Source organism: Triticum aestivum, chromosome 7B (assembly GCF_018294505.1).
Source record: "Triticum aestivum cultivar Chinese Spring chromosome 7B, IWGSC CS RefSeq v2.1, whole genome shotgun sequence".
NCBI classification, from domain to species: Eukaryota; Viridiplantae; Streptophyta; class Magnoliopsida; order Poales; family Poaceae; genus Triticum; species Triticum aestivum.
In genome coordinates, this window is record NC_057813.1 from 664,509,932 (window position 1) to 664,582,020 (window position 72,089).

General features: G+C 44.0%; 1 protein-coding gene across 1 annotated transcript; it reads right to left on the minus strand.

Moving 5' to 3' along the window:
* Window positions 1-32,364: 32,364 nt before the first annotated feature.
* LOC123159650 (pollen receptor-like kinase 4) lies at window positions 32,365-44,159 on the minus strand. Its single transcript, XM_044577463.1, has 4 exons — window positions 43,484-44,159; window positions 33,857-34,137; window positions 33,383-33,764; window positions 32,365-33,289 (listed from the first exon to the last, which is right to left on the minus strand). The coding sequence occupies exons 1-4, from the start codon at window positions 44,157-44,159 to the stop codon at window positions 32,628-32,630; spliced, it is 2,001 nt and encodes a 666-aa protein (XP_044433398.1). The 3' UTR covers window positions 32,365-32,627.
* Between the last annotated feature and the right edge of the window lie 27,930 nt (window positions 44,160-72,089).

Genomic DNA, 72,089 nt, shown 5'->3' on the forward strand with positions numbered 1-72,089 from the left:
CGAGGTTCGATTAAAAGGTGCCACTTGTTGCTTCTGCCGTTGAAGCGGCGGTATACTCTTCGACACCGAGGGGGAGTTCGGCCTTGCCATTAACCGTGATGACGCCGCGCTGACCGGGCATCTTGAGCTTACGGTAGGCATAATGTGGCACCGCGTTGAATCGAGCGAACGCGGTTCGTCCGAGCAGTGCCTGATAATCACTGCGAAAGGGGACGATGTCGAAGATTAACTCTTCGGTACAGTAATTGTCCGGTGATCCGAAGACTACCTCAAGAGTGATGGAGCCTATACAGCGGGCCTCCACACCTGGTATAATACCTTTAAAGGTGTTTTTAGTGGGCTTGATCATCGAATGATTAATACCCATCTTGCGCAATGTGTCCTGATAAAGCAGGTTTAGACTGCTGCCTCCGTCCATAAGGACTCGTGTGAGGTGGAATCCGTCAATCCTTGGGTCAAGGACGAGTGCGGCTGAATCGCCCTGATTGGTATTGGCCGAATGATCCATATGATCGAAAGTGATCGGCCATGGTTTATATTGTGGGACGACTAGCTCCGTTAAGTCGACATCCCTAAGAGTGCACACCCGTTCCAACTTTGGAATGTGTGTGGCGTTTATCATGTTCACCGTTTTGATTTGCGGGGGAAATTTCTTATGCCCTCATGTATTCGGTGATCGGGGCTCCTCGTAGTCATCGTCGCTTTGAGACCCCTTCCCCTTGTTTTCGGCACCTGACCTGCCGGCTTGTCTGAAGATCCAACATTTTCTGTTGGTATGATTGGCTGGTGTTCCTGGGGTACCATGGATTTGGCATGGACGGTCGAGTATGCGGTCCAGACTGGACGGGCCCGAATTGTTATTTTTAATGCCTTTTTCCGCTGACCGGACTTGGAGCCACTGCATCCGGCATTGACTGCTGTGTCTTCGGCGTTATCACCTTTTTTGCGACGCTTGTGTTTGTTGCATCGTGGCTTGCCGTTGTTATCCCTGGCCTCTGATGTGCCAGGATTGCTTGCTGTGCTGTTGCTACGAGCCAACCAGCTATCCTCGCCCGTACAAAAGCGGGTCATGAGTGTCGTGAGGGCCGCCATGGACTTCAGCTTTTCTTGTCCGAGATGTCGGTCAAGCCACTTGTCACAGATATTATGCTTGAATGCCGCCAGGGCTTCGGCATCCGGACAGTCGACAATTTGGTTCTTTTTAGTTAGGAAACGAGTCCAGAATTTCCTGGCTGACTCTTCGGGCTATTGAGTTATGTGACTCAAGTCATCAGCATCCGGTGGTCGCACGTAAGTGCCCTGGAAATTATCCAGGAATGCGTCTGCCAAGTTTTCCCAACTTCCTATGGAGTTTGCCGGCAAGCTATTCAGCCAATGCCGAGCTGGTCCCTTGAGTTTTAGTGGGAGGTACTTGATGGCTTGTAGATCATCCCCGCGGGCCATGCAAATGTGGAGGAAGAAATCTTCTATCCATACCACGGGGTCTATAGTACCATCATATGACTCAATGTTCACGGGTTTAAATCCTTCTGGGAATTCATGATCCATTACTTCATCAGTGAAGCATAGGGGGTGTGCGGCGCCTCTATGCCTGGCTACATCACGACGCAGTTCAAATGAGTCTGGTCTGTTGTATGCGGCCCGGCCGGATTTGTTTTTAGAATATCCAGCGAGACGGTCATCATCACGCGTTGGGGCGCGCCCCCGTGTTCCGTAGGTCGATCTTGACTGTCCTGCTTTGTTTTTCAATTTGTCTCACAGGTCATGCGTGGAGCCTAGGGCCTTCGTGTTTTTGCTTGTTTGGCGGCGAGGTGCAGGCTGGACTTTGGGCTGATGCACCACTTTGTCTCGGCCACGAGGTGGCCGGTCAGCCGCATCATGCGCTGGTAGTGTAGGCTTTAATGCCTCCTCCTCAAGTTGAGGTAGCAACCTGCGCTTTGGGTAACTTTTGGTTGGGCGCTCGAGTCCGTATTCCTCAGCTGCCAGGACCTCAGTCCATCTGTCAGTTAGCAGATCCTGATCAGCTTGAAGCTGGTGCTGCTTTTTCTGGTTATAAGCCGACGCTTGAAGCGCTCCTGCTCGACGGGATCCTCAGGCACGATGAATTCTTCGTCGCCGAGGCTCACCTCGTCTTCGAAGAGGGGCATGTAATTGTCATCCTCTGATTCTCCATCCATTGCCTGTTCCTTAGGGCTAGCTTGCCCATCCTCCTGTTCGGCCTGCTCGAAGCCTGGCTGGGCGGGATTGTGTTCGTCTTCGGCACCATCCGTAGCATTATTGTCTCTTGTGCCGGTATCGCTGTTTTTGCTATGGTGAGGCTTAGAGCGGCGCCAGTGACGCCGGTGCTTGGATTGCTTCTCGGGGGGATTATCCTCCGTTGTCTTATCGCCATCGCTTTCTTTTGGGGGTGTCCACCATATATATATATCATACGATGAGGTGGCTGTCCAGCGCCCTGAGGGCGGTGGTTCCTCTCCGGCATCATCATCCATACTATCGATGTCTTCGGAGTCGAAATCAAGCATGTCAGTTAAGTCGTCGACAGTGGCTATTAAGTGGGTGGTGGGTGGGGAACGAATTTCTTCGTCGTCCGCTTCCCACTCCAGCCGAACATAGTTCGGCCAAGAGTCTCCTGACAAGGAGAGAGACCTCAATGAATTTAGCACGTCGCCCAAGGGTGAGTGCTGAAAGATATCCACGGAGGTAAACTCCATGATCGGTGCCCAATCAGATTCGATAGGCATGGACGCACGCGGTTCGGAGCCTGTGGCCGGAGACGAGTCCGAGGGTCCGATGACACATGCCTCATAGGAGGTGAAGTCAGTGTTCAGCTCTATTGCCGCTGAGTGTGCGGCCTCCGTGGCGGGGTCCATCCACCCATCCTCGGATGGCATGATCTGCTCCGGATTGAGGGCCGGGGCAGCCGTAGGTGTGATCTCTCAAACGCCGTCCGACGGCAGATCTAAGTCATGCTCGTCGTGACTGTTCGGCGCACCTGACATGGGCTCGAATCTGTCGAAGATCAAGTCTCCGCGGATGTTGGCAGTATAGTTCAAGCTTCCAAACCTGACCTGATGGCCAGGGGCGTAGCTATCGATCTGCTCCGGATGGCCAAGCGAGTTGGCCCGCAGTACGAAGCCGCCGAATATGAAGATCTGTTCGGGGAGGAAAACCTCACCCTTGATCACATCGTTGAAGATGATTGAAGGAGCCATCAAGCCTTATTGTGATGGCCCAGTGGAACTTTCAATGAAAGCACCAATGTCGGTGTCAAAACCGGGGGATCTCGGGTAGGGGGTCCCGAACTATGCGTCTAAGGCTAATGGTAACAGGAGGCGGGGGACACGATGTTTACCCAGGTTCGGGCCCTCTCGATGGAGGTAATACCCTACTTCCTCCTTGATTGATCTTGATGATATGAGTATTACAAGAGTTGATCTACCATGAGATCATAGAGGCTAAACCCTAGAAGCTAGCCTATGATTCTGATTGTCGTTGTCCTACGGACTAAACCCTCCGGTTTATATAGACACCGGAGGGGGCTAGGGTTCCACAGAGTCGGTTATAGAGAAGGAGATCTACATATCCGAATTGCCAAGCTTGCCTTCCACGCAAAGGAGAGTCCTGATAACCCACAAGTGTAGGGGATCACAACAACTTTCAAGGGTAGAGTATTCAACCCAAATTTATTGATTCGACACAAGGGGAGCCAAAGAATATTCTTAAGTATTAGCAGTTGAGTTGTCAATTCAACCACACCTGGATAACTTAGTATCTGCAACAAAGTATTTAGTAGCAAAGTAGTATGATAATAATGGTAATAGTGGCAAAGAGTAAAGATAATAGTTTTGTAGTAGATGTAACAGTAGCAGCGAAAAAGTAAATAAACGAAGCACAGTATGTGAAAAATCTCGTATGCATTGGATCAGTGATGGATAATTATGTCAGATGCGATTCCTCATATAATAGCTATAACATAGTGTGACACAGAACTAGCTCCTGTTCATCAATGTAATGTAGGCATGTATTCCGAATATAGTCATACGTGCTTATGGAAAAGAACTTGCATGGCATCTTTTGTCCTACCCTCCCATGGCAGCGGGGTCCTAACGGAAACTAAGAGATATTAAGGCCTCCTTTTAATAGAGAACCATAACAAAGCATTAGCACATGGTGAATACATGAACTCCTCAAACTATGGTCATCATCGAGAAGTATCCCGATTATTGTCACTTCGGGGTTGTCGGATCATAACACATAATAGGTGACTATAGACTTGCAAGATAGGATCAAGAACTCACATATATTCATGAAAACATAATAGGTTCAGATCTGAAATCATGGCACTCGGGCCCTAGTGACAAGCATTAAGCATAGCAAAGTCATAGCAACATCAATCTCAGAACATAGTGGATACTAGGGATCAAACCCTAACAAAACTAACTTCATTACATGGTAAACCTCATCCAACCCATCACCGTCCAGCAAGCCTACGATGGAATTACTCACGCACGGCAGTGAGCATCATGAAATTGGTGATGGAGGATGGTTGATGATGACGACGGCGACGAATCCCCCTCTCTGGAGCCCCGAACGGACTCCAGATCAGCCCTCCCAAGAGAGATTAGGGCTTGGCGGCGGCTCCGTATCGTAAAACGTGATGCAACTTTCTCCTTGATTTTTTTCTCCGCGAAACGGAATATATGGAGTTGGAGTTGAGGTCGGTGGATCATCAGGGGCCCACGAGACAGGGGGGCGCACCCAGGGGGAGGGCGCGCCCCCACCCTCGTGGACAGGGTGTGGCCCCCCTGGCCTTCATTCTTTTGCCAGTATTTTTTATATTTTCCAAAAGTTATCTTCGTGGATTTTCAGGTCATTCCGAGAACTTCTGTTTTCTGCACAATAAACAACACCATGGCAGTTCTGCTGAAAACAACGTCAGTCCGGGTTAGTTTCATTCAAATCATGCAAGTTAGAGTCCAAAACAAGGACAAAAGTGTTTGGAAAAGTAGATACGTTGGAGACGTATCAACTCCCCCAAGCTTAAACCTTTGCTTGTCCTCAAGCAATTCAGTTGATAAACTGAAAGTGATAAAGAAAAACTTTTACAAACTCTATTTGCTCTTGTTGTTGTAAATATGTAAAGCCAGCATACAAGTTTTCAGCAAAGATTATGAACTAACCATACTCACAATAACACTTAGGTCTCACATTTACTCATATCAATGGCATAATTAGCTAGCGAGCAATAATAATAAAACTCGGATGACACCACTTTCTTAAAACAATCATAATATGATATAACAAGATGGTATCTCGCTAGCCTTTTCTGAGACCGCAAAACATAAATGCAGAGCACCTTTAAAGACCAAGGACTGACTAAATATTGTAATTCATGGTAAAATAGATCCAGTCAAGTCATACCCAATATAAATCAATAATAATGAATGCAAATGGCAGTATGCTCTCCAGCAGGTGCTTTTTAATAAGAAGGTGATGACTCAACATAAAAGTAAATAGATAGGCCCTTCGCAGAGGGAAGCAGGGATTTGTAGAGGTGCTAGAGCTCGATTTTAAAATAGAGATGAATAACATTTTGAGCGGCATACTTTCACTGTCAACGCAACAACTATGAGATGGCAATATCTTCCATACTACATGCATTATAGGTGGTTCCCAAACAGAATGGTAAAAGTTTATACTCTCCACCACCAACAAGCATCAATCCATGCTCGAAACAACGAGTGCCTCCAACTAACAATAGCCCTGGGGGAGTTTTGTTTAATTATTTTGATTTGCTTTGATCATTTGGATCATGGGACTGGGCATCCCGGTTACCGGCCATTTTCTCGTGAATGAGGAGCGGAGTCCACTCCTCTTGAGAATAACCCACCTAGTATGGAAGATACAGGCATACCTAGTTGGAACATGAGCTGCTCGAGCATATGAAACAGAATTTCATTTGAAGGTTTGGAGTTTGGCACATACAAATTTACTTGGAACGGCAGGTAGATACCGCATATAGGAAGGTATGGTGGACTCATATGGAATAACTTTGGGGTTTATGGAGTTTGGATGCACAAGCAGTATTCCCGCTTAGTACAGGTGAAGGCTAGCAAAAGACTGGGAAGCGACAAACTGAGAGAGCGACAACAGTCATGAACATGCAGTAAAATTAATTCACACCGAGTACAAGCATAAGTAGGATATAATCCACCATGAACATAAATATTATGAAGGCTATGTTGATTTGTTTCAACTACATGCGTGAACATGTGCCAAGTCGAGTCACTCAATTCATTCAAAGGAGGATACCATCCCATCATACCACATCACAATCATTTTAATAGCATGTTGGCACGCAAGGTAAACCATTATAACTCATAGCTAATTAAGCATGGAACAAGCAACTATAATCTCTAAATGTCATTGCAAATATGTTTACTCCATAATAAGCTGAATCAGGAACGATGAACTCATCATATTTACAAAAACAAAAGAGGTCGAGTTCATGCTTTTCTCATCTCAATCAGTCCATCATATATCGTCATTATTGCCTTTCACTTGCACGACTGAACGGTGTGTATAATAATAATAGTGCACGTGCATTCGACTAAGCTGGAATCTGCAAGCACTCAACTCAAGAGAGAAGACAAAGTAATATGGGCTCTAAGTTAAGTAAACAATCATGCATATGAGAGCCACTAAACATTTTCAATATGGTCTTCTACTCTCGACCCCCAAAGGAAAGAAAAGAAAATAAAACTATTTACACGGGAAAGCTCCCAACAAGTAAGAAGAAGAACGAGAAATCTTTTTGGGTTTTCATTTTAATTTCTACTACAAGCATGGAAATTAAACTAACTATTTTTTTGTTTTTTCTTAAAGTTTATCAAACACACAAGAAGAAAGCTAGAAAAGGAAAATTAAACTAGCATGGATAATACAATGAAAGAGTATGAGTACCGACAACTAGAATAATGTGTGAACATGAATGTAAAGTCGGTGAGAAATACATACTCCCCCAAGCTTAGGCTTTTGGCCTAAGTTGGTCTATTGCCAAGGATAGCATGGCTGATATCCGTAGTTATAACTGGGGTCGTACTGAGATGCAGCAGCAAATGCATCCTTAGCTGCGGCATGTTGGCGAGCTGCCTCTACTCTCCCCTCGTGTTCAGCTGCCTCCTCCCTGGTAACAACATATCTTTGTTTTGCCTGGTAATCAAAAAGGAAAGGATCAGGGAGAGTAACATGGACAGAGCTACGTCTGTCAAAGATTAGTCGATACTGAAGGAATTGTTTGTTCCTCACAAGAAAACGATGTTTGACCATCGCGTCATAATCTAAATAAGAAGGAGGCAATTCCATATCCCCCTCTTGTGGGGCTATACCAAGATAATTAGCAACACGGGTCGCATAAATCCCTCCAAATAAATCTCCGGATATACCATTATTATGCAACCTACGTGCAACTATTGCCCCCAAATTGCAATCTTTATTACCTAACACAGCACTCTTGAGGACACAAAGATCAGGGACACACATATGACATGCTTCATCTTTAGCATTAATGCATCTACCAATGAAGAGAGCAAAATAATGTATAGCAGGAAAATGAATGCTCCCTATGGTAGCTTGTGCTATATCCCTAGATTCTCCAACAATAATACTAGCAAGAAAGTCTTGATATTCAGATTTTTGGGGGTCATTAACATTGCCCCACTGCGGTAGTTTGCAAGCAGTTGTAAAATCCTCTAAGTCCATGGTATAAGATTTATCATAAATGTTAAACAGGACACTCTGAGAATTACATGAAGATTTATATTTAAACCTTCTCACAAATGAATCAGTCAATAGATAGTACTGAGGACACTTATCTTGTAAGAAGTCCTCCAGATCGGCAATATGCACATATGCATAAAATTCATCCTCAATGCCTGCATTGACCATAAAATCGTCTGATGGCCACTCACAAGCTCGCACTTCCGCGCCCCTTGGTGGTTCATCGTCTTGCTCGCGCATAGCCCACCTGGGTCCTTTCTTTATTGAGGAACCACCTTGATACATTCTCCTAGACATATTTCTTTTTCTGAAAAATTTCTGAAATTTTTAGTAACTTCAAAATAAAAGTGAATATAACTAAACAAGATTGGTAGCAACTACTCCTACAAGTGCCTAGAGCCTATATCATGCATTAGAATTGCTTGGGACCTCATAAATTTGACATGCGAGCTCAAGAACAGGGTCACCTATGCAGCACAAATTTGCAATGAATAAAGCACTAGAACAAAAACTAATTGGACTAATGGAGGAGTCACATACCAAGCAACAATCTCCCAAAGCAGTTTTGTGAATGGACCTTTGAGCAAGGAGATCAAAAATCGCAGCAAAATGAGCTAGAACTCGTGCTTGAGCTGGATGGGGATTTTTTAGGAGGAAGATGGAGTGTGTGGGTGCAGGAATAAGTGGAGGGGGGCCACCGTGGGCCCATGAGACAGGGGGAGGGCGCGCCTAGGGGGTGTGGGCGCGCCCTCCACCCTCGTGGCCAGGTGCTTGCCCCCCTGAAGTGTTTTCAGTTCCTAAAATCCTCAAATATTCCATAAAAACCATACTAAATTTGCAGGGCATTTGGAGCACTTTTATTTTCGAGATATTTTTTATTGCACGGATAATTCAGAAAACAGAGAGATAATACTATTTTTTCTTTATTTATTCTACAAACAGAAAGTAAAAAGAGGATATAGAAGGTTGTGCCTTCTAGTTTCATCCATCTCATGATCATCAAAATGAATCCACTAACAAGGTTGATCAAGTCTTGTTAACAAACTCATTCCGAATAACACGGAACTGGAGAAATTTCGAATGACACTAGGTTACCTCAACGGGGATATGAACATCCCCAACAATAAGAATATCATACTTTTTCTTGACAGTAGGGAGAGGAAATTCAAAACCTCCAATAATGATAGTTGGAATTTTTTGAATAGAATTGATGCTATGAACTTGAGATTGTTTCCTCGGAAAGTGTACCGTATGCTCATTACCATTAACATGAAAAGTGACATTGCCTTTGTTGCAATCAATAACAGCCCCTGCAGTATTCAAAAAGGGTCTACCAAGAATAATCGACATACTATCGTCTTCGGGAATATCAAGAATAACAAGGTCCGTTAAGATAGTGACATTTGCAACCACAATAGGCACATCCTCACAAATACCGACAGGTATAGCAGTTAATTTATCAGCCATTTGCAAAGATATTTCAGTAGGTGTAAACTTATTCAATTCAAGTCTACGATATAAAGAGAGAGTCATAACACTAACACTAGCTCCAAGATCACATAAAGCAGTTTTAACAAAATTTCTTTTAATGGAGCATGGTATAGTTGGTACCCCTGGATCTCCAAATTTCTTTGGTATTCCACCCTTAAAAGTATAATTAGCAAGCATGGTGGAAATTTCAGCTTCCGATATCTTTCTTTTATTTGTAATGATATCCTTCATATACTTAGCATAAGGATTTAATTTAAGCATATCAGTTAAGCGCATACGTAAGAAGATAGGTCTAATCATTTCAGCAAAGCGCTCAATATCCTCATCATCCTTTGTCTTGGATGGTTTAGGAGGAAAGGGCATGGGTTTCTGAACCCATGGTTCTCTTTCTCTACCGTGCTTCCTAGCAACAAAATCTCTCTTATCATAACGTTGATTCTTTGATTGTGGGTTATCAAGATCAACAACAGGTTCAACCTCTACATCATTGTTATTGGTAGGTTGAGCATCAACATGAACATTATTATTAACATTATCACTAGGTTCATGTTCATCACCTGATTGTATATCAACATCAGAAATAGAAATATCATTGGGATTCTTAGGTGTGTCTACAACAGGTTCACTAGGAGCATGCAAAGTCCTATCGTTTTTCTTTTCTTCTTTTTGGAAGAACTAGGTGCCTCTAAATTATTTCTCTGAGAATCCTGCTCGAGTCTCTTAGGGTGGCCTTCAGGATACAAGGTTCCCGAGTCATTCTACCAGTTCTAGTAGCCACTCTAACAGCAAAATCATGTTTATTATTTAATTCATCGAGCAAATCACTTTGAGCTTTAAGTACTTGCTCAGCTTGAGTGATAACCATAGAAGCATATTTGCTAATGAGTTTAAGTTCACCTTTAACTCTAGCCATATAATCACTCAAGCGTCCTATCTCGAAAGCATTATTCTTTAATTCTCTACCAACATAAGCATTAAAACTTTCTTGTCTAGCCATAAAAACATCAAATTCATCTAAGCATGGGCTATGAAATTTAGTAGGCGGAATTTCAATTTTACCATATATATAGAGAGAATTTACCTTTACTACCCGTGACAGGTTATCAAGACAATATGGTTCTTCAACAGGAGGTATATTAAGACCATGTATTTCTTCAATAGGTGGTAAATTCTTAACATCTTAGCTTTAATACCTTTTTCTTTCATTGATTTCTTTGCCTCTTGCATATCTTCGGGACTGAGAAATAGAACGCCCCTCTTCTTCGGAGTGGGTTTAGGAATAGGCTCAGGAGTTGGCTCAATTGGCTCAGGGATTGCCTCAGGAATTGGCTCAAGAAGAGTCCAATTATTTTCATTAGTCAAGATATTATTCAATAGTAATTCAGTTTGGTCGACTGTTTCTTTCCCTGAAAACACAACCAGCACAACTATCCAAGTAGTCCTTGGAAGCATCGGTTAGTCCATTATAAAAGATATCAAGTATTTCATTTTTATTAAGAGGATGATCAGGCAAAGCATTAAGTAATCGGAGAAGCCTCCCCCAAGCTTGTGGGAGACTCTCTTCTCTGATTTGCACAAAATTATAAATTTCCCGCAAGGCAGCTTGTTTCTTATGAGCAGGGAAATATTTAGCAGAGAAGTAATAAATCATATCCTGGGGACTACGCACACAACCAGGATCAAGAGAATTAAACCAAGTCTTAGCATCACCCTTTAATGAGAACGGAAATATCTTAAGGATATAATAATAGCGAGACTTCTCATGATTAGTAAACAGGGTGGCTATATCATTTAACTTGGTAAGATGTGCCACAAAAGTTTCAGATTCAAGGCCATAAAAAGGATCAGATTCTACCAAAGTAATTATCTCAGGATCAACAGAGAATTCATAATCCTTATCGGTAACACAGATAGGTGAACTAGCAAAAGCGGGGTCAAGTTTCATTCTAGCATTAAGAGATTGCTGCTTCCATTTAGCTAATAACTTCTTATGATCATATCTATATTTGCAAGCAAAAATATCTCTAGCAGCTTCCTCATTCATAACATAACCCTCAGGAACAACAGGTAATTCGTAATCATGGGGAGAACTTTCATCATCACTATCATCAATAATAGCATCTTCAATAATTTCATTCTCTCTAACCCTAGCAAGTTCTTCATCAAGAAATTCACCTAACAGCAAAGTAGTATCATGCACAGAAGTAGTTTCATCATAAGTATCATGCATAGCAGAAGTGGCATCATCAATAACATGCGACATATCAGAATTCATAGTAGTAGCAGGTTTAGGTATCGCAAGCTTACTCCAAACAGAAGGAGAATCTAGTGGAGAGCTAGATGGCAGTTCCTTACCTACCCTCGTAGTTGAGGGAAAAATCTTTGTTCTTTCATCTTTCAAGTTCCTCATAGTGATCAACAGACATAAATCCCAAGTGACTCAAAGAATAGAGCTATGCTCCTCAGCAACGACGCCAGAAATTAGTCTTGATAACCCACAAGTGTAGGGAATCTGTCGTGGTATTCTCACGGAGGGGGGGGGGGTGCAAGACGACATATGCCACAAGGTGGCTTCGTGTGAGGGCAAGACTGCTGCTGATAGGCCCGGGAGCGGGTATGTGAATAGCACGCGTAGTTTACCCAGGTTCGGGGCTCTCCGGAGAGATAACACCCCTACTCCTGCACGTTTGAGTATATCTGGTATATATGGTACAGAGTGCTCCTAGAGCTGTATCTGAGGTCAGTGCTGTAGGCATCTGGCCTCGTATATGCATATGAGCACAAGTGAGAGAGTGGCTAGCTAGTGGCCGAATGGAGTGGCCGTGGTGGTGCTTGTGTGCTCATGCGTGAGTGTCTTGTGTGTGTGTGGATGGATGGATGGTTGCTATATATAGGCATGGCTAGCTTAGCATGTAAGCTATGTGGTGGCATGGGAGCAAGGCACGGTGGGTGTCATCTTTGTCCCCTGAGTCACTTCATAAATAGTGCCAGGTGACAAGTGACACTATACATGATGGCTGAGGTGACACGTGAACAGTGCTCGGGTACATCCGTCTCGTCGGTGTCTCGTCGATGTCGGGTCGGGCTGCAGTCGGCAGCCGCCTGGTTGGCGCAGTCGGCAGCCGGCAGCCAGCCGGGCAGGGCAGTCGGAGGGGGAGCCGGCAGGAGCGGCCGGGCAGTCGGACTGAGGGGCTTTGCTAGCCCCGATGTCTTGAATAATTGTCTTGCCGTCTTCCGGGTACCCGTCGCCCATTACTTCGACAGTAGCCCCCAAGCCTCCGGGCAACTTGGCAAAGTTGGGCGGAGGTTTTTTGGCGAGTGTTCATGGAAATGATCATAAAAAAAGACAAAGTTAGTCCGTGCAAATATATCAAATGTTTGCTTTTAGCATTGCAAGTTTTATGCGGAGGGTGCCGACTCGGTTTCGCCCGAGCCCCCTTAATCTTTTTCGTGTTCAATCCGCTTTTTGGCTTGTGCTCTCGCTCGCCGGATAGCCGCTCTACGCTCTGTGGCTGAGAGTGGGCCGTGAAGCGGAGTGTATAGTACTCAGAGTCTGAGAGCAGATTTAACCGAGCAGATACTCATAAAAGAAACGGTCGGGTTGCCCAAAGCGTTTCTCTTCCTGGGCGTTTTTTCGCGTGGGGTGACCTCCAGCTTTTGCTCTTGCTAGCCGGATAGCCGCTCTGCGGTCTGTGGCTGAGAGGTGGGCCTTTGGTACTGCACACGCTACTAAGCCGTCTGCGGGAAAAAACGTCTCAGGCCAAGCGGCCAGCCCCCGGGCCAACTCTGGCTGGCACCGGGGCGAACAGTGGTGCAACTGTAATAAAAATGCGGAGATAGCCCCCGAGCATCGCTCGAGGTTATCCATGCTTGCGTGGTGCAAAAATATGCGGATGAGGAGCTCACATTGATTTTCGTGTAGCCGAGGCGGAGTTTGCTGAAGACAGCCGGCGCGGCTCGGCGCTCGCGGAGTGCGCCGGCGCACCCGCTGGGTGTAGCCTTCGAGCCCCCGGGTGCTCGAAGGGGGGTCCCGACCGGCCAGGCTCGACCGGCCAGGCGGCGAGGCGTCTTGCAACGCCCTTTTTCTTCTTTTTCTCTTCTGCCGGCTGCTGGCAGCCGGACAAAACTCTTCTTGTTTTTGCTTCTTGCAATCTTCCGTGGGGGCGCGCCAGCGCACCCACTAGGTGTAGCCCCCGAGATTCGGGCCGACTGCTGAGCAGTCGGGCTGGATCTTCCGGCAACTACTTTGTCTTCTTTCCTCGCAGGGGCGCGTCAGCGCACCCGCTGGATGTAGCCCCCGAGATTCGGGCCGACTGCTGAGCGGTTGGGCCGGATCTCCCGGCAACTACTCTGTCTTCTTCTCTTTTTCTAGCTGTCGACAGCTGGACGCTTCTTGTGCACGAGCAGTCAGGTGGGCATCCGGCCTGACTTTTCTCCACCTGGCAACAATCTTTTTCCTTCTCTTTTCTCTTCGTCCGCCGACTGCTGGTAGCCGGACGGGCACGTTTCTTTTTTCTCAGCACCTGGCCACTTTCTCAGCCGGACGCGATGCTCTTTTTTTTCTTTTCTTTTTGCAGCTGGACCATATCCAGCCGGCATCTCCTTTTTTTTGTCGGCTGGGAACCCGGCCTGACTTTTCGGGCGGCCGACTGGGCACCCGGCCACGCGAGCAATCGGCCACCAGGCAATCGGCCTCTTCTTTATCTCTCTTTTTCTCTTCTCTAGCCTCTTTTCTTTTTCTCCTCTCCAGCCGGCACCCACTCCCCCTTTCTTTTGAACGAGCACCCGACCGCGGCAGTTGAGCAACACGAGTCGGCCTGGGAGCGCAGAGGGGCCAGGGGGCAGGACCGGCCGGGTGGTGGCAGAGCCGGCAGGCGGCAAAGCCGGCCATCCGGGTCGCGGCGGAGACGGCGGGCGGCGAAGTCGGCCATCCGGGTCGCGATGGAGTTGGCGGGCAGCAAAGCCGGCCGTCCGGGTCGCGGTGGAGTCGGCGGGCGGCGAAGCCGGCCGTCCGGGTCGCAGCGGAGAAGTCAAGCGGCGGAGTCGTGAGCAGGTGCGGGAGGCTCGGCGGAGCCGCCCAGTGTAGGAGGCCGAGTCCGGCTGGGGAGCCGGCCTCAGGCGCCTGGAGGCGCGAGACGGGGCAGAGCCGCGCGGAGGGACGCGGAGCAGTCGGCCAGGCGGGCCAAGGGTCGACGCGGCTGGCGAGCGGCTCAGGGGCGAGCGCGCGGGCGGAGCGCGATGGGCCGCCGCGGCACGGGACCCGCAGGGTGCGAGGCGACCCGGCGATGTCCCGAAGCCGGCCGGAGTGGGGGACCCAGCAGGAGAGGGAGCGGCGACTAGGCCAACGGGCGCGCGGGGCGGAGACGCGGAGCAGGCGGCCCCGAGACGCTGGGAGGCGCGGGGAGCTGGCGGCCAGAGCAGGCGGGAGCCGGCCACAGGGCGGGGCCGGGTGGTGGAGCGGAACCGGAGCCCAGCCGCAGCGGTGTGGGCGGATGCTGGTGGGCGACACGCGAGGCAGCAGCAGGCGATGCGGCGAGGCGAAGCCGGGCGAGGCGAAGCCGGTCCGATGCAGGCCGGGCGGCGGAGGTGCGTGGGAGCGGGCGGGCGGCCACCATACCAGCGCAGGCGAGGCGGATTCCGAGCTCGGGGTGGAGCACCCAACCGCGGGCAGAGGCAGTGGCGGCCGGCGCGGAGCACCCGGCCGCGAGGCGCGAGCAGCCGGCGCTGCCGGAGTGGCGAGGGCGGCGACGGGGCACGGCGGCGGCCGGCCGGGGAGCCATTGCCGCAGCTGGCTCGGACGGCGCAGCCGGCGGCGGACTGTGCGGCCTGGAGCAGCGGCCGGGTTGGAGCAGCACGAGCAGCGACGGGCGCTGAATGGTGCTTTTTTCTTCATTTTTTTTATCTGTACTGCTAGGCCAGAGAGGAACTGAGATCTGTGCGGCCATGAGCATGGGCTGGCGTAGTTGCTGGGAGCAGCCGGAAGCCGGCCAGTCCGGGTGGGGCGCTTGGCACGGGCGCGCGCGCAGAGCGGCCGGAGTCGGCCAAGGCAGGACGCGGCCGCCACGGGACGCGGGAGGAGCGCAGCAGGAGGGCACTGCGGAGCGAAGAGGAGCTAGTAACTGGCCATTATCTGACCAAGATGCACGCATTACCCAACTTGCATCTGGCTAGCGAATGGATAGTGTATGGCTAGCATATGAGAGTATAACATAGTCTGGGAAGCATATAGGTTGTGTCTGGGATGTGTATGGCCAATGGTTTGACCCATGCATGACTTGCATCTAGCTAGCTCGCGTAGATGACTTGCATCTAGCCAGCTCGCGTAGATGGTATATGGAGTAGCGAACGCCCATTCCGGCTGGAGCAAAGCGCAACGCGGAGGGGAGTGGACGCGAGTGGCGCGCGGACGGATGCGGCCGACCGAAGCGAGGCCCCATGCGTGGCGGGCGCGCGGACGGACTGCCGGCGTCGCAACGGTGGTGATGACGAAGGTGGCGAGGCCGACGACGAGGACGCGCCGCCCCTCGCGGCCGCTCCGGGGGCATGTCGAAGTCGAGCCCCCGAGCGCTACCGGAGAGACGGCGCGACGCCGCGGCGGAGATGACAAAGATGGTCCCGCCCGGACTGCAAAACCAGCAGCAGCGCGGTAGAATAGTACCGCCCCACGGTGGGCGCCAATTCTCGTGGTATTCTCATGGGGGGGGGGTGCAAGACGACATATGCCACAAGGTGGCTTCGTGTGAGGGCAAGACTGCTGCTGATAGGCCCGGGAGCGGGTATGCGAATAGCACGCGGTAGTTTACCCAGATTCGGGGCTCTCCGGAGAGATAACACCCCTACTCCTGCACGTCTGAGTATATCTGGTATATATGGTACAGAGTGCTTCTAGAGCTGTATCTGAGGTCAGTGATGTAGGCATCTGGCCTCGTATATGCATATGAGCACAAGTGAGAGAGTGGCTAGCTAGTGGCCGAATGGAGTGGCCGTAGTGGTGCTTGTGTGCTCATGCGTGAGTGTCTTGTGTGTGTGTGGATGGATGGATGGTTGCTATATATAGGCATGGCTAGCTTAGCATGTAAGCTATGCGGTGGCATGGGAGCAAGGCATGGTGGGTGTCATCTTTGTCTCCTGAGTCACTTCATAAATAGTGTCAGGGGACAAGTGACACTATACATGATGGCTGAGGTGACATGTGAACAGTGCTCGGGTACATCCGTCTCGTCGATGTCTCGTCGATGTCGGGTCGGGCTGCAGTCGGCAGCCCCCTGGTTGGCGCAGTCGGCAGCCGGCAGCCGGCCGGGCAGGGCAGTCAGACGGGGAGCCGGCAGGAGCAGCCGGGCAGTCGGACTGAGGGGCTTTGCTAGCCCCGATGTCTTGAATAATTGTCTTGCCGTCTTCGGGGTACCCGTCGCCCATTACTCCGACAGAATCGCAACAGCTTTCGAGGGTAGAGTATTCAAACCAAATTTATTGATTCGACACAAGGAAAGCCAAAGAATATTCTTAAGTATTAGCAGTTGAGTTATCAATTTAATCACACCTGGATAACTTAGTATCTGCAGCAAAGTATTTAGTAGCAAAGTAGTATGATAATAATGGTAACAGTGGTAAAGAGTAAAGATAATAGTTTTGTAGTAGATGTAACAGTAGCAACGGAAAAGTAAATAAACGAAGCACAGTATGTGAAAAGCTCATAGGCATTGGATCAGTGATGAATAATTATGTCGGATGCGATTCCTCATCTAATAGCTGGTCCTAATGGAAACTAAGGGATATTAAGGCCTCCTTTTAATAGAGAACCGGAACAAAGCATTAGCACATAGTGAATACATGAACTCCTCAAACTATGGTCATCACCAAAAAATATTTCGATTATTGTCACTTCGGGATTGTCGGATCATAACACATAATAGGTGACTATAGACTTGCAAGATAGGATCAAGAACTCACATATATTCATGAAAACATAATAGCTTCAGATCTGAAATCATGGCACTCGGGCCCTAGTGACAAGCATTAAGCATAGCAAAGTCATAGCAACATCAATCTCAGAACATAGTGGATACTAGGGATCAAACCCTAACAAAACTAACTTCATTACATGGTAATCTCATCCAACCCATCACCATCCAGCAAGCCTACGATGAAATTATTCACGCACGGCGGGTGAGCATCACGAAATTGGTGATGGAGGATGGTTGATGATGACGAGGGTGACGAATCCCCCTCTCCGGAGCGCCGAACGGACTCCAGATCAACCCTCCCGAGAGAGATTAGGGCTTGGCGCCGGCTCCGTATCGTAAAACATGATGAAACTTTCTCCTTAATTTTTTTCTCCGCGAAACGGAATATATGGAGTTGGAGTTGAGGTCGGTGGAGCATCAGGGGGCCCATGAGACAGGGAGGCGCGCCCAGGGGAGGGCGCGCCCCCCACCCTCGTGGACAGGGTGTGGCCCCCCTGGCCTTGATTCTTTCGCCAGTATTTTTTATATTTTCCGAAAGTTATCTCTGTGGATTTTCAGGTCATTCCGAGAAATTTTGTTTTCTGCACAATAAACAACACCATGGCAGTTTGCTGAAAACAGCGTCAGTCCGACTTAGTTTCATTCAAATCATGCAAGTTAGAGTCCAAAACAAGGGTAAAAGTGTTTGGAAAAATAGATACGTTGGAGACGTATCAAGTCCCACCCTGACACGGGACGAAGTCTTCAATCTTGTATCTTCATAGTCCAACAGTCCGGCCAAAGTATATAGTCCGGCTGTTCGAGGACCCCCTAATCCAGGACTCCCTCACCGGTGTGTGGGCGTTCAGCAGTTCGCCAACACGCCACTTTCCACTAACGCACAAGGGCTGGTGTGTGAGCATTTGCCATCTCGCCCACACGCTCGTCTCATCTCCCACACTCAAGTTGCCACTTGCCATGTGTCTTGCAGTGTACATGGCAACTGCCCTAGTGTGCTTTATAAGCAGGTGGCAACTCTTTTTTTTTTACCTCAAACATGTCAGTTGCCATGTATTTTTGCAGGATACACGGCAACTATCCTAGTGTGATTGTAAGCAGATGGCAACTTTCTCTTTTTACCCGAACATGTTGTTTTTCCATGTCTTTTTGTAGCGCTACACGGCAACTGCCTATGTTAGTAGGTGGCAACTCCTAAGGTTTTCAAATCATGACAACTGTAGTAAACCAGACCATATATGGCAACTGCCTAGTGTTAGTAGGGGGCAAACCCCTAAAGTTTTCGAATCATGGCAACTATAGTAAACCAGACCATACATGGCAACAACCGCAGTTGCCCAAAAATGGCAACTGGAACTTTTGACATGAGATGGCAACTGCAGTTGAGCAACCATGGCAACTTTAGTTGTCCGACATGGCAACCGTAGTTCAGCGACATGGCAACTGCAGTTAAACAAACATGGACGAGGGTCTGGACCATGGCAACTGCGAGCGCACGCTGACTGTCACGCGGGACGTGCGAGACCACGAGGTACGAGGCCTGACACACGGGGCAATCCAACCAAATGTTGTCCGACGAATCACTTGACAACGAGATGACAAGTATAATCCATATACAACCTGTAGCTATCTAAACCATACTATGATCTAAACTCCTTCCGGAGCAAGTATTTGCCAGGCTTCAGTGCCGCACCACCGGCAGGGCCGTTTTTCACGGCCAGCTCCGCTGCCGCTGACCCCTCGTGCCGCGGCTGCTGGAGCAGGGCCTGCGGCCACTCGGCAACCGCAGACCCGACAACGAAGAGGTTGGTGATGTCCCTGAGCGGCACCCGCCTCCGCGCCCTCCCGAGTTGCTTCAGCTTGTAGCTCCTGACAGCTACACGATGGGGACGGGCAACGACGACAGTCGAAGGCGGCAGATTCTCCTTGTCGGCGTGGTCAACTGCCATCTCGGAGAAGAGAAGAGCCGCCGCTCTCGGAATCCGGGGACGGTGATGAGCTATGCCTAGGCGACGAGGTGTCTGGTTTGGAGCTTGATGGGACTGGGTAGATCTTCAATGGGTATTTGTACCGGAGGTGGGGGAGGGGGGGTTGAGAGGGAGGGGATGAAAAGATTTGAGTTTTAGTTGGAGAAGAGTGGTGGGAGGCGGAGGATCTGTGTTTTCTGCCATTTTTTGTCGGAAGGCTCCAAGAGCCAGCAAATCTTGAAAATTTTCGCAAAATGTTTGGAGGAAATCGGGAATCGAGGCGGGGAGGGGAAGGGAAGGAGCGCGCTGAAAACTTTGGCGGGGGGCAAAAAGGGGAGGGAGACTCGACTTTCTCCCCCTGAATTTGTGAATGGCTATGTCCACACATCACACGGGCCAATCCTATTTGCGTTTCGGGCAGGTAATAAGCAGAGCAGCTAACCATTGTGCTCGTGTCGGACGTATTGATGAGATCTATGGCGCGTCATACTTGAGGCGACACGGTTTGGTTTTCCACAGTTCTTTTTGCTTTTTTTTCATCATTTTTTCTCTGTTTTCTAATACAAGTTTTACTGGTTTTTGAAAAATGGGTTTTCTTATATACTCCCCCTTCCCAAAAAATAAGGCGTCATTTGATTTTTCTGGTCTTCGTTACATAATTTTGACTATGATTTCATGTATTGTATGTCCATAAAATCAGTTTAATGACATATGAGCTAATTTTTTTTTGCAAGAAAAATATGACAATGCATTTATACATGTTCAATCCATATACTTTGATATATATTAGTGTTCAAAGTCATGCATCAAAGACCGTGCAAAGTCAATCACATCTTATATTTTGGGAAGAAGGGAGTACATTTTTACATTTTTTAGATGGTTGATTAATATTTTTTAAATAAAAAAAATCAATATTTCTTATAAATGGTCAAGTTTTTTACACATTTAACATTTTCTAAAGGCTTGATTAACATTTTTCAAACACTTGTTAACATTTTTTCAAATGCTATGATATATTTTTAATAAATGTCAACATTTTTTCTATGCACATTTAACATTTCCGAAATGATTGATTACATTTTTCATATACATGTTTTTTTTTCAAATGCTTGATTAACATTTTATATACTAGATCAAAAAATTCATCATTGTTTCATACATGATGAACAAATTTTCTATACACGTTCAACATTATCCGAATGCTTTTTAAACACTTTTCAAATACATATTCAACATTTTTCAAATACTTGTTCAACATTTTTTAAATACTTGTTCAACATTTTTTAAATACTCACTCAACATTTTTAAAATGTTTTTTGTAGAGTATTTTAAAGTATAAACGAAAGTACAAAATAAAGAAAAAAACAAAAACAGTAAACGTAAAACAAAGAAAAAGAGGCTGTGCCCTCCCGCGCGCATGGGCGATCCATCTCGCTTGCCCTTCAGCGAGTTGGAAGCTGGACTGGCTCAAGGCGAGATATAGGGGCGCCCGGGCAAATAGGCATGGCTTCGCTGAAGCGAGCCTATAGTTGGGCCGGTCCACATACGTAATTGACATGATGTTTGTTCGCTGCCTGTTTCGTGCGTTTTTCTTCTTCTGTGGTTTTTTGCTTCCGGGTTTTCACTGTTTTGTCCGATTTTCAGTGGTTTTGTTATTTTTTATTTTTTCTGCTTTAGTTCCTTTTCCGTTTTGCTTTTTTCTGTTTTCTGTTTTCCTTTTTTATCTATTTATATCTATTAATAAAGGAAGGAATATTTAATAGTTCTCCTTCCGTCACCCCTTTGTATCCGTTGATTTTGTATTAACCATAACTAGTAAGCATGCACGTGCAAACGCACGTCGTGACAAATATTACAACCAAATGTGAAAATTCACATGCGTACAATACATTTTAATAGCACTAAATATAAAACACTCTTAAAACAATAGGCACTTCTGACATCTAAGCATGCACTGTCTTTACTTAATAGGATTTATTATAAGGTCGGCTGGCGTGTGTCCAATTCAGATCAACTTTCTAAACCTAGAGTTATACACGACCAAACGCAGCACCCTACCTGTGTAATTTTCTTGTGACTTGAGAGAGTCAAGATTTGAATCAAAATTTGCTATGGGCGAAAAAACTATCATACGCCTCTAGCCCAATAAGTATGGCTCAAGACTTCCATAGCACAACATCCTCTATTCAACGTAGTCCCACCCGTGTCGACGCTTATCCTCCATCCCACTCTTGTCGATAATGGGTGCTTGTCGGCCTAATCACAAAGCATCTGAACATGGTAAATCCCAAGGCGATGAGCTCAGATGCCGTATGACACCCGTTATTGAACAACACTAACACAATGGAATGTTTAAGACTTTAAAAGCTAATTGAATTGGACTATACAAAACTGATTAATTACAGTACATGGTGAATCGCATTTGTTCTCCTGAGTAGCTCGACCAAAACAGAAATAGAAATAGTTTATTCTGAAAACTATTAGCCATTATTTAGTTCAAGAGATCTGCCAAATATTTAATAGTACATCGGAAATCTGGTATACACAAACTTACGCCCTGGTGAACATGTTTTGTACGCCCTGGTGAACATGGTCTGATATTTACATGCAACCAATAGGCAAAAAAATGTTATCCATGCAACATGAACTCTTTTAAGTACTGTACACACATCAGTCTTAAGTAGTGCTAGATGGATATTACCTGCAAAAATTCCCCACAATTAAAAATATCTTCTTTTCTCAAAAATAAAATAAACATATCTTCTTTTATAAATGAAACTTCACCAAGCAAACCTGCAGAATTAAAAAAAAAACAGTCAATGACTTCACATGAAATCGAACTGCATATGTACGTGAATGGTTGCCAAAAAAGTGCTAGAACAAACATGTTCAATTGAATTGTTTTCAGCACTGGATCAACTAATGCATTTGTAGACTGAAAAGTAGGAAACATCAGGAAAAACATCACAAAACTTACATAGCTACATGAAAACTCGTAGTTTTGTACTTATAGCTAACTGATATATGGATCTCACTAATACCAAAGTATCTTGGTTTGCTTTGTATTTTAGAGTTTTACTTTGCGCATATATAGAAGAACTATGAGGCTTGTTTACTGATTCACATGTCCATGCAACCATCGCTTGGCCTTCTCTGCTAATGCGGATGCAGTTAGAATTATTTTTGAATGCATAAAATCTGTCAAAGCAAGAAGATATGCATGGTTTTATGATCTGTTCCTCAAGAAGATATGCATGGACAGATATCTTGATAAGCTGAACACAAGTATTGCTGATGCAATATTCAGTCAAAGCGTGTCATCACAAACAGGGAGACCAATGACTCATGCAAAGTGCTAGCTAGTCTGGTACTCACTTTCATCAACCCATGCCTACTGCTGCAGCTGCATGAACAGCCATCGACGTACTCCGTGCTCTTCTATAGCTTAGACATAACACAAATATTCAATCTGCTATTCTAGAATGAGAAGATCGGAAAAGTCTTGACTACTCGAGTAAACGGAGTATCATGGAAAAAGGAAGATAACAATTAGCCCTTCCACTGAATTTTCAAGTTTGTCAGATATGAATAGATATGTCATGCTTCAAATTTACACCAAAAGCTCCATCTGCTTGCAAAGCAATACTGGTTTGTTCATTGCTCTCCAGTGGTTCCGCTTTTTGTAATCTCAATTCATTGTGCTGAAATCATATTCATGAGGGATACTATTATTGTTTCATTTGCGTCACTCAAGAATGCAGAGATGTGTCTTAGAAATAAATTGAAATTTGATCTGATTCTGACAGTCAAGAAAGGGAGATTTGGATAGCTACTTCAAGACAATAAACAAATGATTTTAAAATTCTCTTAGTTTCCCTTCGAAAACAATACTCTTAGCGTAAGTATTGGATTCCTAAACAGTAGCTTATCAGCAAGTGTTAACGTTTTGACTCAAGTACACACCATCATATCAGATACATTGAGCAACCTTCAGAACGTGAACCATTAGTGCGCTAACTCTAAACTGAATTTTGGTCATGACTTAGATGGGCAGTCTTGCAAATGAAACTAGGGGTGGGGTTTCTCCCTCCCCTGATCATCTAAAAACTTAGATGGGGAGATCGCAAGAAAGAAAAGTGAAAAGAGAAAATGGGAATTGCAGAAAAGCCTTACCGGTCAGTACATGTATCTGATCTTGCGGGTGGTGTGGCGTGCGCCGGCCTCATTTTCACCACCACCAGAGTGCACGCCGGCTACAAGCTCATCCATGCAGCCACTGTCAGTGCCTCATCTCCCGTGCGTGACCCGCGGGAAAGCGTGCTGTTGGCGGCAGTCCCGTCAATGGCCAGCACAGCTTCCGTGGCTAAAGAGAGACGTGATTCAGTACCATAATTCAGCCGAACCTATGGTCTATGCCGTACGATTTAACATCCTACTACATGTGGATCTGTGACATGCATGCCAACTGCATTTTTTAATCGATAATGCATGGATCTTCATGAATAGACATGCATGCCAACTACATTTTTTAATCAATCATGCGTGGATCCACATGAATAGTGTCTAGAAATCAACGGTGTCGAGCGTAGGTTCGGCTGAACCATGGTTCTGTACAACATTTTCGCGTGGCTAAATCAGCTCGCACGCGGGCCTGCGTGCGTCCGGGCCACTGTCCCGCGCTCGGCAGTACGTGTCCCCCCTGGGAAAGCCTCTTCGGTGTTAGCTTGCGTGGGGAGACATGTAGATGTAGGGCAGGCGGTGTCGGCCTCATCATCCTCTGCGACGACCTAGAACGGAGAAGGGCGCGGGCTCGGCCTTGCAGTGGCGTACACTGACATGGCGAGGCCTCGTCCTGGCGACACACACACACACCCTCTGGCTGCCCCGCCCTCAACGAAAGGGCGGCCTCCATCCCGGTGTGCACCGGCCGCCCCAAGCAGCGACAGATGCAGACAATGGTTGGCAGTGCCACACGGCTGTGAGATGCCCTCCGGCGCGCATCCCTACCATGGCCTCCGGTGGAGATTTTGGATATAATTTGGAAGGGAGTCCGCCTCTCGCCAGAGATCGTCGCCACCGGGAGGTTCACTGTCGAGGACGCCTCGCCCCTGCCCTTCCTCCTCCCCCTTCCTTCTGTTCTTCTCTATCTCCTCTTCACCTTCGAAGCTCTCTCTACTTGAAACCGCAGCAGGCCATAGGAGCTCAGCCACCGCTGCTGTCCCTCGGACTCGCCGGAACCGCCCATCGTCGACCCGATCCGGCTGCCATCCGCCAGATCCATGCCAGGTCATAGGAGCCCATGCCTTGGCCATCACAGTTTCTTGCATCGAGCTGCCGCCGCCGCCCCGCGTTGGCCATCTCACCATTCGGGATCTGTTTGCGATCTGTGTTTGTTTTTCTTCCTTGAATCAGGAAGCGATGTTTGGGGTGGACGCGGGGCGCGGGATCCGTATATGTCTCTCCATGTAAATTGGACGTGTGCTGTTACCTTTTTTTTTTAGAAAAGGACGTGGGTTGTTACTTGTAGACTCGTGCGGGCGTGAGTTGTGGCGTGGGAACACCAGAGTTTTCATCCGCCCTGTTGAAGTTCTCTTGTTTAATAATAGTGTAAATTACCTTTTTTTTAGAAAAGGACGTGGGTTGTTACTTGTAGACTCGTGCAGGCGTGAGTTGTGGCGTGGGAACACCAGAGTTTTCGTCCGCCCTGTTGAAGTTCTCTTGTTTAATAATAGTGTAGAAAAATGACGCTGAGATTTTTGGTTCTCTTCGTTGTTGTGTATTTTTTTTAATAATAACTGCGCATGTAGTTGTCTGTTACCTGCATGCAGCTATCACTAATGAAAGTCCTGACCGGACACCACCATCCAGCGTATCTGCCCCTCTATTTCCTAATGATTGGATTAGGAAGGAGAACCAACCTTGCGATATATAATCGTTCCTCCTACTCGCAACTTCCCGTTGATATTTTCTCATGATATCAGTCCAATCTCTTGCTGCCTGTGGCCTCGGTCCTCAACGGAGCACGTACTATTGTCTCACGAGTCACGACCAACGAATGAGAAGACGCAGAGGGATCATACCCGAGCTGGCGAGAGGAGCAATTCCATTAGGCTAAATAGTGAGCAACAGCCATGCCTCGACATAGATGACAGCATGCCCGCCGAGAGGTTGTCTGGCCTCAACTCATTTGCAGAAGTACTCACGTACTCTCCTCTTTTCAATCAGGCACTCAGATCTGACCCTGCTGCTTCCAATAATGGTGTAAAGGACCATGCATGATCAGATCGTATGCATGTATTTGTATGGAGCACCTGGTTATCCGGTTGTTGATTCTACGCACTTCATGTGCTTCACGTAGGCCACAAAGGTAATCTTGATATAGGCACCTCGCCGAAAGTTTGCTGACACCGACTCCTCATACCAGGATGCTCCCATCTGACGGGCGTCGATGCCACCTCGCTCAATGCCGCTGTCGTAGGACATAATCCCAATGTTGTTTTATCGTTTGTGGCGTGTAGGCATTGCCATCTCGTGAATAGAGATAATCCAAATGTTGGGTCACTCGCGGGGGCGCGTGGTGACGGGGCGGGGGGGGAGGTGTCGTTGCCTCGGCTCGCGGCAGGTGCGTGGAGCTGCGTCGCACGGACGGCTTGCTTCTCCAAGAAGCAGGGTTACAATGGAATGGAAACTAGCAAGATGCACGTGCGTTGCACAGCGCACAGAACATAAAGATGTATTTGTATGAGTAGTTTATCTTGTGAGAGAAAATGGTGAACGAGGAAAGACCTTATTTGCAAATGTGAAGAGAGGTATGAGTATCTTTTTGTAAAATTGACATAGTTTCCTTTCTATTCGTCTAAATTGAACGGCCTATATTGCAGGATGGCAGGCACACCATCATCACCAACTCTGTTCCCTATAAGAGCTAGCAAGATGCCCGTGCATTGCACGGAACATCAAGATGCATTTGTAAGAGTAATTTATCTTGCGGGAGAAAGAGATACACGAGGGAATGCCTTATTTACAAATGTGGAGAGAGGTGCGGGTATCTTTTGCAAAACTGACATAATTTCCTTTCCATCGGTCAGATATAAATCGGACGGCCTATATTGCAGGATGACAGGCATACCATCTTCACTAACTCTGTTTTTTATAAGAGTAGAGATGCGCCGACATTGGAGGAGATGCCTTGGACGTCGTCGGTTGTCTCTTGTCACTGAACATCGGCGAGACGGAAGGACCGAGGACTGGGACAAGGAGTTGAACGAGGAATGGGAACTGAGACGTGCAAATTTGTCTAGCTTTACTGTTCTTTAGGTCACTCCTCTCATTGCATAGATTTCGTGGAACTCAACAAGTGTTGCTCACATTGACTTCTATGATCGAGATATCCATGCAAAATGCTTTCATTAGAAGAAACTTTTACTCCCACTTGCTGGGATTTTTTTAAAACTATGATGATTTTTATAGTAAATTTGGAAACTATACATCCTAATGGAGAATAATCAAAAGTATCACCCCGTCGGTCTCCTGTTGGCCGAAAAGGGACTTTTCGGCCAACCGTTGGCCAAAAAGGACTTTTCGGCCAACCGTTGGCCAAAAAGGACTTTTCGGCCAACCGTTGGCCAAAAAGAACTAAGTACTTTTCGGCCAACAGTTGGCCAAAGAGTCCCTTTTTGGCCAACACCTGCTCTACTTTTTAGAAAATTCATATTAAATAGGGTTTTTAGTATTTTAATTTGATTCTTTTTGCATTAGATTAGAAATTTTATGAAGTTTCTGTAGATATCAAGTTTGACTAGATTTGAAAGTTTGAATTTAAATTTTCATGAATTTTTTCAAATCACTAGATTGCCTATAATTTGAGCTAGGAGTATTCTTTTTAGATGATTCTTTTTGATACTGGTTCTTCGTGACTTTTTTTATCATTAGTAATTAATTGGTGAATTTTAGGATTATTTAAAATTAGGTTTTTATGACATTCTCTCCCTCCATTTTCTCCCGCCATTTTATTTCCCGCCATTCTCTCCCTCCATTTTCTTTCCGCCATTCTCTCCCGCCATCTTCTTTCCTGCCATCTTCTTTCTCGCCATCTTCACTTCTCAACTTATAAAACGAGCCTCACGGTGTCCACGATCGTAGATAACATCGTCTGACATGGCCTGTGTCTCCTGCGGCGGTGCTGCTGGTGGAGTGTGAAACACTGACTGTGACAGTGTTTCACACTCCACATGAAGGTATCATCGTCATCCTCCGTCGATGCAGCACTCCTTAGTGTGGCAGGAGAGGATGGCGGGAAAGAAAATGGCGGCAAAGAAATTGCGGGAAAGAAAATGGAGGGGAAAAGATTGCGGGAAAGTATTTTATTTTCATGTATAAAACGGCAATGGTTGTATAGGATTTACAAGGCACTTTTAAATATAAACTCCTATGAAGCTCAAAACAAGTTTTCTAGTAGGATAAAAGAAATAAAATACAAAAAATACTACAAATAAAATAGCTACTGATAACTAAACAGAAACAAAAAGAATATGTCAAAAGAACTAAAGAAAAAAAATTGAAGCAATTAAAATTAAAAGAAATAGCATAAAACCTATACAACCCTAAAACAGAACTGTTTTCATAAAAACCTAATTTTAAATAATAATAAAATTTGCCAATTAATTACTACTGATAAACATATTAACAAAGAACCAGTAGCAAAAAGAATCATCTGAAAAAATACTCCTAGCTCAAATTATAGGCAACCTAGTGATTTGAGCAAATTCATGAAAATTCAAATTCAAACTTTCAAATCTAGTCAAATTTGATATCTACAGAAACTTCATAAAATTTATAATCTAATGCAAAAAGAATCAAATTAAAATACTAAAAATCCTAATTGATATGAATTTTCTAAAACAGTAGAGCAGGTGTTGGCCGAAGAGAGACTCTTTGGCCGAAAAGTCCTTTTTGGCCAACGGTTGGCCGAAAAGTCCCTCTTCGGCCAACAAGAGGCCGACGGGGTGATACTTTTGATTTTTTTGCATTATAGTGTATAATTTCCGAATTTGCTATAAAAATCATCATAGTTTCAAAAAAAATCCACTTGCTGCACATATATATCCATAGTCCCACTTGTGAGCTCCCTCTCTCTGACATGTGGACTCCCATTAGTTTACTTTAGGGGGGTTTCTCTGAATTTGGTGAATATAATTCTACTTACCTTCTCCAAACACTTTTTTAATTTTTTTTGCGAACTAAGCATAGCTTAGATGATTATGTTACTTGTGGAATCTGCCCATTCTGGTTCATGTCATATACTTGCACAGGTGCTTGTCTGTTTCTAGGATTTATTTTAGGTTATTCGCCACTATTCTTTCAGCGGTATAGTGTGCTCGTCAACTCGCGACTTCGTCAGTCTCAAGATCCGTGAGATATGTCTCTAGGAAGCGCTCATAGATGTAGGGAGTGTATGTGTGTGCATCTGTTCATAGGGATGAATGTGTGGTGTCTGCGAGTGTCCCTGTTTGTACTATATTTTTGAAAAACATTCCTTTTTTTATCCAATTTTGTATGAGATATTTGACCATGGAAAATGATAAAAAAAATTGTGCCGATTCTTGAATCTATGCTTTAGGACTTTCTCTAAATTTACTCACTAAATCACCATTCACCAGAACCCTCTATATATGATGTTTATTAGAATAATGTTTTAGCGATCTCTATCAAGATATGCAAGTATATTGAAGTATACACGATCACACATACGCACACTATACACATACACTATATAATTCATAAAATTGTCAGAAGACAATTCACGCAAATGTATGGTGTTTTTTCATTTTTATTTTTCCGCATTTAAGGGATTGTTGCGGCAAATATTGTTAAGGGGCAACGCTCAAAATGATAAATAAAATAACTGTTATAATAAAATAGAGTTTGAATTCAGCACAAAAAGTGCATTTTTTAAATAATATGCAACAATATAAGTAATGTTTAGTAGGATTGTTGTTTAGTTAATTATACCAATTTAGTCACAGAAAAAGATAAACATTAAATCTATAAAATGGTACAAACAAGTTTATAAAGAAATATAAAATTTTAGTATAATTTTGACTTAAATTCGACACGAATAACTCCAAAAAATAAGAACGTCGAAGCAGCGTCATGTGTGTTTAGATTTGGAAAAAACTATATAAACCTGTCAGGAAAATATACACATGCGTGCAAAATTAGGTATTAAAAACAAAATAATTTATTTTTGTACATATGTGAAACTCCTAAATTTGATCTACTTTTGTTTTATCTATGTTTTCGAAAAATTCTTCACACGAGCTTGGTGATAAAAAATAACGTAGAATAGACTAGAACACATTTTTTAATTGACATATACACAGATGGTATGTTCAGTTTTGCATTCTTATCAATTTCTGTTGGTATATAAGAAGAAACCTCGTCAGCGTTTATATATAATCACATATTAGGATTCAATTTGTACAGTAATCATATACAAACTCTAGCAATGAGAGTAACAATTAAATTCCACTTCTTGGTTTGGTTGCTTCGCTTCCACTGCTTGCAAACTGAATCTCTTTCTCATGTCGGTAAAGTTCTTTTGAGGAAGTTGATGTGAATATCGGCAAGCTAATTGTTTTTTTGTTTATATGCAGAACTTCGTATGCGATTGCTCATCTCATGATTAACAACATTTTTGCACAATGAGATTGTAGACTGGTCATCGATCTTTAGTGACACCTTCTGCACTTTCTATTTTGCAATATCGTTCGAGAGTTTTCTTAACCACACAAACCTTCACAAAACCACCGTTTTGCCGGTAAGTATTATGCCTCACATTTAGACAAATCAACTACCTTTTGCTTTTGATAATTTTTTTTAATACAGTACATACGCAAACGCTCATACAAACGCGCATACACTCACCTCTATGAATGCACACACGCACACCCTATCCCTATGAGGGCATACGAGAGACTGAGCCAACATATCATCTTGAGATTTACGAAGTCACCGTAGACGCCTCGTCGTCGATGGAAACGTCTCCTCCCACTGAGAGCGTATCGCCTGAAATCCTAAAATAAATCCATGAATAATGCAAGCACCGGGACTCAAACCCTAGTGGGCTTGGGATATCACTATCCCTCTAACCATCCAACCACAGATTGCTTTGCTGCTTTTGATAATTCTACCTGATAGGTAGAATATCATGCCTGATGTGCTTTTCTGATCATCTACATTCCCATGACATGTCACTATCTGAATAGCCATGAAAGATTAATCCTTCTTTTCGCTTTCTGTACATGCATCCAAGATTAATAATGGCTTTTACATAGTGCAAGATTTGCTTGACTGCGCTCATATGTTCGATTGTCGGATTCCCCATAGTTTATTAGTTAGTAATATATTTAGCAATTAATATTTTTGACATACTTAATATTATGTGTTGATTGAATTTACAAGAAAGCTTCTGATTAAAAGATGGCACATATGACACAATCATTTCTCCTAAGTGAAAAACGAGATTCATTTTATCATCCCTCTTCAAACTCAGTAAGACGCGACATCTCTGAGAGAAAGCTATGTAGAATTACTGTTTGGCTATAGCGAAGCACCTCGTTGACATGCTCTTACTAGCTTCCCTCTAGTTTGCTTCTTTTATCTGTTTATTAATGATATGCGGAATTCCTCAAAACAACCACTTTTTCGATCCATTTTCATGATAAATTCAGAAAAAACAAATTTGTCGGGAAACTATAATGCAAATCTGACTTTTGTTACCAGCACTAGCAAACTCTCGCCGCGTGTAACAAGAATACTTATTTTAGATTTGGTCAAAGTTCAAAAACTTCTTCACTTCAAAAAAAAGGTTAAAAAATGTGAAACTAGTTTGGGCCAGGCTGACACCAAACTGCTCATCAGGGCTGTCATATTGGGCTGGATGGGCTCTTTATTTTACAAATCTATCTAAACAAAATTCCCAAATACCTCGAAATCACTAGTTGAGGAATACTCGTTGCAACGTTCACTCCAACTCCCCAGGTTGCGACAAATGGCGCACATGCAGCGCCACTTGTCGCAACCTGAGAGTTTTCTCTTTTTCATAGATCCGTTTATTCAAAATGTTTTATCTCAAACCGTGTGTCCAAATCTCGAACCGCTTTCACCATTGGATTCCTCGCGTCGAGAACTTCAAAACTAGATCCGATGTTAATAGGTTTTGACGAACTATTTTTTCATAAAAAAACAGACGAAAAAAACCGCACGAAAAAACGGAACCGGGAGCACGGGTTTTTTCCCTATCCAAAAGAGGCACACCCGTGCCTCTCACGAAATCATAACGGTGCCTCTCGCGGAAGGAATAAAAGAAGAGAAAACGGGTTTTTTTCGTTTCCAAAGAGGCACGGCCATGACTCTCGCGAAAGCACAACCGTGCCTCTCGCGGAAGCAAAACCGTGACTCTCGCGAAAAAAACAGAGAACAGGTTTTTCCCGTTTTCGAGAGGCACGGCTGTGACTCTCGCGGAAGCAAAACCGTGACTCTCGCGAAAGAAAAATAAATAGAAAACACGTTTTTTCGTTTTCGAGAGGCATGGCCGTGACTCTCGATAAAGCACAACTGTGCCTCTCACAGAAGCAAAACCGTGACTCTCGCGAAAGAAAAAAAACAGAAAACACCGTTTTATTCCGTTTCCGAGAGGCGCGGTCGTGACTCTCACGGAAACAAAATCATGACTCTCGCGAAAGAAAAAAAACAGAAAACGAGAGTTTTTTCGCGCAAATTTTTTTTATTTTCAAATTTTTTAATCGAAAAGCCAAGGGAGACAGTGAAAAACCAAAACATTGTAAAAAACCAAAAAAACTGTTTAAAAACCAAAAACACGTGCGAAAAAATAAAATAAAAACATAATCCGAAGGGAGCACCCAGAGCGCCACAAGTGACGAATGGCTGAGAGCGCGCCAAGTGACACTGATTGTTGCGAGGCTTCCGAAGGAGCGCTAGTTAACTACTTGCTCTCCAAATACCTAGCGTACACGGCTCACACATCTAGAAAAAAAGACGCGACTCACACAGGCACAAAGAGCGTCATTTATTCATTCATCCTCTTCCTACGCAGCGCTCCCCTCACACTCCTTTATTCTGACAACAACGACGTTCGCTACTTCGCATACCACCCCTGCAACGATTATCAATATCACACGCAGAAAAATTAACACAAGTAAAACGGCCTTATTCCGACACGAACAATCTCCCCCTACGATTGACTGACGACGACGAGATCCCACAGTCAAGCCCTCCATTTTCCTCAGAAAACTCTAACGATTCTTACACACGCACCAAATCCGTCACAAGTTTACAGACCCCTGGCATGGATGCACGCACGGTGCAGCCAGCCGGCCCAGGATTTTCATACGTTTGCTATACGTTACGTCGAGAGGGAGTGCGGGTGGTCGTTCGCGGCGCCGGCGCCGGCGCCGTCGCTGAGGTAGGAGGAGGCGGTGCTGCTGTCGTCGGCGGGGTCGCGCTCGCGGACCTCCTCGATGCGCGCCAGTGCCTCCTTGATGTCCCAGCGCGCGGCGACGTCGGTGTCGCAGCAGCCGAGGCCGACCTTGAGCAGCTTCACCATCTCGCCCTCGGCGCTGCGGGTGTCGCGCATGTCCTTGTCGAACACCTCGCCCGTCCACTCCTCCCGCACCACCGAGTGCACCCAGCCGGCCAGGTCCGTCGTGCCCTCCCGCCCCTTCCGGAGGTAGTTGGTCGGGAACCGGCCCGTCAGCAGCTCCAGCACCAGGATGCCCAGCGTCCACACGTCGCTCTTCTTGCTCGCCCGCCCCGCCGTCGCGCACTCGGGCGCCTTGTACGCCACCATCACCTGCGACGCGTGGCTCGGCGTCACCACGGGGACCAGCGCGTAGTCGCTCAGGATGGGCTCCATGTCGGCGTCCAGGAGCACGTTGGAGGACTTGAGGTGCCCGTGCGGCACCGTGAGCATCGGCAGCTCCTCGTACAGGTACGCCAGCCCGCGCGCCACCCCCTTGATGATCTTCAGCCGCGCCGGCCAGTCCAGCCGCAGGCTCGACGTCGCTCCTGCATTGCATGCACTCATCAGACGTCCATCACGTCTCACATCGATCGGCACTCCAGGACGCACATGAAACATGTATGATCGGTTATCATTACCGCCATGGAGGATTTGAGCCAGGCCGCCGTTGACCATGTGTTCCGTGACGAACAGCTTCTCGTCCTTCTTGTAGAGGTAGGCGACGACGGGGAGGAGGTTGGGGTGGACAAGACGGCCGAGGCGTCGCATGTGCTCGTTGAAGTCCGCCCGCCCGGCGCCGTTCATCTCCTTGAACCGCTTCACCACCATGGGCTTCCCTTCCACCAGGGTCGCCTTGTACGACGCGCCGAAGTTGCCGCTGCCGAGCACCTCCGCCGACGCCCGGAGCAGGTCCTCCAGCTCGAACCGCTCCCGGCCCTCCTGGAGGAACACCAGCCCGTCGCGCCGCCCGCCGCGCTTGGACGGCACCGGCGCCACCACGCCGTGCTGCTCCGAGTCAGCCTGCACACGCGCGCACGATCATGTAAGTTTCAGTGCTGCTTCAGTTCAAGAGTTTTAAGCTCTAACCCGGCCACGAAATGCATGCCGGTCACCTGTGCGATCTTGATGGACTTGTCGGCCGTGGACTGCATCTTGGCCGCGGCAATGCCGGGTGTCTCGGTGGCGTCGGCCGGCTCGTCCTTGTCCTTGTTGCGGGACATGAGCGCCGTGATTATGCCGATGATGGCGAGGAGGCCGCCGAACGCCACCACCGCGATGGCGATGATCATGAGGACCCTCAGGCTGCCTGATGAGTCGGAATCTGGTGAGGCGCCGAGAAGCGCCGACGGAGGGCACGCAACGTCGAGCGGCGCGCCGCAGAGATCCGTGTTGCCTGAGGATTCCAGGGGCAAGTAATTAGGATGAGACTTGAGAGGATGCATACATCGTGGCAAGATCAAAACTACACATTAGCAATTTGGTGTGTTTCTTAGGTTTGTCCTAAAGCAAATGTTGCACTAATGTCCACACCTATAGAGTAGTTTGGTCACATGGCCAAACACTATCCATGGTGCCGAGAGGCCACAACTCTATAATTTGGGACATTGTAACAATTTGTCTATAACGATGTGCATTTCCGAGTTGCACCTTTTTTTCGCGGAAAAATCTTGACCTGTCGTGGTATGGCGATAATTAGGGTAGGCCCCTTCCTCCCCATCTCGAATCAAAATTCTCCATGTCACTTATTACATTAAATCTGTAATTAGTTGTACGTATGTCTGCCATTACTCGGAAGGGTCATCTTACAATGTCAATTGGTCGAAAATATTACTCACAACACCTTTATCAGTTGATTCTAAAAAAAAAACACCTTTACCAGTTTGGTCGATCCCAGTGTTAACGAAGTCTTGGTGCACGGTGATACTGTCAGGGTGATGGGATGACACCGTTCAGGCCAAGATCCAAAATAGTTAGTTCCTACTAATTTTATTTCTCTAAACATGCACACATATCATCTCACTACACATACCACATCACTAACTATTACTATTTTCGTTTTTTTAGTTTCATGCTTCATCCCACTATTTATCTATGTTTTATCCATGCAATTCATCCAGATTAATAAGACATGCATGTTTGCCCATTATCAACATGTCATCTCATCATAGTTAATCCTCACGCTTTACCTAGCTAGGTCATCAGCCTACAAATATAAGCATGCATTTCCGCTGCAACGTCTGGGCTATCTTCTAGTTTTTGGAGTATCTGAAGAGAATTGTCGATTTTTATAACTTCGATGTGTTTGGCATCAACAAACATCACAAATTTATAAACTGTAGTAAGTATTATTAGAGAAAGATGTCTTGACCTCTTTTTCCTAAACCAAACTGAGAAAATCTGTTGTTCTTAGAAACTGAAGTATTCATTGACGAGTCATTGGAATACTAAAGTTTCATATCACTACAAATTTGGAAAAATTGTCGTTGCCAAACTAGTACATCTCTCTAGGCCATTACTAGCTGAAAATTCATGGCCAATTAGGTTTTTCCCTTAGCCTGCTAACCACCACAGGCACAAGACCGACAACGTGGAGCCCATGGATCTATCTAAATTGGAGCTTATGTGGCTCATGGTCTAAAACCAAGTGGATACTTGGCCACCACTAGTGATGAGATGGTCAAATTGTGTCTTTTGCGTTGTTTGCCCACCTTACTCAGAAACCATAGATCACCTTATGCTCGGATGCTTAACTGGGAAAATGTGGTGGTGTCGGCTTCGCCTTAAATGAGACTCTTCCTTAACATCTCACCTATGGCTTTTTTCATTTTGATTAGAGTAAAAGGTGAGGTTGAGGGTTGGGAAATTGCATGGGGCGGACCCTTGGCAGAATAACCGTGAGAGAGTAGGCTTTAGTAGTACTTATTTTATGTGGTGCCCTTGGAGGTAATTTTATTCATGTAACCATATTACTTTCGCTTATCAAAAGAAACGAGGAAAATATTTGGCCTCACAAGAAGGTGCTTAAGTGTTGCATGAGTATGTGGATTTGCTATGGTTTAATTATGCTTATACATAGGATTGTAAAATAAGGAAATATAAAAAAAACACTTTCTGTGTTGAACTAAATATTTTCTATACAGTAGCGAATAGTTGATTATATATATTTAATAATCATTTCTCGATTATCGGGATAACCTCATCCTCAGTGTTTCTCTACTCTTTTCAAGTTCGGATACCTATATTGTTTTCTCTCATATTTCCTTAGCAACTTCGGCATCCCCCATATCTCATATATATGACGCCATTGGCACCAATACACCCGCTATGTTTAGTGTGTTTGCACGAACATGCATGAATATGTGTACTGTTGTGGTGGGATTCTCAATGCCTAAGACCTTATTAGATAGTATGGTCCTAGGGTATAATGATTAGAGAGAAAATAAGATATATAGAGTATGGCAACCCAAAAGGAGGCTAGCTACGATGTGGCATGATCATTTGTCAGGCCAAGACAGGTTTTGGCGAGGCTTAAAAATCAAAAGTGTGAGAGACATGCCCTTAGTGCAAAATCAATCTGTTAAGAGAGACCAACCCGTCACAAAAAGCTTAAAACATAAGAGCTCGATCCAAAGAAAGCAAAAGTTGATGCTAATATCAGAATCAGCAACCGTAATGAATCCTGATGCTAAATTTGTACATGATGGCGTTAACATCTGCTGTTCAATCTTAATTCAGTTGTGCAGACACCTTAACTGTAACATTAAATACATTTCATATAGTTATGCTAATCTTATTTTTTATAAACTGTATTTTCTAATAATCTTGTTTCTCTACAAAAAAGAACTAGGGTTTACTAAACTTATTTGATTTTCAAAATTTATATTGTCTTTAGTCATAGTTTTTATTTGTTTGGGGTTGAGTGTTATGCAAGCAAAGTTTCCACGTGACGGTGTTAAAAATACAGAATCAATAAGTCCCGAACGACCAGCTTTTTTGCTTCTCCTCCCGAACCCTCTCGTTGTCATCACACGAAACGGTCTGGCTTGCCACGTCATCACCTGACACTCATTCGGGACGAGGCAAAAGCCACCCGAACAACTCCATTGCTCTCCTCCACTCATTCCCACCCACTCTCTTATCCACATAACACAACACAGGGCTAGCGGGGACGGCGGCGAAGGCGTCTGGCGGTCGAAGCGGCGGATGGTGGCATCCCCCCTGCAACGGCGGCGGCGGCTTCCCGCCGACAACAGCCAACCCGTTTCACGCGCGCAGCCACGTCGTGGTGGAGTTGGAGATGGCGAAGGCGACGGCGGCGCATAGGGGGGGGGGCGAAGGAGTACTGCGGTCGGAGCGGCGGATGGTGGAGAGAGATGCAGGAGGGCGTCAGTTAGGCTGGGCACTAGGTTGCGGCCTTGTGCGTCGCCAGATTTGAAGGGGGGGACGACTGGCGTCGGGCAGGCAAGGACATCGACGAACGCTTCCGCCACTAGCGGCGGGCTTCGGCCTCAGTCGTCGCCGGATTTGGATGTTTTGAAGGAGGACTGCGGCTTTGCGGGACGGCTGCGGCCATGTGGGCACCAAGGTGCGGCCTCCGCGGGTGGCGACGTCTGTAGATGCTTGATCGGGCGAGCGGTAGTGCTCGGCAAAGGAGGAGAAGGAGGCAGCCAAGGTTGTTCTTCTTCACTCGTCGGATCCCGACATCCATCTTCTCATCTGAGTGGCGAACACGGGGCCAACACCACGCCCTCGACCAGATGTCGACTCCCCCCATACCCTTGGGAGCATGCCTTTTCAGGTTTAATCATGCTCGCATGGCAACAAACCTATACTGATTCTTACCATCATGGCAATTTTGCAGTAGATTTCCAAGGATGGGCAGCATGCTTTTTCTATGTGCTACGTGGCAACAAACTGTTTTTCTCTCAACTAACGGTTGGCAACATCATTTGCTATGGCAAATTTTCATCAACTTGACATGGTAATTATATATTGAATAGCTACCATCTTTTGTTTTTGTAAATAATTACCATGGCATATTTGTTTCATTTTTCTCAAATTACCATGCAATGTCCTAGTAGAATGCACAACAGATAATTGAATATGAGTAGTTGCCATGGCAAGAATCTGGAGTAGTTGCCATGGCAAAAATCCGGAGTAGTTGCCATGGCAAAAATCCGGAGTAGTTGCCATGGAAAATTCTGTATTAGCTGCCATTATAGAACTGTTACGAGTAATTGCAATTGCTAGAATCGCTATGAGTAGTTTCCATGGCAAAATGCTAGAGTAGTTTGACATGGCAAAATTCTTTATTAGGTGCCATGACATAACTGCTACAAGTAGTTACAGTTGATAGAATCTCTATTAGAAGTTGCCATGGAAACATTCTCGAGTTGTTGCCATGGAAAATTTTGTATTAGCTGCCATGACAGAAAATGACCCCTAACTGCCATGGCAATTTTGCTTTTAAATACATGGAAAATTTATTTTAACATATGTGGCAAATTGTACCTTTTTTGCCATGGCAATTTTGCCTTATGGACTATGGCAAATTTACCTTTATGAACCATGCAAATTTCCTTTTTATTTCGCCATGGCAAAAAATGACCCCTAATTGCCATGGCAATTTTACTTTTAAATACATGGCAAATTTTACTTTAATTTATCCTGTGAAAGTTTTAAATTACATTTTTTATTCATGCCCAATGGCAATTTTTGTAGGAATCTTTTTTGTTCTGTCCTATATGTCCACTTTTTTTTCTCATAATATCATCGCAAACTTTTCCACAGTCATTTTGTAATGAAGTATGTATGAACATCATGGCAAAACATGTAAATTTCTGTAATATACCTTTTTCCCATGACTATATGGTAGTTTTGTTATTAGACCATGGCAATTTTGTTCCTAGATTTTTTTCAGGGAGTCTTTTTCTTGGTCCAGTGCATTTTTAGGTCTTTTTTGTGTGTGTTATCTCTATTTATTGGGACAGAAGCAGGTTTTGGGCCTACAATATTTGTAATGTTTTTGCTTCTTTTTTTAATTCTTTGAAGGCAATTGTGTTTAGATAAACATTTTTTCACCATATATATTTTTTCCATATGTTGCCATGATGGCATCTTTCATAGTGTAAACTTCATTTCTTTTCCCATGTTGTATCCATATATATGCAAACTTCATGGCAAGTTTTCGTAGTGTAGACTTCGTAGTGATTGCAACTTAAGATGTTTCAAAATTGTTTCCATGAACATGGCAATTTTATTAAAAAAGGTAGTGCCGTTGTCGTATCTTATTCGAAGAACATTACCATGGTTACTTAAGATGTTCATTTTCCATGGCAAAGTTCTCGTTTTTGAATAGGGCAATTTTTAAGTTACACCCATGGCAATTTTAGATCTTTTTCCATACCCAAATAATCATTTTTAACCAGTGCAAAGTTATTTTCTGCTACCATGGCATTTTTATTGTCTGAAACATGACATATTTCACTTTTATTAACCATGGCAAACTGATTCGTTAATGTCTTTTTATTAATGAAAGTGGATCAGCAACCATGACATTTTTACACTAATTTTTTTTGTTTTGAAGGCAAGGAGTTTCTTTTTCTTCATCATCTTTGTACTGTTTTTGTTTTTTGTTTTACTGTTCCTGATTTTTTGGTTTTTTTTCACGCCTGAGAAGAGGCCCATCAAGTTGGGCTATTGAGGCCTTTTTCAAATCACGCTAATGGGGGTAGTTCGGGCTTGAGGGGTTTCCTCCTGAACCTTTTCGTTTGGTAAAAGGTGCATCCCCGAACAAACGAGTCGTTTGGTCTGGTGCTCCTCTGGTCTGGTGCTCCTCCAGACCGAAGGATCGGGAGTTATCGAGGTCCTAAAAATAAGTATAATTTATACTAAGCTTTTACACTTTATAAACTTGTTTACCATATTACAATTTAATGTGTATGTTTTCTACTACTTAATTGACATAGTTAATCACATAACAATATTGATAGTTATTAACTACAATGTTATCTTTTATATAGTCACATATATTATAAAAAATGACCATCTTTGTGCTCAAATTAAACACTATTCTCTAATAACAGTTACATCATTTTGTCATTCTAGACATGCTGCCGATTAACAAAACCATGACACAAAGTCGCTAAAATATTAAAATGACTTTTTTTTGAAAAACCGCACTCCTTGTTGCATTGATGTTTGGTAATTTTGTGAATTATATAGTGTATATGTATAGTTTCATGTGTTCTCATTTATATTTTAATATTCTTACATATCGTTGTAGAGATTGCTAAAGTGTGTGTTCTAATAATATCTTAATAAAGGGTTCCTGTGATTGATGCCAAGTAAGCAAATTTATAGAAATTTCTAGAGTATAAATTAAACAATTGTCATGTTTTTTTATATCCTTTTTCACGCTCAAATACATCTTACAAGGTATAGTAGATTCAAGAATAAGTTAGCATTATCGTTGGTATAAAAATATCATATCTTATAGTTATCACCAAGAAGCACAAAAATGATGTTAATGCAAACTATTTCAATATTTGATATGTTCACCATAATGCGTTTGGTACCATCTGGTGTACGCCAAGTGTTTCTACTTATTTCTGTCAAATAACAAGTCTTGCAAGAAATTAAACATTAACATGTACTTAACTTGTATTTGAGTATAATTTGTATGATGTCCATCAGAGAAAGACTACGAGCCTAGCTAAACTCGTCAATGTTAATCAAATTGATTTGTACATACGTGATGCACATTGTAGTTTGTGGTGTGGCCTCATCTCAATAGAAATGACAAAAGGTTTTATGGTGTTAGCAATGCATGTTCCAAGAAAGAATCTGACAAGGAGAATAATCAAAACAAGATAAGAAAACATAAGTAGAATTATATTCACCAAATTCAAAGCAGTATACCTAGTACCTATCGTAAATTCAAACATCTTGGATGTGATACTGAAGGTGTGGCCAACCAAGATTTCCAAATGAATAGGATATGGTATTTATATATGTGAGATATATATCCTAGTACTTATGGATTGAGAAGATTCAAAAGCTTAAGAAAAACATACTCTATGATTGTCAAAGAACAATAGTCGATTCTATTCGTGCCTGCCGAATTCCTATCACTTTAGCGGGATTGCTCACGACTATGTAATTGCAATAGGCGTAGGTATGAGTTGGACCATTGATTGAGTACTTTTAACTTCCGGATCACAAAGGATATCAAATTAGATTCACAAATCAATTTTATGTTTGCCAATAAATATGAGCTGCAAAGTTATTCATTCTTTTTGTTTGTCGCGGCAGATTACTCCTCTTCCCCCTCCTTTTTAAGAATGTCATTATATGGCCAATATATTGATCAAAAGATGAAGGCTAGAACTAAAATAACAATGTTAAAAGGAAATAGGGAGAAAAATTGTCTAGGTACAGTAGGGGAGGATGCAACCAAGAAGGTAATTGGATGTTTTTAGGTGGTTCATACCAAGGATAACAGCTAGGGCTTGTTGAGGGGTAGTCATGATTTCAGCTTTGCTGACAACGAATTGTAGGGATATTTATTGCAATTTTCCTTTCAATGGTTGTGGCCCTTTTATTCCACAAGAAAAAAACACAATTTCATTCTTTCATATACTAGGTATTACTCCCTCCGTTCCAGAATATAAGTTGTATTGGTTTCCTTGTAAGTCAACTATTTGAATGTTTGACCGATATTATACAATAAAATGGCAACATCTGCAATACCTAATAGATAAAATATGAAACTCCTTTTCATGATGGATCAAATGATATAATTTTCGTCTTGTGGATATTGATATATTTTTCTAAAAGCTCGGTCAAACAAGCACTCATTTGATTTTTGAAAAAACAAATACACCTTATAAAGGAACAGAGGGAGTATTTACTTGGAAAATACAATGCTCCATACTAAATAACACAGATCCATAACCACGAGTTCCAATGCCTTAGATCTTGTAGCACTTATCAACAAGGCCCTATCAATTACTATTCCACAAAAGAAATCCATTCTCTTTAAGTATATGAAATTCCACTGCTCGGATTAAGGAAAATATAATATAATAGGACAAAACAAAATAGGTGACCAAAACATAGATGATTAACCAAAAGGGATATACGCTATAAGTTATATATCGTAGCGAGCACAATTAAATGTTAAATCACCTCCTTCCCAAGAATAAGATACGGGTTTGGTTCTCAGCGCTTTCCCGCTTAATTTAGTAAATTATCATAACTTCCCTCTAGACTTAGCTACCGTTGAAGTCTCACATATAAATGATATGTTTTTTTCTACTACATAGTATGGGGAACTTCTAAGAAAGAAAAGCTAAAAATACCACATATCTTGTTGTAGCAAGATATTGGGTAATTCTTGGTTTTTATTCTGAATCTTTCTATTTTGAACTCAGTTGATGGAAAATTTATATTGATGCTTTTATCACATTACCTTTTATGATACACTTCATAGACCATACCTAGTGCAATATTATATCTTACATATTTCCTCTCCCCTTATCCACATCCCTTTAGTTCTGCTTCACATCCTAGAAAATCATTATTTCATACCTATCTACCACGGCAAAACAATACCCACCACAACAAGTTTTGAGGGTAGTACAACTAATTTAGTAGGTACATTTATCTTCTTACTTCTTGTTCTTGGTTTAGGAAAGGTGAATTTTGTAGAGCTACGATATGAGCCCCGTGATTTCTTCTCCGTAAGGCTCATCCTAGATACATCAGTGTTGAAGTATCTGACCACCAATGGTGCTCCTATCAATTCAGCTTTAGAGCATTGTTAAAAGTATAGCCAACTGCTGGTTATATGTTGTTGCCATATCATCTATCCTCTCTTTTTTTGCGGGTGACATGTCATCTGTACTCAACCTTATGACCAACACGTAAAATAGTTAGCTATGAATATATACTACTATGATCCACCTTACACTCTTATGGACTTTCATGGAGTTTCTAGGAGCACGTGTTGCAGCTCACTGTTCATTTATAGCCTGCTTCTCTTTTCCCTCCTATTCTCTTCACCAACTCAGCAAAAATATACAATTTAAATTCTAGCCCACTTACATCATCTTATTATACTTGCTTTTATATTTTCTTAACATATTTAATAATAAACTTTTATACATTAGAATTTTTTTAGTAGAGTAAATTTGTGTCCCTCCTCCCAGGCGCTGCTTGCTTGGCCGGCTAACCAAGGCATATCCCGTTAATTTTATATTAATTTTGAGGGGTTTCACTTTGTTTTTTTCTTCACCTGGTTCTTGTAGCGAAAGCTACTATCGGCTCTCTGCTTCATCAATCTTTAGTTCCCTGGAATTAATAATAACTTGCTGAACTGCGCGCGACAAATGCGAGAGTGAAAATTAAGTTTGGCTCCGTTACACCCAAACCATCCTATTGCTAACTGATTATAACGCTACCTCTGGCTACAATTAACTGCACTCGAATGAAGTGTACATTTACGTTCACAAACAGTGAGATTTGCTCAGAAGAAAAAATTAGGATTCACACAAAACAATTCCAACCCAGCAACGAGAGAGACAGAGAGGATTAATATAGTCCTATTAACACCAGCACGATCGAACGAAAGCCACATGCAGCTAGCTAAGTATATAACAAATTAATGAGACTATAGTAGAAAACGTAAACGTACGTGCATGCACGTCGTCGTGCAATGAAGGAAGGAACGAACTCACCTTCGAACGAGGCGGCCTTGAACCGGCGGAGGCCTTGCGGGATGGGGCCGGAGAGTCGGTTGTGGGAGACGTCGAAGAGCTGGAGGTCCTTCTGGTCGAAGTCCGGGATGTTGCCCTGGAAGCGGTTCCTGGCGAGCTGCACCACGAGCAGCTTGGGCGAGGTGATGGAGTCTGGGATGGCGCCCGTGAAGGTGTTGTCGGCGAGGAAGAGCTTCCTGAGCCCCATCATGGCCCCGAAGGTGTCGCCGGGGATTTCGCCGCTGAGGCGGTTCCGGGAGAGGTAGAGCATCTTGAGCGCCGGGAGCTCGGTGAGCCCGGGCGGGAACGGGCCGGTGAGGTTGTTGTTGGCGAAGCTGAGCACGCGGAGGGACGTGAGGGCCGCGAGCGGGGCCATGTCGGGGGCGTTGCCCTGGAGGCCGAGGTACTCGAGGCGGAGGCCGAGCACCTTGTTGGAGGAGCACCGCACCGCGTACCAGACCGGGTCCTGGCACGGGCCGGTGCCGGCGGAGGAGACCCACTGGTCGAGCGGCGCCGGGGGGCCGTCGCCGGACGGCCCGCGCAGGGTCGCCCGGAGCGCCAGCAGCACGTCGCCCTCGGACTCCGCCGCCGCCGCCGCGACGAGGGCGGCCAGGGCCAGGAGGAGCAGCCCGGCCGCGCCGGCGCCGTCGCCGGCCATGGCGAGCGCGGCGCGCGCGGGTGGCGGAGGATGGATTAATGGGAGGCCTGCGCGCGCGCCGGCGGCTAAAGAAAGGCGGGAGGCGGGAGGTGGTGGGGAGGTGGAGGAGGGAGGGACGACGCGACGACGGAGGTGGCGGGGAGAGCTAAGAATAGGCGTGGCGCGCGGCCGGGCGGTGCGTGCCGGGTGCATGCGGAGTGGCCGCGGCTTAGGTTCCGAGGCCGGGGCACAGCCTGGCGCTGGCGCGCGCGTGTGAACTCTCTCTTGGCTCCGGCCGGCGCTGACATAGGCCCCAACGTTTCCCTTGTCCGTCGTATTCGCTGGTTTTCGTCTCGTCTTGTCTGTAAACTACTGCTGCATTCCGGCGAGACGGGTGACCGAACATGCACGCACGTGACGTACGTACAGGATGACATGTTTGGCGCTGTAAATTTCGTGTCCAAGATGAACGTGAGACGCGGCGGCAACGAGATCGATCGTTTGGTTCTACGCGCCTGATGATTCGATGTAGCCAGCTGCTGTTAGGAAGAAGTAGTAGCAGCAGTGTAGCGCCCACGACATTGGCGATGTGAGTATGTTGACCCGTGAGTATATGTATTCCAACAAAGTCTAGCACGACAGGAACGAGGCAGATCTGCGGATGTCGCTGTGGGGATATTCCTCGTGCTAATTAATTAACCCAACTGATGTGATCCCTAAAAGCCGTCCAACCTTGGAACCTTGCTGTGCTGTACTCTCTCCATTTCAAAATAAGTTTGGGAGTGCCTAGAACTCATCTAGATGAGATATAATTTGGTCTCATTCACTTTGAAAATAAGAACAGATACCAACCACATCAGCATACACGCATCTTATAGCATCACATCCAATGGTTATAAAAGGTGAATGAGACTAAACTATATCTCATCTAGATGAGTTCTAGCAAAACTCCCTCGCAAAAAGGAAAAAAAACTTTTTAAAGTTAGACCACATATATAGAAAAACTTAGGCCCTGTTCGGATCCCCTCCACTCTCCAACTACAACCCCCGGAGCGGAGGGAGCACCAGCACAATCGTGCGGAGCGGCTCGAACCCAGCTGCTCGCGCGGAGCGGAGTTGAGAGTTTGGAGAGCTTCCGGACAGGCTCTTACTAACATATACACAATTAAATTTATATAACATGAAAAATATGTTTTACGATGAATGTAATGAAACTAACTTGGTGTTTGTAGATATTGATATATTTTTCAATAAATTTGACCAAACTTAAAGAAGTTTGACTTAGGACAAACTTAGCATTTCAAGTATTTTAGAAAGGGGGGTATATACTAAAGAAATAGAGTAACACTATAATGTTTATGTGTAATACAAATGATTGTTTTTCCAACTGATCGATAAATCTTCAATAAGAAAGGCACAAATCATTTGGACTTCACGAAAGTTGGCCCCATGATTTGAATGATGGGTACTAAAAATTATGTTAATAAAAGAAATTATGAGAAAACTATATACAAAAGTTAACTACTATGCCACCTATCCATATAAATTGTCTCAGCCGGGATTAGTAGCTATATAACAAAAGGAACAACATTAAGAAAGCAGATTTGCTATTTCACGTCTAGATATGAAATAGTACCTCACATGTAACTCTATCACCATAGGATGAAAGCCCTTTAAGATTTGTTCTCTTTTCTCAGCATAGTGCGTTGTCCCCCCCCCCCCCCCCCCCCCTCCCCCCTTTTTTTTGGGGGGTGTTCTTCCGCAGACTGCGCTTGCACTAGTTTGTTTCACGTATCGGTCCATAGGGTTCTATTGAGCGTTCGGTGTTTTCTTCACATCGTTTTGGGGGCCGTGGTCGATTTTGCACGTATATGTAGCTGCATGCATGGGTTGTAGCTCGTGCAAACACACCCTGCAGCACACTATTAGTTGCATTTTTTCCCTTATTTGTTGTCTTACTGCAAGAGGTGAAAAGGAAAAAAATGGACAAGCCACACGTATTTTTTGTTTGTTTTTGTTTTCACTTTTATTTCAAATATCATTATTTTATTTTATTTTATTTTGGATCAAACATGTATGTTTCGTGCAAAATTGTTTTGTTCATATGCATGTACCTTGGGTCGTGCTGGTGTTTGTGTTGTCGAGCCGGTTTTTCATGTCGCACTAGTGGCCGTTTTTCTCATTATCTTCCATGTTTGCGTAAGTGTGGGTATATGATCCTCTGTTTCACATAGGTTGTGAAACATCGGGAAGAGTTTTAGCAATGTCTTATCTAAATTTTTTAATGTACAATTTTTTGTGGCTGAAATTTCCGTGCAGCGTTTTGATCCGTGTCATGTTGTCGACCCGTTTCGCGATTTCTGTCTGTTGTTGGCCGGCTATGTGACATCGTCCGCGCTGGGGGCGTTTAGCGGCTCGCATTGTTGTCGAGGTTGTGTCAATTTTCACTTTGTGCGGGCAGCAGCTTCTCTCACTCTATGTTGTGGATGCGGGTTCAATTTTGTATAGAGTAACATGACTCTTTGCTCTCACTCATTTTCTTCCGTTGAGCTATTGTTCAGTTTTCTATTTTGCTTTTTTTATTTTATTATTTATTTTTCTATTTCCTCTTTTGTTTTTAGTTTTGTGTAGTTGTCCGAGTTAGAAATCCACCCTTGACTCACATCTAGCCCCATAATTTGTTCATTCCAGTTGCAAACCCATCCTTGACTCGCAACTAGCCATGCAGTTTGTGTTTCATCCCGAGAAAAAGTCCACGCTCAACTCGCAATTGGGCTCATAGTTTGTAGTTGTCCCAGTTGCAAGTACCTTCGGTCACGCTGGTTTTCTTTCATGTTTGCGTAAGTGTGAGTATATGATCATGTGTTTCACATAGATTGTGACACATTGGGACAAAATTTAGCAATGTCTTATCTAAATGTCTTTATCAAAAAAATCTAAAATTTCAAATGTACAATCTTTTGTTGCTGAAATTTTCATGCAACATTTTGATCCGTGTCACATTGTCGACCCGTTTCGCGATTTCCTTCCATAGTTGGCCGACTATGTGACGTAGCGCGCTGGGGGCGTTTTGCAGCTCGCATTTGGTGTCGGAGTTCTGTCAATTTACACTTTGTGCGGGCAGCAATTTTTCTCACTTTATGGTGTGGGTGCGGGTTCACTTTTTCTATAGAGTAAAGTTACTCATTGCTGTCACTCTCTTTCTTCCGTTGAGCTACTTTTTAGTTCTTTATTGTGATTTTTTATTTTGTTATTTATTTTTCTATTTTCTCTTTTATTTTTAGTTTTGTGTAGTTGTCCGACTTACAAATCCTCCCTTGACTCGCATTTAGGCCCATAACTTGTTTTATTCCAGTTGCAAACTCATTCTTGACTCGCAACTAGGCATGCAATTTGTTTTCCATCCCAATCACAAGTCGACACTCAATTTAGCAAGTACATCCTTGACTCGCAACTTGTATCGTAGTTTTATATACTTGTCCCAGTTGCAAGTCCGTCCTCGTCTTGCATCTCATATTGCAGTTTTACGTACTTGTCTCAATTGTAGGCACACCCTTGAATTGCAACTAGGCATGTAGTTTGTTTCATCCCAGTTGTAAGCCTACCCTTGACTCGCAACTCGACATGTGTTTTGCTTTTATCCCGGTTGCAGATCCACCCTTCACTCACAACGTTTGTTTTATCCTAGTTGCAAGTCGACTCTTCACTCGTAACTGGGCTAATAGTCTGCAGTTATCCTTCTTGCAAGTCCATCATCCAGTCCTAATTGGGGTAGTAGTTGTCCAAGTTGCAAGTCCACCCTCGGCTCACGACTGGAGCATGTGTTTTAATTGTTTTTCATCCTAGTTCCAAGTCAACCATGAAAGCACAAGTGCTCCCTAGGTGGTTTTGGTAATTAATGTCAACATATCTCTTGTTGGACTAACACTTTTATCTAGTATATTTCAGTCAAGTTCAACATTGGAGTGGCATGGACTAAAGGATGTGGGAACTCCTTCAAGATGCTAAGGACAAAGGATTGGCTAAAGCTTCAAGCTCAAGACTCTTCATTTTACATTTTAGTGATCCAAGATCACATTGAGTCTATAGGAAAAGCCAATACTATTAAGAAGGGATGAGGTGTTGCTTAATGAGTTTCTTGGTCCACTGTGCTTAGTGATATGCTCCAAAACCTTCAACTACTTTCCCACTTCCACTCATATGACCTAAACCTAAAGCCAAAATCGGTCACACTGATTCTTTCTATCCGGCGCCATCGAGTTCATCTGTCATAGCCACTGCCACAAACCCTAGGCAAATCGGTCTCACCGATAGGGATCTCGGTCTCACCGAGATGGGATTGTAATCTCTCTGTTTCCCTTCGTAACATTTCGGTCTAACCGAAGTGAGCGATCGGTCCCATTGAGATTGCAATGTAAACTCTCTGTTTCCCTTTTGTAACATTTCGGTCTCACCGAAAAGAGCAAATCGGTCCCACCGAGTTTACCTGACCAACTCTCTGGTTAGCTAATTACCAAAATCGGTCTCACCGAGTTTGTGTAATCGGTATCACCGAGATTACGTTATGCCCTAACCCTAACCATATCGGTCCTACCGAGTTGCATGTCGGTCCCACCGAAAATCCTAACGGTCACTAGGTTTACTAAATCGGTCTGACCGAGTTTGTTGATTCGGTCCCACCGAGATTGGTAAATTGTGTGTAACGGTTAGATTTTGTGTGGAGGCTATATATACCCCTCCACCTCCTCTTCATTCATGGAGAGAGCCATCAGAACAAACCTACACTTCCAACTTATCAGTTCTGAGAGAGAACTACCTACTCATGTGTTGAGGCCAAGATATTCCATTCCTACCATATGAATCTTGATCTCTAGCCTTCCCCAAGTTGCTTTCCACTCAAATCTTCTTTCCACCAGATCCAAATCCTATGAGAGAGAGTTGAGTGTTGGGGAGACTATCATTTGAAGCACAAGAGCAAGGAGTTCATCATCAACGCACCATTTGTTACTTCTTGGAGAGTGGTGTCTCCTAGATTGGCTAGGTGTCACTTGGGAGCCTCCGACAAGATTGTGGAGTTGAACCAAGGAGTTTGTGAGGGCAAGGAGATCGCTTACGTCGTGAAGATCTACCACTAGTGAGGCAAGTCCTTCGTGGGCGACGACCATGGTGGGATAGACAAGGTTGCTTCTTCATGGACCCTTCTTGGGTGGAGCCCTCCATGGACTCGCGCAGCCATTACCCTTCGTGGGTTGAAGTCTCCATCAACGTGGATGTATGATAGCACCACCTATCGGAACCACGCCAAAAACATCCGTGTCCCCAATTGCGTTTGAATCCTACAAAACCCCTCCCTTTACATGCTTGCAAGTTGCATCCTTTACTTTCCACTGCTCATATACTCTTTGCATGCTTGCTTGCTATATGTTGTGAATGTTAAACTTGTGCCTAAACTCCACTTAAACTTAAAGAAGCTAAAAACTACAACTTTGGTACTTAGTGTCTAATCACCCCCCCTCTAGACACCTCTTCTCAAGGTCCTACAAGTGGTATCAGAGCATTGGTCTCCATTGCCTTGGTTTAATCACCATTGGAGGAAGATGGATGAGTCTTCTTTGGGGAGTCTTAGACATAGAGTGCCTATTCTTGATGGAGAGTACTTTCATGAGTGGAAAAATGAGATGCTTGTAATTTTCAATCAATATAATTTGAACAAGTGCATTGCTAGTCCTTGTGCACCTTATGTTGATCCTATGCATCCTACCCTTGATGAGTCTATTGACATGATTAGGAATGTTAGAATTGTTAATCTTATCACTAGAGGCTTGCCTAGAAACTTGATTATAAACTTGCCTACTCTTGAGTGTGCCTACACTATATGGAAATTTCTTGAGAAATGATTTCATGATTATTCTTTGAAAAATCTTGATGAAATTCTTCATAAGTCTATTGCTTTGAGTAAGATGAATATTAGTGATCCTATGTTTAGTGATCGTCTATTTGAACTTACAAACCTTATGCGTGCCAAAGGAGATGTTGGAATTATTAGCGATATCATTTCCGAAGCTACTAGAATTCATAGAGGAGATTATTGTCAAACTCATACTAATGAATCACCCTCTCTAGGATTTGATCCACCACATGACGATGTTAAACATGGATACTATGACGAGGATGATGATAGTGACTTCGATCTTGATGATGCAATGAGACATTTTGGTCTTATGGCAAATCTTCGGGGATATATGGCAGGAGGAAAGGAATGGGTTCTTGATAGTGGATTACCGATCACATGACCGGAGATAAAGACATGTTTCGCGAGCTTGCTGAAAATGATAGTCCTCGAACGTATGTCACTTTCGGTGACAACTCAAAGGGTAAGATGGTTGGCCTCGGTAAGGTGGCCATCTCACATGATAGCTCCATTCAGAATGTTATGCTCGTTGAATCTCTTGGCTACAACTTACTTTCAGTATCTAGACTTGCTGATTTCGGTTTCAATGTCCTATTTACTGAAGTAGATTGCCAAGTGTTTTGTCGAGACAATCATAAAATGGTCTTTACCGGTATACGTAGAGGTGATATATACATAGTTGATTTCACTAAAAAGGCTCAACCTAAAACTTGCTTCATTGCTAAATCCTCAAAAGGTTGGTTATGGCATAGACGATTGGGTCATGTTGGCATGAGAAACCTTGACAAGATTATTAAAGGAAATCATATCCTTGGTGTTAACGATGTCATATTTGATAAGGATATACTTTGCAGCGCTTGTCAAGCAGGTAAACAGGTTGGAGGAAGGCATCCCGTAAAGAACATCATGACCACAAGGAGGCCACTCGAGCTACTTCACATGGATCTTTTTGGTCCCAACTCTTACAAGAGTCTCGGTGGAAATTCTTTTGGTCTAGTTATAGTTGATGATTTTTCAAGATTTACGTGGGTGTTCTTTCTCGATGATAAATCGCAGGTCCAAAAGATCTTCAAAAACTTCGCTAGAAAGGCCCAAAACCAATTTGAAGTGAAGATCAAGAAGGTTCACAGCGACAACGGAACGGAGTTCAAGAACGCAAATGTAGACACCTTTCTTGACGAAGAAGGGATTTCACACGAGTTCTCGGCTACGTACACACCTCAACAAAATGGAGTTGTTGAGAGGAAGAAGCGGACGCTCATCGAAATGGCGAGAACAATGCTTGATGAGTACAAGACACCGAAGCACTTTTGGGCAGAAGCGGTTGAGACAGCTTGTCATGCAACAAATCGCTTGTATCTTCACAAGCTACTCGGCAAGACGGCATAGCTCCTCACCGGTAACAAACCCCAAGTTGGATACTTTCGAGTATTTGGCTCAAAGTGCTACATTCTTGATAAGCATCATCGTTCTAAATTTGCTCCTAAGTCTCATGAAGGTTTCCTACTAGGTTATGGCTCAAACTCTCACACATACCGTGTCTACAACAATTTCACCCAAAAGGTTTAAGAGACGGTAGATGTGAAGTTTGATTAATCTAACGGCTCGCAAGTAGAGCAATTGCCAATTGTTGTAGGAGACAAAGATCCTTCGGAAGCAATCCAAGACTTGTCTATTTGCAAGGTCCGTCCAATGGAGGTGAAGGAGAGTACCTCGTCCGTCCAAGTGGAAGCTTCTACTTCACGACAAGGTGAACAAAGAGTTGATATGGAAGCGTCCACAAGTGGGACACACCAATATGAAGAAAACGAGGAAGTGCATCAAGATGAACATCAACAACCTCCTTCTCCACCACGACAAGAGAACGACAACGCCAACAATGAAGAAGGCCAAGAAGAAGAAGTTCAACCAAGATCCAAGCAAAAGCTTTCACGAGTTCGAGCAAGAATTGCTAAAGACCATCCCGTTGAGCAAATCTACAATGATATTCAAACTGGGAGAATCACTCGCTCTAAAACTCATTTAGCTAACTTTTGTGAAAACTATTCTTTCATCTCTAGCATTGAACCTATGAAGGTCGAAGAAGCATTGGAAGATCCAGATTGGATAAATACTATGCATGAAGAGCTACACAACTTTGAGAGGAACCAAGTTTGGACATTGGTTGAGAAGCCCGTCAACAACCACAACATCATCGGTACCAAATGGGTGTTTCATAACAAGCAAGATGAAGATGGACAAGTAGTTCGCAACAAAGCACGTCTCGTCGCCCAAGGCTACACACAAGTCGAAGGTATGGACTATGGTGAGACTTATGCTCCCGTTGCTAGACTTGAGTCCATTCGCATCTTACTTGCCTATGCTAATCACCATGATATCACCTTGTACCAAATGGACACTAAAAGTGCTTTTCTAAATGGTGAAATAGAGGAGGAAGTTTATGTTAAACAACCTCCCGGCTTTATCAATCCTAAGAAACCAAATCATGTTTACAAACTTCGCAAAGCTCTTTATGGTCTTAAACAAGCTCCTAGAGCGTGGTATAAATGCTTGACTAAGTTTCTTCTTGAAAAGGGATTTGAAATTGGGTAAATTGATTCCACACTTTTTTACTAAAAGGGTTAAGGGAGAACTATTTGTGTGCCAAATCTATGTTGATGATATTATATTTGGTTCAACTAACCCTCATTTTAGTGAAAAGTTTGGGAAGCTAATGTCGGAGAAGTTTGAGATGTCAATGATGAGTGAACTCAAATTCTTTCTTGGGTTGCAAATCAAGCAAACTAAGTAAGGTACTTTTGTCTCTCAAACGAAGTACACTAAGGACTTATTCAAGAAGTTCAATATGCAAGAATGAAAAGGTATGTCTACACCCATGCCTACTAGTGGACATCTCGATTTGACCAAAGATGGTGAACCGGTTGATCAAAAGGCTTATCGCTCCATGATTGGTTCATTGTTATATCTATGTGCTTCACGTCCCGATATTATGCTAAGTGTGTGCATGTGTGCACGATATCAAGCTGCTCCTAAAGAATGTCATCTTAAGGCCGTGAAAAGGATAGTTACTTAATTCATACACCAAATTTTGGCATTTGGTATCCTAAGAGGGCCTCTTTCGATTTTGTTGGCTACTCCGACTCGGACTATGCCGGAGACAAGGTTGATAGAAAGTCCACTTCGAAGTGGTTGTCAATTTCTTGGTAGATCTCTTATGTCTTGGTCCTCCAAGAAACAAAACTCGGTATCCTTATCCACTGCCGAAGCGGAATACATTGCCGCTGGTTCATGTTGTGCTCAATTACTTTGGATGACCCAAACTCTTAAAGATTATGGGATATATGTGAAACATGTTCCATTGCTATGTGACAATGAAAGTTCTATCAAAATTGGTCATAATCCCGTACAACATTATCGAACTAAGCATATTTAAGTTCGTCATCATTTCATTCGAGATCATGTTGCTAAGGGTGACATTGATCTTAAGCATGTTCGCACTGAAAAGCAATTAGCGGATATATTCACCAAACCTCTTGATGAGAAAGTGTTTTGCAGGTTGAGAGGAGAATTGAACATCATTGATGCTTCAAACTTGGAGTAGAAACTCCATTGGATACATGCAAGACATGAGCTTATGACTAATCCTTGATATTTCTCTTATGATGAAAATCTTGTGTCTTGGATATATTTGTATCTTGCATGTTATCTAACCCATGTAGGTACTTGGATGAATCTAATTCCATGAGGTTGTAACCTACTCATATCTTGAGCAATCTCTACATCACCAAGTCTCTACACAAAGGTGGTTGAAGACAAGGAAGCACAAAACCATTCAAACATATCCTTTGACAAATTCTATGTTGAGCTTCATGATTGTCATTTTTGGATACACAAGTGCTCTTCCTTGCAAGAACTAACCCATGTAGGTAGATGGACTCAAATTCCAAGTGGTGCTCCCAACTCTTGATGAGCTACATCAACCTTGAGCAACCCACACAAGTTCAACTACATGATCAACACCACCAACCAAGGTATGTTATTCCATCTTAGAGAAGCTTTACTCCGAGTCATGAGCTAAAGGAACTCGACAAGATGTGAATACATCAAGATGCTTAAACGAAAAATGGTAATCCCATTTTGAGCTTAAACAATGAGTATGACCTATGATCAAGTGATCTCACTTGACTCCTAAGTCAATATACTCTAACATAGGTGACTTTGTCGCCGACCATCTCTAGATGAAGTTCTCTTGTGTTCTTTTCTGTGTTTTTGCATTTGTCTCATGCATATTTGTTTCCCCTTTCAAAAAAAACTTCATCTAGATTTCTTTCTTTTCTGTTTGTTCAGCATTTTCTGCATCCAATTCATTGCATATCATTTAGTAAATTCCTTGCAAATCTTTGTGAGATCCTACTAGTGAGCTGAGGTGACAAGTGTTTTCTCTGTGATGAACTCGGTTCCACTGATTAGTTATTTTGGTCCAACCAAATTCTTTCGGTATAACCGACGCATACCACTCGATGCCACCGACTTCACAACAGGAAAAACAGTTTGCCACTTATTCTGTGATTCTTCTGATCCAACTCCACTCAATGAATCTTGTCCTCTACAAGCATCACATTTATATCATTTGTCTTGTGCTGTGACTCAAGGCCAAACCCATTCGACAGATTCCAAAAAAAACTTCTTGGAAATTGATGTCAAAGGGGGAGAGAGAGATCACATCAAAGCTTATCATTTAGAGAGAGATCACATCAGAGAAAATATCACCTCTTCAGGGGGAGAAAGAGATCTCCAGGGGGAGAGAATACTCAAGTTGAAAGTATTTCTCAAGGATCCCAGATGCTTGGTGTTCAAGAGGAGAGATGTCACATGTCTTATTGAGGGGAAAGACATGTTCATATGTGCTTATTTGCATTAGTTTGCATTAGCTCTGTTCATTCATATCTTTCAGCTCTGATTTTCTGTTACCTATCTTCTCCCAGTATCCCATGCTTGATTCAGGGGGAGCAAGACATCTAAGGGAAAGAAATAATTTAAATTCATTGCATATCTTTACTCTTGGGGACATGTCTAATCCAATGTGGTACTTAGTACTCACTCTCTACATGTCATCCCAGTCTTGTATTCTTGTGGTTTCTTCTGTTTGCTCTGGCTAGTAGATGTACCTGTGTTATCTAACCTTGTTTACGCAGGTTCATTCCATCCTAAGCCAACTCAAGACTACAAGGTAAGTATATGCATCACAATCATGTGTATGAGGAATTCTTGCTGATGTACATACTGTTTGCAAGAAGGACTCATGAGCATGAAGGTATTTTCTTTAATATTCTTTGCTCTGATGCATATGGCCAAGATACATGTAACTCATTGCCTACTCTATCATGGTTATGCTCTCACATGATTCTATATTCCATATTCACATGATTGCATACATGTAGGGGGAGCCTATGCTTGTTACATGTCTTTCCAAAGCTTTACTTGCTATTCTTTATATCTTTATCTAAAGCTTTGATGTATGTTGTCATCAATTACCAAAAAGGGGGAGATTTAAAGCACAAGTGCTCCCTAGGTGGTTTTTGTTGGAAATATGCCCTAGAGCCAATAATAAATGGATTATTATTATATTTCCTTGTTCATGATAATTGTCTTTTATTCATGCTATAATTGTATTATCCGAATATCGTAATACACGTGTGAATACATAGACCACAATACGTCCCTAGTAAGCCTCTAGTTGACTAGCTCGTTGGTCAACAGATAGTCATGGTTTCCTGACTATGGACATTAGATGTCATTGATAACGGGATCACGTCATTAGGAGAATGACGTGATGGACAAGACCCAATCCTAAGCATAGCACAAGATCGTGTAGTTCGTTTTGCTAGAGCTTTTCCAATGTCAAGTATCTCTTCCTTAGACCATGAGATCGTGTAACTCCCGGATACCGTAGAAGTGCTTTGGGTGTACCAAACGTCACAACGTAACTGGGTGACTATAAAGGTGCACTACAGGTATCTCCGAAAGTGTCTGTTGGGTTGACACGGATCAAGACTGGGATTTGTCACTCCGGATTACGGAGAGGTATCACTGGGCCCACTCGGTAGTGCATCATCATAATGAGCTCAAAGTGACCAAGTGTCTGGTCACGGGATCATGCATTATGGTACGAGTAAAGTGACTTGCCGGTAACGAGACTGAACGAGGTATTGGGATACCGACGATCGAGTCTCGGGCAAGTAACATACCGTCTGACAAAGGGAATAGTATACAGGGTTGTTTGAATCCTCGACATCATGGTTCATCCGATGAGATCATCTAGGAGCATGTGGGAGCCAACATGGGTATCCAGATCCCGCTGTTGGTTATTGACCGGAGAGCCGTCTCGGTCATGTCTGCATGTCTCCCGAACCCGTAGGGTCTACACACTTAAGGTTCGGTGACGCTAGGGTTATAAGGAAGACTTGTATGTGATTACCGAATGTTGTTCGGAGTCCCGGATGAGATCCCGGACGTCACGAGGAGTTCCGGAAGGGTCCGGAGGTGAAGATTTATATATGGGAAGTTGTCATACGGACACCGGAAAGTTTCGGGGACATATCGGTATTGTACCGGGGCCACCGGAAGGGTTCCGGGGGTCCACCGGGAGGGGCCACCCCTCTTGGTGGGCCACATGGACCGCGTAGGGCAGGGCACCAGCCCCTGGAGGGCTGGGCGCGCCCCCCCTTGGGCCCATGCGCCTAGGGTTGGGGGGAACCCTAGTGGGGGTGCACCCCCCTTGCTTGGGGGGCAAGCCCCCCTCCCTGGCCGCCCCCCCCCCCTCTAGATCTCATCTAGAGGGGCCGGCCCCCTTCCCCCTTCCCCTATAAATAGAGGGGCGAGGGGAGGGCTGAACACCTGATCCAAGGCGCAGCCCCTCCCCTCCCCAACACCTCTCCTCCTCCGTTGAGCGCTTGGCGAAGCCCTGTCGGAGTACCGCCTCTCCACCATCATCACGCCGTCGTGCTGCTGCTGGAGCCTTCTTCCTCAACCTCTCCTTCCCCCTTGCTGTATCGAGAAGGAGGAGACGTCGTCCGTACCGTACGTGTGTTGAACGCGGAGGTGCTGTCCGTTCAGCACTTGGTCATCGGTGATCTGAATCATGGCGAGTACGACTCCATCATCACTGTTCCCTCGAATGCTTCCGTACGCGATCTACAAAGTGGTATGTAGATGCAATCTCTCTCCCATGACTCGTTGCTTAGATGAACTCATAGATGGATCTTGGTGAAACCGTAGGAAAAAATTTAATTTTCTGCAATGTTCCCCAACAGTGGTATCAGAGCCAGGTTTATGCGTAGTTCTCTATTGCACGAGTAGAACACAATTTTGTTGTGGGCTTAGATCTTGTCAACTTGCTTGCCGCTACTAGTCTTTTCTTGCTTCAGCGGTATTGTGGGATGAAGCGGTCCGGACCGACCTTACACGTACGCTTACGTGAGATAGGTTCCACCGACTGACATGCACTAGTTGCATAAGGTGGCTAGCGGGTGTCTGTCTCTCCTACTTTAGTTGGAGCGGATTAGATGAAAAGGGTCCTTATGAAGGGTAAATAGAAGTTGACAAAATCACGTTGTGGTTATTCGTAGGTAAGAAAACGTTCTTGCTAGAACCCAATTGCAGCCACGTAAAAGATGCAACAACAATTAGAGGACGTCTAACTTGTTTTTGCAGCGATTGTCATGTGATGTGATATGGCCAGAAGTTGTGATGAATGATGAATGATATATTGTGATGTATGAGATCATGTTCTTGTAATAGGAATCGCGACTTGCATGTCGATGAGTATGACAACCGACAGGAGCCATAGGAGTTGTCTTTATTTTTTTTGTATGACCTGCGTGTCATTGAAGAACGCCATGTAAATTACTTTACTTTATTGCTAAACGCGTTAGCCATAGAAGTAGAAGTAGTCGTTGGCGTGACAACTTCATGAAGACACAATGATGGAGATCATGATGATGGAGATCATGGTGTCATGCCGGTGACGAAGATGATCATGGAGCCCCGAAGATGGAGATCAAAGGAGCTATATGATATCGGCCATATCATGTCACTACTATATAATTGCATGTGATGTTTATTATGTTTTATGCATCTTGTTTACTTAGAACGGTGGTAGTAAATAAGATGATCCCTTATAATAATTTCAAGAAAGTGTTCCCCCTAACTGTGCACCGTTGCTAAAGTTCGTCGTTTCGAAGCACCACGTGATGATTGGGTGTGATAGATCCTTACGTTCACATACAACGGGTGTAAGACAGATTTACACATGCAGAACACTTAGGGTTAACTTGACGAGCCTAGCATGTACAGACATGGCCTCGGAACACAGAGACCGAAAGGTAGAACATGAGTCGTACGGAAGATACGATCAACATGGAGATGTTCACCGGTGATGACTAGTCTGTCTCACGTGATGATCGGACACGGCCTAGTCGACTCGGATCGTGTAACACTTAGATGACTAGAGGGATGTCTAATCTGAGTGGGAGTTCATTAAATAATTTGATTAGATGAACTTAATTATCATGAACTTAGTCTAAAACTTTGCAAAAATATGTCTTGTAGATCAAATGGCCAACGCTCATGTCAACATGAACTTCAACGCGTTCCTAGAGAAAACCAAGATGAAAGATGATGGCAACAACTATTCGGACTGGGTCCGGAACCTGAGGATCATCCTCATAGCAGCCAAGAAAGACTATGTCCTAGATGCACCGCTAGGTGAAGCACCCATCCCAGAGAACCAAGACGTTATGAACACTTGGCAATCACGTGCTGATGATTACTGCCTCGTTCAGTGCGGCATGCTTTACAGCTTAGAACCGGGGCTCCAAAAGCGTTTTGAGAAGCACGGAGCATATGAGATGTTCGAGGAGCTGAAAATGGTTTTCCAAGCTCATGCCCGGGTCGAGAGATATGAAGTCTCCGACAAGTTCTATAGTTGTAAGATGGAGGAAAACAGTTCTGTCAGTGAGCACATACTCAAAATGTCTGGGTTGCACAACCGCCTGTCCCAGTTGGAGATCAATCTCTCGGAAGAGGCGGTCATTGACAGAATCCTTCAGTCGCTCCCACCGAGCTACAAGAGCTTTGTGTTGAACTACAATATGCAGGGGATGGTAAAGACCATTCCTGAAGTATTCTCAATGCTGAAGTCAGCAGAGGTTGAAATCAAGAAAAAAACATCAAGTGTTGATGGTCAATAAGACCACTAAGTTCAAGAAGGGCAAGGGTAAGAAGAACTTCAAGAAGGACGGCAAAGATGTTGCCGCGCCCGGTAAGCCAGTTGCCGGGAAGAAGTCAAAGAATGGACCCAAGCCTGAAACTGAGTGCTTTTATTGCAAGGGGAAGGGTCACTGGAAGCGGAACTGCCCCAAATACTTAGCGGACAAGAAGGCCGGCAACACTAAAGGTATATTTGATATACATGTAATTGATGTGTACCTTACCAGTACTCGTAGTAACTCCTGGGTATTTGATACCGGTGCCGTTGCTCACATTTGTAACTCACAACAGGAGCTGCGGAATAAGCGGAGACTGGCGAAGGACGAGGTGACGATGTGCGTCGGGAATGGTTCCAAGGTCGATGTGATCGCCGTCGGCACGCTACCTCTACATTTACCTATGGGATTAGTTTTAAACCTCAATAATTGTTATTTAGTGCCAAGTTTGAGCATGAACATTGTATCTGGATCTCGTTTGATACGAGATGGCTACTCATTTAAATCCGAGAATAATGGTTGTTCTATTTATATGAGAGATATGTTTTATGGTCATGCCTCGATGGTCAATGGTTTATTCTTAATGAATCTCGAACGTAATGTTACACATATTCATAGTGTGAATACCAAAAGATGTAAAGTTGATAACTATAGCCCCACATACTTGTGGCACTGCCGCCTTGGTCACATTGGTGTCAAGCGCATGAAGAAGCTCCATGCTGATGGACTTTTAGAGTCTCTAGATTATGAATCATTTTACACATGCGAACCATGCCTCATGGGCAAAATGACCAAGACCCCGTTCTCCGGAACAATGGAGCGAGCAACCAACCTGTTGGAAATCATACATACCGATGTGTGCGGTCCAATGAGCATTGAGCCTCGCGGAGGATATCGTTATGTTCTCACTCTCACTGATGACTTAAGTAGATATGGGTATGTCTACTTGATGAAACACAAGTCTGAGACCTTTGAAAAGTTCAAGGAATTTCAGAATGAAGTAGAGAATCAACGTGACCGAAAGATAAAGTTCTTACGATCGGATCGTGGAGGAGAATATTTAAGTCATGAATTTGGTACACACTTAAGAAAATGTGGAATCGTTTCACAACTCACGCCACCTAGAACACCTCAGCGTAACAGTGTGTCCGAACGTCGTAATCGCACTCTATTGGATATGGTGCGATCTATGATGTCTCTTACCGATTTACCGCTATCATTTTGGGGATACGCTCTAGAGACAGCTACATTCACTTTAACTAGGGCACCGTCTAAATCCGTTGAGACGACACCGTATGAATTATGGTTTGGGAAGAAACCTAAGCTGTCATTTCTAAAAGTTTGGGGATGCGATGCTTATGTCAAGAAACTTCAACCTGAAAAGCTCGAACCCAAGTCGGAAAAATGCGTCTTCATAGGATACCCTAAGGAAACCATTGGGTATACCTTCTACTTATGATCCGAGGGCAAGATCTTTGTTGCCAAGAACGGATCCTTTCTGGAAAAAGAGTTTCTCTCGAAAGGAGTAAGTGGGAGGAAAGTAGAACTCGATGAAGTACTACCTCTTGAACCGGAAAGTAGTGCAGCTCAGGAAAACGTTCCTGTGGTGCCTACACTGACTGGAGAGGAAATTAATGATGATGATCAAGGTACTTCTGATCAAGTTGCTACTGAACTTCGTAGGTCCACAAGGACACGTTCCACACCAGAGTGGTATGGCAACCCTGTCCTGGAAATCATGTTGTTAGACAACGGTGAACCTTCGAACTATGAAGAAGCGATGGCGGGCCCAGATTCCAACAAATGGCTAGAAGCCATGAAATCCGAGATAGAATCCATGTATGAAAACAAAGTATGGACTTTGACTGACTTGCCCAATGATTAGCGAGCGATAGAAAACAAATGGATCTTTAAGAAGAAGACGGACGCGGATGGTAATGTCACCATCTATAAAGCTCGACTTGTCGCCAAGGGTTATCGGCAAGTTCAAGGGATTGACTACGATGAGACTTTCTCTCCCGTAGCGAAGCTTAAGTCCGTCCGAATCATGTTAGAAATTGCCGCATACTATGATTATGAGATATGGAAGATGGACGTCAAAACGGCATTCCTTAACGGGCATCTTAAGGAAGAATTGTATATGATGCAGCCAGAGGGTTTTGTCGATCCTAAGAATGCTAACAAAGTGTGCAAGCTCCAGCGATCCATTTATGGGCTGGTGCAAGCATCTCGGAGTTGGAACATTCGTTTTGATGAGATGATCAAAGCGTTTGGGTTTATGCAGACTTACGGAGAAGCCTGCGTTTACAAGAAAGTGAGTGGGAGCTCTGTAGCATTTCTCATATTATACGTAGATGACATACTTTTGATGGGAAATGATATAGAATTCTTGGATAGCATTAAGGCCTACTTGAATAAGTGTTTTTCAATGAAGGACCTTGGAGAAGCTGCTTACATATTAGGCATCAAGATCTATAGGGATAGATCGAGACGCCTCATAGGTCTTTCACAAAGCACATACCTTGATAAGATTCTGAAGAAGTTCAAAATGGATCAGTCCAAGAAAGGGTTCTTGCCTGTACTGCAAGGTGTGAGATTGAGCTCGGCTCAATGCCCGACCACGGCAAAAGATAAAGAAGAGACGAGCGTCATCCCCTATGCCTCAGCCATAGGATCTATTATGTATGCCATGCTGTGTACCAGACCTGATGTAAACCTTGCCGTAAGTTTGGTAGGATGGTACCAAAGTAATCCCGGCAAGGAACACTGGACAGCGGTCAAGAATATCCTGAAGTACCTGAAAAGGACAAAAGACATGTTTCTCGTTTATGGAGGTGACGAAGAGCTCGTCGTAAAGGGTTACGTCGATGCTAGCTTCGACACAGATCTGGATGACTCTAAGTCACAAACCGGATACGTGTATATGTTGAATGGTGGAGCAGTAAGCTGGTGCAGCTACAAGCAGAGCGTCGTGGCGGGATCTACATGTGAAGCGGAGTACATGGCAGTCTCGGAGGCAGCGCATGAAGCAATTTGGGTGAAGGAGTTCATCACCGACCTAGGAGTCATACCCAATGCGTCGGGGCCGATCAAACTCTTTTGTGACAACACTGGAGCTATTGCCCTTGCCAAGGAGCCCAGGTTTCACAAGAAGACCAGGCACATCAAGCGTCGCTTCAACTCCATCCGTGAAAATGTTCAAGATGGAGACATAGATATTTGCAAAGTACATACGGATCTGAATGTCGCAGATCCGTTGACTAAACCTCTCTCACGAGCAAAACATGATCAACACCAGAACTCTATGGGTGTTCGATTCATCACAATGTAACTAGATTATTGACTCTAGTGCAAGTGGGAGATTGTTGGAAATATGCCCTAGAGGCAATAATAAATGGATTATTATTATATTTCCTTGTTCATGATAATTGTCTTTTATTCATGCTATAATTATATTATCCAGAAATCGTAATACACGTGTGAATACATAGACCACAATACGTCCCTAGTAAGCCTCTAGTTGACTAGCTCGTTGGTCAACAGATAGTCATGGTTTCCTGACTATGGACATTAGATGTCATTGACAACGGGATCACGTCATTAGGAGAATAACGTGATGGACAAGACCCAATCCTAAGCATAGCACAAGATCGTGTAGTTCGTTTTGCTAGAGCTTTTCCAATGTCAAGTATCTCTTCCTTAGACCATGAGATCGTGTAACTCCTGGATACCGTAGAAGTGCTTTGGGTGTACCAAACGTCACAACGTAACTGGGTGACTATAAAGGTGCACTAAAGGTATCTCTGAAAGTGTCTGTTGGGTTGACACGGATCGAGACTGGGATTTGTCACTCCGGATTACGGAGAGGTATCACTGGGCCCACTCGGTAGTGCATCATCATAATGAGCTCAAAGTGACCAAGTGTCTGGTCACGGGATCATGCATTACGGTACGAGTAAAGTGACTTGCCGGTAACGAGACTGAACGAGGTATTGGGATACCGACGATCGAGTCTCGGGCAAGTAACATACCGTCTGACAAAGGGAATAGTATACAGGGTTGTTTGAATCCTCGACATCGTGGTTCATCCGATGAGATCATCGAGGAGCATGTGGGAGACAACATGGGTATCCAGATCCCGCTGTTGGTTATTGACCGGTGAGCCGTCTCGGTCATGTCTGCATGTCTCCTGAACCCGTAGGGTCTACACACTTAAGGTTCGGTGACGCTAGGGTTATAAGGAGGACTTGTATGTGATTACCGAATGTTGTTCGGAGTCCCGAATGCGGTCCCGGACGTCACGAGGAGTTCCGGAAGGGTCCGGAGGTGATGATTTATATATGGGAAGTTGTCATACGGACACCAGAAAGTTTCGGGGACATATCGGTATTGTACCGGGGCCACCGGAAGGGTTCCGGGGGTCCACCGGGAGGGGCCACACCTCTTGGTGGGCCACATGGGCCGCGTAGGGCAGGGCACCAGCCCCTGGAGGGCTGGGCGCCCCCCCCCCCTTGGGCCCATGCGCCTAGGGTTGTGGGGGGGACCCTAGTGGGGGCGCACCCCCCTTGCTTGGGGGGCAAGCCCCCCTCCCTGGCCGCCGCCCCCCTCTAGATCTCATCTAGAGGGGCCGGCCCCCTTCCCCCTTCCCCTATAAATAGAGGGGCGAGGGGAGGGCTGAACACCTAATCCAAGGCGCAGCCCCTCCCCTCCCCAACACCTCTCCTCCTCCGTTGAGCGCTTGGCGAAGCCCTATCGGAGTACTGCCTCTCCACCATCATCACGCCGTCGTGCTGCTGCTGGAGCCTTCTTCCTGAACCTCTCCTTCCCCCTTGCTGGATCAAGAAGGAGGAGACTTCGTCCGTACCGTACGTGTGTTGAACGCGGAGGTGCTGTCCGTTCAGCACTTGGTCATCGGTGATCTGAATCACGGCGAGTACGACTCCATCATCACCGTTCCCTCGAACGCTTCCGTACGCGATCTACAAAGTGGTATGTAGATGCAATCTCTCTCCCATGACTCGTTGCTTAGATGAACTCATAGATGGATCTTGGTGAACCGTAGGAAAATTTTTAATTTTCTGCAACGTTCCCCAACAGTTTTGGTAATTAATGTCAAAATATCTCTTGTTGGACTAACACTTTTATCTAGTATATTTCAGACAAGTTCAACATTGGAGTGGCATGGACTAAAGGATGTGGGAACTCCTTCAAGATGCTAAGGACAAAGGATTGGCTAAAAATTCAATCTCAAGACTCTTCATTTTACATTTTAGTGATCCATGATGACATTGAGTCTATAGGAAAAGCCAATACTATCAAGAAGGGATGAGGTGTTGCTTAATGAGTTTTTTGCTCCACAGTGCTTAGTGATATGCTCCAAAACCCTCAACTAATTTCCCACTTCCACTCATATGACGTAACCTAAAGCCAAAATCGGTCACACCGATTCTTTCTATCCGGCGCCACCGAGTTCATCTGTCATAGCCACTGCCACAAACCCTAGGCAAATCGGTCTCACCGATAGGGATCTCGGTCTCAGCGAGATGGGATTGTAATCTCTCTGTTTCCCTTCGTAACATTTCGGTCTAACCGAAGTGAGTGATCGGTCCCATTGAGATTGCAATGTAAACTCTCTGTTTCCCTTTTGTAACATTTCGGTCTCACCGAAAAGAGCAAATCGGTCCCACCGAGTTTACCTGACCAACTCTCTGGTTAGCTAATTACCAAAATCGGTCTCACCGAGTTTGTGTAATCGGTATCACCGAGATTACGTTATGCCCTAACCCTAACCATATCGGTCCTACCGAGTTGCATGTCGGTCCCACCGAAAATCCTAACGGTCACTAGGTTTACTAAATCGGTCTGACCGAGTTTGTTGATTCGGTCCCACCGAGATTGGTAAATTGTGTGTAACGGTTAGATTTTGTGTGGAGGCTATATATACCCCTCCACCTCCTCTTCATTCGTGGAGAGAGCCATCAGAACAAACCTACACTTCCAACTTACCAGTTCTGAGAGAGAACTACCTACTCATGTGTTGAGGCCAAGATATTCCATTCCTACCATATGAATCTTGATCTCTAGCCTTCCTCAAGTTGCTTTCCACTCAAATCTTCTTTCCACCAGATCCAAATCCTATGAGAGAGAGTTGAGTGTTGGGGAGACTATCATTTGAAGCACAAGAGCAAGGAGTTCATCATCAACGCACCATTTGTTACTTCTTGGAGAGTGGTGTCTCCTAGATTGGCTAGGTGTCACTTGGGAGCCTCTGACAAGATTGTGGAGTTGAACCGAGAAGTTTGTGAGGGCAAGGAGATCGCCTACTTCGTGAAGATCTACCGCTAGTGAGGCAAGTCCTTTGTGGGAGACGGCCATGGTGGGATAGATAAGGTTGCTTCTTCGTGGACCCTTCTTGGGTGGAGCCCTCCGTGGACTCGCGCAGCCGTTACCCTTCGTGGGTTGAAGTCTCCATCAACATGGATGTACGATAGCACCACCTATCGGAACCACGCCAAAAACATCCGTGTCTCCAATTGCGTTTGAATCCTCCAAAACCCCTCCCTTTACATTCTTGCAAGTTGCATGCTTTACTTTCCGCTGATCATATACTCTTTGCATGCTTGCTTGCTATATGTTGTGAATGTTAAACTTGTGCCTAAACTCCACTTAAACTTAAAGAAGCTAAAAACTGCAACTTTGGTACTTAGTGTCTAATCACCCCCCTCTAGACACCTCTTCTCAAGGTCCTACAAACCCTTATAGTTTGTTTCATCCTAGTTGCAAGTTAATACTTGACTTGCAACTAGACTCGTAGTTTCATAGTTGTCTCACTTGCAAGTCCTCCCTCGTGACTCACAACTCGTATCATAGTTCTTTTTGTAGTTGTCTCAGTTGCAAGTCCGCCCTCAACTCGCAATTCGTATCGTACTTTTGTGTAGTTGTCCTAATTGCAAGTACACCCTCGACTCGCAACAAGTCTCATAGTTTGTTTTATCCCACTTTCAAGTTCACACTTTACTCGCAACTCGACCAATGTTGAGTTCTTCATCCTGGTTGCAGGTCCACCCTTGACTCACGACTGGGCTCGTAGTTTCTTTCACCCCAGTTGCAAATCGACCCTTGACTCACAACTATGATCATTGCTTTGTAGTTGTCCTAATTGCAAGTCCATCCTCGACTCGCTACTAGAACCATAATTTGTTGTTTTCCCAGTTGCAAGTCCACTCTTGACTCGCAACTAGGCCCATAGTTTGTTGTTGTCCCAGTTGCAAGTCCATACTCGACTCGCAATTGGGATGTGTTTTGTTTTTCATCTCAGTTGCAAGTCCACCCCCAACTCACAACTCATATTTTAGTTTTATATACTTGTCTCAGTTACAAGTTCACCATCGACTTGCAACTAGTCTCGTAGTTTGTTTTATCCCAGTTGCAAGCCCACCCTTGAATCGCAACTCAGCCTGTATTTTTGTCTTTCATCCTAGTTGCAAGTCCATCCTTGTATCACAAGTAGGACTCTATTTTGTTTTATCCAGTTGCACGTCAACCCTTGACTCGCAACTGGCCTCATACTTTGTAGATATCCCACTTGTAAGTTCATTCTCAACTCGCAACTCACCTCATAGTTCTCCCAGTTGCAAGCCCACCCTTTGACTCACAACTAGGCTTATGCTCTGTTTTTTAACATGCAACTTGCCCCGACCCCTAGTTCCATGTCCAACCCCAACATGTAAACCCACCTCACCTAGTTGCATGTCCAGGCTAAACATGCAACTCATGCCCGACATAGTTGCATGTCCACTCTCAGCACGCAACTCGTCCCTAACCTAGTAGCCCTATGTAGTGTATTTATTTTTTGCAGATACATGTCCATTTTTGTAATGCACACTGTATATTTTTTCTGTATACGTGGGGAACATTTTTAACACACATTGAACATTTTTAAAAAATACATGGTGAATATTTTTTTCAAATAAAGGCCCGAGCATATTTTAGCATTAATGGTTAACATTTTTCAAATTCCTACTGATCACTTTTCTGAACGATATGAAACTTTTAAAAAAATGTGAACATTTTATTTACAATGCATAATTTTTTTTCTAGAAAATCTCATGTTTTCTTAAAGGGCCAATTCCATCTCCCCCCCTAATTTCGGCATGACCTCATCTTTACCCCTAATGAAAAACCGTGTTCAACTATATATGCCCCTCTTCCATTAGATGGCGTTATGAAAATACCCCTCCGTGTCATTTCCGTTTAGTCAAAGGGGTTTGACCGTCAAATGGACGTTTTCTGGACATTTTTACCCCTCTCAAAGAAAATAAAAAATGACACAAAATAAAAATAAAGGCAGAGAGAACCTTACCTGTAGTTGGCCCATGTAGGCAGCCCAGCCCACCACTGCTGCATGTCGTCGTCTTCAAGCTCATGCCCAGAGGCACGAGGGCGTGTGGAGGCCGTGCACGCCACCACCGTCCGCATAGCCTCCGTACTCCGCACTCTGTCTAACCATGTCCAGAAGCTCCACCAAGCTCCGCCGTGTCTCCACGATGATGCCCATGAGCCGGGAAGAACTGCATCGCTGACCGAGTCATCATCTTCACCGCCGGCCGCCGATGGTTGCCATCGTCGATTCGTCGTCGTCAGAACTCCCCCAACCCCGACGGCCTGCCCATCAGAACCTCGTGATCCACTTCTTGTTTCCCCCCTTTTCCTTTGCTCATTCCCGTGCCAGAGCGTTGTTCCCCATGAGCTCTGAAGCCGTCGTCCGCCATTGACGAAGAGCCCGAGCACCTCGAGCTCGATTTGCCCCGTTTTGCTGTCCAACATGCTCTTGGAGCTCCCAGGATGCTCCCAAGCCACTCAACCAGCTTGCCCGCGACCCGTTGCGACTTCTCCATCGAGCTTGTGCGTGCACCGCCGCAAACCCTCACTGCCGGCTACGATTCAGTCTATCCCCGGCAGCCGTACAACCCCTAATGGATGCGCGCTATCTCCAGCTACCCAACGTGACATGCAACTGTCCATTTGGTTGCGGAGGAGGTGGCCCAACACCCTCCGCCATGATCTGTGCTCGACGGCGGCTTAACTGGCAGTTTGATGACGTGAGGAGCTCTCCTAGGTGGAGTGGCGGACAACACAAAGGTTGCTGTCGCCGGCCTGGGTTTGAGTCTCCTCATTCTCCTATAAGAATAAGACAGGGGGCTTCTTTCCTTCTGTTCTCATTCTTTTTTTGCAGTTTGATGACGTGGCAGAGCTTAGCTTAGGCTAATCTCTATTTAGTTAAGCACAGTGTCTATGACAATAGGCCTCATCCCTTTAATTAAACCTATTTTATTTTCTAATGTGTGTGTGTGAGAGAGAGAGTTTCCGTGGTGGGGTCTACTTGTAAGAGAGAGAGACGGTTTTATCTTTTTTCCCAGGATAGGTCCCACATGTCAGTGGTATATGTACACAAGGGCAACTATGTCCAGAAAATGTCCATTTGATGGTCAAACCCCTTTGACCGGACGAAAATGGCACGGAGGGGCATTTCCATAAGGGCACTAGACGGAAGAGGGGTATAGTAGAGCACTGTTTTTATTTAGGGGTAAAGATGAGTCCGGGCCAAAATTAGGAGGAAAATGTAAATGTCCCTTTCTTAAATGCGTGAAGTTTCTTTTAAGAAGTTGTCACGAACATTTCTCTCAATGTTATGGTTTTTTTCATTGTATAATACATTTTTTAAACATCACAAAACATTCTTTGAAATGCATAAAAAAATTTGAAGTGTCAACGTTTTTAAATGGTGCAAACTAAATTTTTATTGAAAATTTATTATTAAAATAAGAATAGAATAAATTTATTCATTTTTCAAGTTTGGAATTTTTAAAAGTGTCCACTCTCTAAAACATGTTGGGGGATTTTAAAAAATTGTCCATGTTTTCAAAATTTGTTCGAGAAGAAATTGTTCGGAATACCAATCTTTATTCTTATTTGTTTACAAAATCGGAATTATATAATTTATCCACATTTTAAAAATATTTTTTGAAATTTCAAAATCATTTTGGTTAAAAAATATTCTACATTTCAAAAAAAATCACATTCCTTAAAAAAGGTTTCAAAAATTCATGTCTACTAGTCTGGAGGCTGTGCTCCGTATGTTAGCAGCACGTATTTCTTGGAGTGGTGGGAGCTCTCTCGTTCCTTTGTATGAGGTCCCGAGTTCAATTCATACCCAGCGCACTGGGGCCACTTTCAAAAAAAAAAAAACTGCCGCGCAGGGAAAAGGACAAATAAGATGGGACATGGATTTGGTGAACACGGTTCCACGCGCACCGTTTATGAATAGTACATCCAAAAAAATACTAGAAAAAAATCAAAAAAGATCTGAATATTTTTGTAACATACTTAGTCCAACCGATTGCGTATGAAGTTTCACAAAGAATTTACATCCTTATTATTCTGGGAAAAAAAATGATAAAATCAATGTTATATTAAGAAACACTATTTAATTAATAGTAAGGTCCCAATTGTAATTTCTTCACTAAGAATACCACGGGTGTCAATACTTCGTGAAACTTTACATGTGAGTAGAATGGTCGACCAAGTTTGTTACCCCGAACTTTTAATTTTTTTTCCAATTTTCCTAGTATATTTTTTGAATTTACTATTCACATGGGTGTGCGTAGAACCATGTACACCTTTGTATGTTGGAATATGTCACAACTTAAATGTGAGATAATATCTCACATCTAGATGTTGAATAGTCAGACCCTTAAGAAAAGTAACAAAAATATGACAGACTAAATTTGCATAGTTTTGAAAAACTTAGTGCGAGTGGGAGACACTGACACCCCCAGTAGCCCCAGGCATTTGGTTAATTTTGTTAGTACGGCTCGGTTAACAAGGTTTTTTGGTAAAACAAAATCGGGTTAGTATTCGTTCTACTAAACCTTTTTCCTATATTCATGATTGTTCCCCTCTCCATCCCCGTCTTTGTTTTAATGGCGCTTGATAGCCATGTATTTTTGGGTGCTACAATTCTCTTGCTTGTGGTTGATCACTACTTACATCGACAAGCTCCACAACCTCACGAGGCTACCCTTTAAGATGAGGTACACCCTGCTTCATTTTTTTTCTAATGTATGTGACTATTCCTCAATAAAAAGTTTATTGCAATCCCCATTTTACAGGTATTGAATGGGGATTGCAATAAGCTTTCTACATGACCAAAGATGAACTATGCATGCATTATTCACTACTCCCTCCGTTCCTAAATATTTGTCTTTCTAGACATTTCAAATGACTACTACATACGGATATATGTAGACATATTTTAGAGTGTAGATTCACTCACTTTGCTCCGTATGTAGTCACTTGTTGAAATGCCTAGAAAGACAAGTATTTAGGAACGGAGGGAGTAGTTAGAAATCGCCATTTTTTCATTTTTTTTATAGCTCACATGTTTACTTATTTCATCACTTTACACATGTGTAATATCCATCCATATGATCATGTAGAATTCATTTTGGGATTTTTTTTAAATTTCAAATGTGATGTTTGAACTATTGAAAATAAAGTCCTCCAATGCACCCATGTTTTGAAAATCTACTCTCCATTATGAATAGTTTTTATACATCCAAAAGGCGGTGTTGAATGCCTACCAATTGTAATTCCCCTTGTATGAGTGTTCTTATATCGTGTCCAGGTTTCATAGATCTAATAACTGTGAAGAGAATAGTTCTATCACTGTTCCCCTCTTGTTTTGTTCGCCGCACGGTGGAGTTTTATCCATAGCTACTTCAGTGTTGTTATACATCATGAGTAGTTTACAGCCATTCAAAAGTAAAATGTTCTAACACTTAACAAATATTTTGCACATTAAAAAAGTATTAATGAAATTGAAGAAAAATGTTCAACACGTATTAAAAAAAAGTTCATGGTGTATTAAAAATTGTGTATCATGTCTTGGAAAAATATTGAACGTGTTCCTGAAAAAGTTTAATGTGTAAAAAAAATGTTGAACATGTACTAAGCTATGTTAAATGTGTATCTGAAAAATGTTGAATGTGTATTTGAATAAAATTCAATTTTTATTTGAGAAATAATAAAAAGCAAAAATAACATAAAAACTATAAAGAAAACTTTAAAAATCAATAGTAAACACACATAAAAAATAAAAAGAAAAACAGAAAAACAAAAAGCAAAAAGACACACAAAAGTTTCTAAAGATAATCCAAACTGATCTGAAGAATCATCCAAAACCTCCATAGTTGGCCAGCCCGCTAACTAGAGCGCAAAGCCGAGTGCTTGAGACGATGAAATTAATTTTTTTCCAGCGCGGGTCAGGGGATACTGCCAAACATAAAACCCCATCCATGGAAATTAGCCAGCCAGTTAGTCTGTTTCTACATTAGTTTCTGGCTAACTTCTTTCTATTTTTTCATTTCTGATTTTCCATTTTATTTTTTTGTATTCAAAATCATTTTAAAAAATTGAAATAGTTTTTAAAATCATGAACATGTCTTTAAATCGCAAATAATTTGAAATTTCCAAATATTAATATTTTTCCTTTTTCTTTTAATTTCAAGAATTATTTTGTGAGATTATTTTAACTAATGAACATTTTAAAAAAATTCATGAAATTCTTTCGAATTTATGAACCTTTTTTTACTCAGTGTAGATTTTTCAAACTTGTGAAATATTTTTGAACCCACGCGCATTATACTAAATTCATGTACACTATTTGGATTCGCGAAATTGTTCTGAACTTAAAAACATTTATTAAATTTCTGA

What these genes read in the sequence shown, in the direction of transcription:
- LOC123159650 (XM_044577463.1), bottom strand. Translation starts at nt 44,159, where the DNA reads ATGGCCGGCGACGGCGCCGGCGCGGCCGGGCTGCTCCTCCTGGCCCTG. An exon ending in AGTCCATCAAGATCGCACAG is followed by an intron (nt 33,765 to 33,856) that starts GTGACCGGCATG and finishes GCGCGTGTGCAG; the next exon opens with GCTGACTCGGAGCAGCACGG. An exon ending in GGCTCAAATCCTCCATGGCG is followed by an intron (nt 33,290 to 33,382) that starts GTAATGATAACC and finishes CATGCAATGCAG; the next exon opens with GAGCGACGTCGAGCCTGCGG.